The sequence below is a fragment of the Lampris incognitus genome, chromosome 7, assembly GCF_029633865.1.
Source record: "Lampris incognitus isolate fLamInc1 chromosome 7, fLamInc1.hap2, whole genome shotgun sequence".
Classification (NCBI taxonomy): Eukaryota; Metazoa; Chordata; class Actinopteri; order Lampriformes; family Lampridae; genus Lampris; species Lampris incognitus.
Window position 1 is genome coordinate 28,209,095 of NC_079217.1, and position 72,089 is coordinate 28,281,183.

At 43.7% G+C, this 72,089-nt stretch overlaps 1 protein-coding gene across 1 annotated transcript; it reads right to left on the reverse strand.

Annotated features, from left to right (window-relative positions):
* Positions 1-24,998: 24,998 nt before the first annotated feature.
* Positions 24,999-35,019, reverse strand: abhd15a (abhydrolase domain containing 15a). Its single transcript, XM_056284044.1, has 3 exons — positions 34,109-35,019; positions 26,897-27,249; positions 24,999-25,816 (listed from the first exon to the last, which is right to left on the reverse strand). Exons 1-3 carry the CDS (start codon positions 34,661-34,663, stop codon positions 25,147-25,149), a joined length of 1,578 nt encoding a protein of 525 aa, XP_056140019.1. The 5' UTR covers positions 34,664-35,019; the 3' UTR covers positions 24,999-25,146.
* Between the last annotated feature and the right edge of the window lie 37,070 nt (positions 35,020-72,089).

Sequence of the window (72,089 nt, forward strand, 5' to 3'; positions counted from 1 at the left end):
ATTCTCCAAAACGTGCTTTGAATGACTGCAGGAGATTGAACGTAAAGCCAGCTAGCTGCTGGAGATCCAGATGTTGAGTGGAGTCACTTGCTAAGCATGCATCTCTAAATTGTTGCAGTCTTTCAAAGTGCAGAAGACGACCTGTTTCAATGTCCCTGAGAAAGACTTCCAGCTTGCTTTCAAATGCAAACACTGCTTGTTGAAGGGATGAGATTGTATTTCCAATACCTTGCATTTTCACATTGAGCTGGTTCAGATGGCCAGTTATGTCCACGAGATAGTGAAACTGCAGGAGCCAGTCAGTGTTGTCTAGCTCAGGATGCTTGACGCCTTTCATTTCAAGAAAAGTCCGGATTTCACTCAGGCAAGCTGCAAAACGGCTGAGCACCTTCCCCCTTGACAACCAACGCACGTTGCTGTGTAAAAGCAGACCGGGATAATGATTCCCAACTTCTTCTAACAGAGCTTTAAACTGGCGATCATTTAAAGCTCGGGCAACAATAAAGTTGACCACTCGAATGACCAGAGACATCACCTCGCCAAGCTCCTGGCCACACGTCTGAGCGCAAAGCGCCTCCTGGTGCAGGATGCAATGAAAACTTAGGATGGCTCTCTTTTCATGTTCACGGAGAAGCGCTACAAATCCTTTGTTCTTCCCCAACATACAGGGTGCACCGTCAGTACAGACAGAAATAAGTTTATCCATCGGTAGTTTTTTTTTCTTTAGCAAACTCCATGAAAGACATGAATAAATCCTCTCCTCTTGTTGCCCCTTTCAGTGGCAAAACAGCCAAGCTTTCCTCACGCAGTGTGTCACCTGCAGCATACCTGGCAATGATACTGCACTGAGATAGATGGCTGACGTCTGTTGACTCATCCAACGCGAGAGAAAAGTATGTCCCGGCGTTTATGTCCTTAATTTGTGTTTCCTCGACTTGATTTGCCATCATGATGCTACGATCGTGCACAGTTCTTGCTGACAGGGGCATGTCTTTTATTCGTTTGATTATCTTGTCTTTATTTGGGAAGTCATCAAACAGTTCATTGGCCACATCAAGCATGAATGTTTTGGCATACTCGCCATCTGTGAATGACTTTCCATTCCTTACTATTGCCAAAGCCCCCGCAAAGCTAGCGGAATTCCCGTCACCTTGCTTGGTCCACACACGTAGTTGCTGCTGACTCGTCTGCACTCTCCGCTGTAGCTCCTCGCATGCCCTTTTCCTGCTGTCCCCCGCTGGATATTTCGATGCAAATGAAGCATGGTGCGTATCGAAGTGCCGCTTTATATTTGACCGTTTCATCGATGCAATTTTATCATTGCATATTAGACATACCGCAGATCCTGCTCTCTCCACAAATGCAAATTCCTCTGTCCACGCAGCCTGGAATGCACGGTAATCATCGTCTTTTTTTCTTTTCGCCATCTTTTCCGTTACAAGGGTTGATGCGGATAAACTAGTTGGCTATCTGATAAAATTGATTTCTTCACCTTTACAATGACCCGGACATGCTCGCGAGCCATTGGTTCCCGACCCGACCCACGGGTGACCCGTGAAATTTATCTTCAAAACTAATTTCTGTTTACTTTAAAATGACACAGTATTATTAAGAAATATCACAAGTATTTTAAAATCAGTTCCAAACTGATTTTTTTGAAAAAAAAATAATTTTCAACTCAAGGACCTTTCTTGGTTTAACTGCACATCCAAACCTGGTAGTGTTCGTGTATGAAGATGTAGTGTCCGGCGTTGACGTCCCTTGTGCTTTACCATCATTTGGTTCTGGCTGTAGTTCACAGCTTGTGTGTGTAGTGTTGTCCTTTAGCTGTAGCAGGTGATGACGATTGCAACGATAGGCTTGACCCTCATCAGTATGGACGTTGTAGGATCTCTCTGTGTCTGCAGGCTCTGTCACAGTGGCAGGTTCCCAACGCCCGTTTGCTGTTGGATGTGGACTGTGTCACCAGACTTGAGTGTTGACAGTGGTCTTGCACTGAGGTCATAGTATTGCTTCTGTTTGTGCTGACACTGTACTCTCCTGGCATGCACAGCCTTTTGACAGACAACTTGTGGCTGGAGTTGTTTACCTGTGGTGGGACGTACTGACCTCAGTCGTCGACTCATTAGCAGCTGGGCTGGTGACTTCAGGCCATCGACTGGAGTGTTGCGGTACTCCAGCAAGCTGAGGTATGATCCTTTCTTTCTGCTCTGGCTTTGTCCGGTATCATCTTGGCTGTCTGGACAGTTCTCTCTGCAAGGCAGTTACTCTGTGCATAGTGGGGGCTAGAAGTGACGTGGTTAAACTTCCATGCTTCTGCAAAGCTCTTGAAATCCCTGGAGCTATAACAAGGACCATTACCACTGATAACTCTCTCAGGCATTCCTTGTCTAGCAAATATGGCCTTCATTTTGTGGATGACTACAGAGGTAGTGTGACGTAGTCTTTCAATCTCAAAGTATCTACTGTAGTAATCTACAACTACTATGTACTCTTGCCCTTCAGAAGTGAACAAGTCCGTACCTACAACCTGCCATGGCCTCTCAGGAACGGGGTGTGAGATCATTGGTTCTTTCATGTTTGAGCTGTGGCGCTCTAAGCATATGGGACATCTCTCCACTACATATTCTATCTGTGCATTCATGCCAGGCCAAAATAGAATGTCTCTAGCCCTTTGTTTACTCTTTTGTACTCCCATGTGTCCTGTGTGTATGCGTCTTAGCATTTCTTCTCGTTGTGTGCAGAACAACGATTTTCTCACCTTTGAACACACCGTTGATTTCTGTGATCTCGTCCCTGAGATTCCAATATTCAGCAACACTGGGTGGACACTTCTTTCTTGTTTCAGGCCAGCCAGCCCGAATTACCTGTTTCAACATGGTGAGCTGTGCATCTCGGGATGTAGCTGCCTGGATTTCTATAAGCTTGCTGTCTGTCACTCACAGGTAGGTTACTCATGAGCATGTGTACTTGGGCATCCATGCCTTCACTCGGATTGGTCTCGTCGGTGACGATTGATATCCTGGACAACGTGTCTGCGACTGGACTGTCTTTTCCAGGGCGGTTGTGATGGCCACACCTGTGGCCTCACAACTGATCTAAATTGCAGAGGGTGCTGTTGCTGCTGAGGGGCTTCCTGTGAGGCTTGGGCAAAAGGATCCGCCCCTGGAAACACAGCCCTTTTATGGAGGAAGTGGCCAATTGGGCCAAACCAAGTGCCGGCCACATCATGGGGGGATTTGGGGATTTAGTTTAGAGTTTAGTAATGTTTTGGGTTGTATTAGTTTATTGATTTATTTTGTTAGGTTAGAAGTTGAATGTATTTATACTGGTTATCTGATTGCCCTGTTTTCTTTTGTTTATAATTTAGTCAGTAGTGTTTAGTGTTTGTATGTCGCCCCTCCTTGTGTGTAGTTGGTCTGATCAGCCACTATATATGTCCCTTTGTGTCTACTTAGGGATGTCTGTCTTTTGTTGGGCAGTTATTCTGTTAGTTTGTTTCAGTTAACTCACTTTATATTGAGTTTATTGCTTGATTTAAGTTCTATATGATCGCTTTTACGGGCCCAGACTTTTGTTCTATCTTTTGTAAAGTACTTTTTTTTTGCATTTTGGGTAAATAAAACCCTTTTTTTCTGGAAAACATCTGTATTCCTCATTCTTGCCGGCTTGGTCCCCTACATTTGGTAGCAGCGGTGGGATCAGCCAGTTGAGGATACAGGTTTTTTTTTTTCCCTACCTTTTTTCTTTTTTTTCTTTTCTTTCCCCGCCTCCACTTTGTGAAGACATGCACCGTGGAGGAAAAGCTGGAAGAGGAGGTAACAAAAAGCCGTTCATAGAGCTAGAAGGTCAGACTGAGAGTGAGGAAGAGGTGGAGGATGGAGCTTTAAAAGGAGCATCGGGCACTGGGGGTGATGAGAGCAGAGAGCCAACATTGGGAGACCTGACCGGTATTATTCAGGCCTTCATGGGGCAACAGGATGCCCGTGAGATGAAATTGAAGGAGGAAGCTACACGGCAGGAGCAACGGTTCCAAGCGCTTCAACATCAGTTCAGGCTTTTGTAGCAGGAGGTTCATGTTTGCACATCTCCAGTACCAGAGCTCACTTCAACGGTGACAGAGCCTCTGGAGACTCTTGATGAAGATAATTATCACCACCTTGTCAAATACCCATCAGGTCAGTTTCGCTTTTCTCATGAACCTAGACTAGAGAAATTAACAGGAAATGATGATGTTGAGCACTTTCTCATTACATTTGAGAGAATCGCAGCAGCATGTCGGTGGCCAAAAACTGACGGTTTTCCGACTAATTCCACTTCTGACTGGTAAGGCCAGAGGAGCTTATGTTCATATGGATGTTGATGATTCTCTTGAATATGAAAATGTAAAAGCTGCTATTCTGGAAAAATATGACATTAACCCTGAGACCTACAGGCAGAGGTTCCGCTTCCTCGATGTTGGACCTGATGAGAGCCCCAAGGAGCTATATGTGAGGCTGAGGGAGCTGTATGGAAAGTGGATCCAACCTCAAGGTAAAACTGTTCAAGAAATTGGCGAAATAATCATTATGGAACAATACTTGAGAATGTTGGCTCCTGAGCTTCAGGTTTGGGTAAAAGAACATGGTCCAAAAACAGCTGCTGGAGCTGCCGCTCTGGCTGATGTGTTTGTGGCCGCCCGGAAAAAGAACCAGCCATGGAGTAACATCACCTGGAAGACTGGGAAGGACATCCGCAGGCCAACACCACCAGAGGCCATCGCTAGGTGTGGGTAAGCCTCCTGTAAGGGAGAATCAACAAGTACAATCAAGAGCTCCTAGCAGAACACCCATTTGTTATCTGTGTGGACAGGAAGGCCATATTAAACCAATGTGCCCAAAGAATCCAGCCAAGCTCACTCAGATGTGTTTTGTTCCACGCCAAAGTGTTGACATTAAACCTCACAGTAACCAACCCAGGAAAATGATCAATGTCAAGGTAAATGGAGAAGACCTCAGAGCCTTGACTGATACTGGCAGTACTCGGACTCTCATACACAGAAGAATATGTACCAGCTAATGCCATCTGCACCCTTGAGGCTATCCCCATTTGCTGTGTACATGGTGATGAGAAGCCTTACCCTACTGCTGACCTTTATGTTGAAGTACAAGGACAAGCTTATCTGTTAAATGTTGGAATGGCAGACAACTTGCCTTTTCCAGTGATTTTGGGTGATGACCTGCCTGTACTTTTTGACCTGTTGAACCCAGTGCAGAGCTAGTTACAGTCACCAGATCACAAGCTAAGCATGTAGATGCAGATTCCCTAGCCCTCAGTGGCTTGTCCTTCTATGGTGTTGAGCTTGACGCACAGCCCAGGAAGTGTCGGAAGCCCCGTAGCCAAAGGAGGCAAGAGAAATTCAAACACTGTTGTACAACCATCAGCTGAGGCTGCTCCAGACATGCCCTTAGGTTTTCAAATACCTGACAACATACTCCAAATGCAGAAAAACGATCCAACTTTGTCCACCTTTTTGCAGAGAGCTAAGGAGGGGGAGCCAGAGACTGAGCCTGATGGTGTGAGGGAGGAGTACTTCCTTCAGAATGGTGTTCTTTACCGTCAGCATGGCCAGGGTAAGCAACTAGTGGTCCCGCAGGCAGCCCGAGATGTGGTGCTTACCTTGGGCCACTCGATTCCCTGGGCTGGCCACCTAGGGAAACACAAGACCACTGCTCACATTAGGTCCCATTTCCACTGGCCAGGCTTGAGGTTAGATGTTGCCCAGTTCTGCAGGAGTTGCCCTCAGTGCCAAAAGACATCAATTCGAGGCCCCATCAGAGCTCCCCTCCAGCCACTCCCGATCATCACTACTCCCTTTGAACGCCTTGGGATGGACATTGTTGGTCTTGTGGGGGAAAAAAGCAAATCAGGAAACTGCTACATGTTGGTCATTACAGACTATGGAACCAAATATCCTGAAGTTTTCCCACTGAAATCTGTTAAAGCAAAAGTTGTGGCTTTTTCCCTGGTTCAGTTCTTTTCAAGAGTGGGGTTTCCTCATGAAATCTTAACAGACCAGGGCACTAACTTCATGTCTAACCTTTTGAAACAGGTTTACCAGCTTCTGGGCATAAAGAGGGTGCACATCTCCCCATACCACCCGCAGACGGATGGATTGACAGAGCGTTTCAACCAAACCCTCAAACAAATGCTCCGTAAGTTTGTGAATGAGACTGGATCTGACTGGGATCAGTGGCTCCCTTACATTCTCTTTGCCTACAGGGAGGTACCCCAAGCCGCCACAGGCTTCTCCCTTTTTGAACTTCTTTATGGTCATGAGGTGAGGGGCCCTCTGGCCTTACTACAGGAGACCTGGGAGGGGGATCACAGGAGGGAGGGGCCTGTTAATGCCATTTCTTATGTTGTACAGATGAGAGAGAGAAACTACAGAGGATGAGTCAATTGGCTGAGGCACACATGGCGGAGGCCCAGCAGCAGCAGAAGACCTGCATGACCAGTCAGCCCGACAGAGAAGCTTTGACCCAGGTCAAAAGGTCCTGGTCATGTTGCCAACGAGTGACAGCAAGCTGCTGGCAAAGTGGCAGGGGCCTTTTGAGGTACAGAAGAAGCTTGGGCCCACCACCTATCAAGTCTACAACCCAGGGCGTCAGCAGTCTAGTCGTGTGCTTCATGTGAACCTCCTCAGAGTGGGTTCCAAGAGTTGAGGAGGGAGCCACAGTGCTGCTGTGAAGGAGGAAGAGGAGGTAGATGATCAGTACCTACCTGCACAGATATCCTCTGACCTGGATGTGGGCCACCTTCTTGAAGACCAGCAGACTCGGGTGAAGACTTTGATTGATCCAGAAATATTCCAAGAGTACCCAGGCCGCACCAATCTTGTGGAGCATGATATTGTACTGAAACCTGATGCAACTGTGAGACGGATGAGTTACAGGATACCAGAACGCCTCCTGGTGTCGCTGAAGAAGGAAGTGGACCTCATGTTGTCCTTAGGAATTATTCAGTCTTCAAAAAGTGAGTGGTGTAATCCTGTGGTTTTGGTCCCAAAGAAGGATGAAACAATTCGATTCTGTATCGACTTCAGGTATCTGAACTCCATCTCAAAGTTTGATACGTATCCCACTCCACGGATTGATGACCTCTTAGAGCGCCTGGGGAAAGCAAAATACCTGACTACGATTGACCTCTGCAAGGGCTACTGGCAAGTGCCCCTGACCGAGCAGTCTCGGGAGCTGACAGCTTTCCGGACTCCCTGGGGGCTCTTCCAGTTTACTGTCTTGCCGTTTGGGTTGCATGGGGCCCCTGCAACTTTTCAAAGACTGATGGACCAGGTACTTTGTGGGCTTTCTGATTTTGCATGTGCATATCTTGATGATATTGTGATTTACAGCGCCACCTGGGAGGAGCATTTGGGACACCTGAAGGAAGTCCTGGAACGCCTGCAGTCGGCAGGCCTAACAAACAATCCAGCAAAGTGTGTCCTCGCCAGAAGGGAAACTGAGTATCTTGGCTTTATCATTGGAGGTGGGTTGATAAGTTCATAAAGTCCATGCAATTGAATCCTGCCCTCTCCCACAAACTAGGAAGCAGCTCAGATCTTTCCTAGGGATGGCTGGCTTCTACCATCGGTTCATACCAAATTTCTCAGCCAGAGCTGCTCTGCTGACCTACCGAACTGGCTCGAGATGTCCCAACCACATCCAGTGGACAGCTGAAGCAGTGGCAGCTTTCAAGGACATGCAGGGATCCCTGAGTAAGAACCCTATGCTTCACAGTCCAGATTTTGACAAACATTTCATATTGCAAACTGATCCATCTGAGAGGGGTGTTGGAGCTGTGCTTCTACAGGGACCAAAAGAGGACCGCCATCCTGTGGCCTACATCAGTCGGAAGCTATCCCCCCGGGAGGTCCGCTATTCAACAGTGGAGAAAGAAGCCCTGGCGGTCAAGTGGGCCTTGGACTCTTTAAGTATTACCTCCTGGGGAGAGAGTTTACCTTGGAGACTGACCACAAGGCCCTGCAATGGCTGGAGAGGATGAAAGACGCCAATGGACGAATCACCCGGTGGTATCTTGCCATGCAACCATTCCGGTTTACAGTGCATCACATCTCTGGCAAAGATAACCCCGCTGCGGACTATTTCTCTCGCTGTCCCAGCGAAGACTCCAAAGGGGGGGAGGGGGGAGTGTGTGATGGCCATACCTGTGGCCTCAACTGATCTAAATTTGCAGAGGGTGCTGTTGCTGCCGAGGGGCTTCCTGTGAGGCTTGGGCAAAAGGATCCGCCCCTGGAAACACAGCCCTTTTATGGAGGAAGTGGCCAATTGGGCCAAACCAAGTGCCGGCCACAGCATGGGGGGATTTGGGGATTTAGTTTAGAGTTTAGTAATGTTTTGGGTTGTATTAGTTTATTGATTTATTTTGTTAAGTTAGAAGTTGAATGTATTTATACTGGTTATGATTGCCCTGTTTTCTTTTGTTTGTAATTTAGTCAATAGTGTTTGTATGTCGCCCCTCCATGTGTGTAGTTGGTCTGATCAGCCACTATATATGTCCCTTTGTGTCTAGTTAGGGAGGTCTATTTGTCTTTTGTTGGGCAGTCATTCGTTTCAGTTAACTCACGTTATATTGAGTTTATTGCTTGATTTAAGTTCTGTTAGTTTGACCTCTTTTACGGGCCCAGACTTTTGTTCTATCTTTTGTAAAGTACTTTTTTTTTTGTTGCATTTTTGGGTAAATAAAACCCCTTTTTTTCTGGAAAACACCTGTGTTCCTCATCCTTGCCGGCTCGGTCCCCTACAGCGGTGCATGATAGTGATGTCATATCTTTGCAGTATCATGCGTTGAAGTCTGACTGGTGCTGCTGCGAGGGATTTCTTCAGTATTGATTCGAGAGGCTTGTGGTCAGACTCAGTGATTACGTGGCGACCATACACGTATTGGTGAAAGCGCTTACACCCAAAGAGCACCGAGTAGAGCTCCTTTTCAATTTGAGCGTAGTTTTCTTCAGACTGATTTAGTGACTTTGAGGCGTATGCAACTGGCCTACCTTCCTGTAGGAGCACTGCTCCAAGGCCATTCTTGCATGTATCAGCCTGTAGTGTCGGTTCCTTTTCTGGATCAAAGTACGTGAGGACTGGACCTGGTTCCTGTACAATGAGATCTTTCATGTTCCGGAATGCCTTGTCGTGTGTTGCATCCCATACAAACTCACTGCTTTCCTTCAGTAGTTTACGTAGTGGTGCATTCACCTCTGACAATCTGGGTGTGAATCTGGCCAGGTAGCTGGTCATCCCCAGTATAGTCTCAAGCTCTGCCTTGTTCTGAGGTCGCTCTATATCTCTGATGGCTTCCACCTTGCCTGGGTCTGGTTTGATGCCTTCACAACTCAGCCTGTGCCCGAAGTATTTGACCTCTGGAACGCAGATGACACATTTATCTGGGTTTAACTTTACCCCTCTTTCCTTCGTCCTCTGCAGCATGGCCCATAGGTTTGCGTCATGCACTTCTTTTGTGCTGCCATACACCAGAATGTCGTCAATGATGGCTGCAACGCCACTGAAGCCCTCGTAGGTCTCATCAATCCTCCTCTGGAACTCATCCTGTGATGAAATGACACCAAAAGGAAGGCAGAGAAACCTGTGCTGGCCAACCACCGTGTTAAAGGTTGTCAACATTGATGACTCTTCTGTTGGTTCAATCGCCCAGTAGCCTGACCATGCATCAAGCGCACTGAAATATTGTGTTCCAGCCAGCTTTGGTGTGATGTCATCTAATGTAGGTATTGGGTAATGTGGTCTTTGTATTGCCTGATTCAGGTCTTTGGGGTCAAGGCACATTCTCAGCCTGCCAGTGCTGGGTTTTTCAACAACCACCGGTGCATTTACCCATTCTGCAGGTTCTGTTACCTTCTGGATGACTCCAGCTCTTTCCATCTCATCCAGCTCTTCTTTCAAATGGTTGCGGAGCTTGAGTGGAATCCGTCGTGGAGGGTACACCACTGGTACTGCATCCGGTTTCATGTGGATTGTGCATTCTCTTAGGAACTGTCCAATGCCCATAAACACATGAGAGTACTCAGCCATAATAATAGTGGGTTCATTTTGTGCAGCATCGACAGATCGCACCAGTTTGACTAAACCTGTATCTAGGCAGGCTTGCAGGCCTAGGACAGGTGGGCCCTGTGTACTGACTATGTAAAACTCTCGCATGACAGTAGTGTCTTTGTACTTGCATTCTAGGTCACAAATCCCTGTCACATGCAGTGCTTGACCACCACATGCACTGAGTTTTATTTCTGCTCGTCTTAAATCTACATCTCTAAAGTCCCTGTCATAAATGTCTCTCGGTATTGTGTTTACATCAGCACCTGTGTCCAGTTTAAACTTCAGTTTGTGCCTTTGTGGTCCCAACTCCAGTTCAATAAATGCTTGCCTTTTGTCATTATTACTGGGATTCTTAGTGACTGTGTCTATGAAGGATTCATCATCTGTCAAATTGTCATCTTCTACTATGCCATGCACTTTTCCTGTGTATCTTTGTTGTTGTGGTCCTGTCTTTCAAGCTTTAGCAAAGTGATTACGTTTCTTACACTTACTACACTGTTTCCCTTTTGCTGGACAGACCTCATCGTCATTGTGTTCCCATGCACAATAGCCACACTTCTCATTTCTGTATTGTTTGTGGTCATTTCCTTTGACATATCGCCCCTGTCTGTGGCTAACCGTTTCATTCCTGTTGGGCTTCTTATTTGCGGCTGCCAACCATCGTTCTGATCTGTTCCTGTGCTAGCTCATGCGATCTGGTGTAGAATGAAAACAGCAAAGGTTATTCCACTTTTTAAAATGGGAGATAAACATAGCTTTACTAACTATAGACCAGTGTCTGCTTTCAAAATTCTCCAAGGTGCTTGAAAAACTGTTTGTACAAAAATTAGATGCTTTTCTTGAAAAGAACAAATTACCAGGTGAGAGTCAGTATGGCTTTCAGACTAATTGATCCACATCTTTAGCATTAATGAAAATAATGGAAGAGATTACAACAGCAATAGAATGTAAGAAATACACAATAGACATATTTATTGATTTAAAAAAGTATTCAACACAATAGATCATAACATAATTTCTAAATTGCATACATATGGTGTGAGAGGAGTAGTTATAAATTGATTAAGCAGTTACTCAGATAATTTGTACAGTTTACTGGCAATACATCTGAATGCATGAAAATTGAATGTGGAGTCCCACAAGGCTCAGTGTTGGGGCCGAAACTTTCCATTTTATATATCAATGACATATGTGAAGTGCCAGAGGTATTGCAGTTTGTTTTGTTTGCAGATGACACAATTTTTTTTTTAATTGAGATGATTTAAAAAGTTTGGCAGAAAGCATTGTAAATGAAATGGTCAAACTGAAAAGATGGTTTTATGAAAATAAGTTATCATTAAATTTGAACAAAACTAAGTTTATGGTTTTTGCTAAATGGTAAAAGGATGAAAATGTTTTACTGTCTATAGATGGAGTTGATATTAACCCAGCCACTGAGGATGCACAAGCCAGTGCATCCTTAGTGCCGGTCCCAAGCCCGGACAAATGGGGAGGGTTGCGCAAGGAAGGGCATCCGGCGTAAAATCTTTGCCAAATCAAATATACGGATCATAAATAAGACTTACATACCGGATCGGTCGAGGCCCGGGTTACCAACGACCGCCACCGGTGCTGTTAACCAGCAGGGTGTCGGTGGAAACTATGCTACTGTTGGGCGAAGGAGAAGGAGAGGGGGAAGGCATGTCCAGAGGCAGCTAGAGAGGAGGAAGGGTAGGCATGTGGAGGTGAGAGTTGGAACTTTGAATGTTGGCACTATGACTGGTAAAGGGAGAGAGCTGGCTGACATGATGGAAAGAAGAAAGGTAGGCATACTGTGTGTGCAAAAGACCAGGTGGAAGGGGAGTAAGGCCAGGGGAGGTGGGTTCAAACTCTTCTACCATGGTGTGAATGGGAGGAGTAATGGGGTAGGGATAATTCTGAAGGAAGAGTATGTCAAGAGCGTGCTGGAGGTGAAGAGAGTGTCAGACAGAGTGATGAGTATGAAGCTGGAAATTGAAGGTTTATTGCTGAATGTTATCAGCGCATATGCCCCGCAAGTTGGGTGTGAGATGGATGAAAAAGAAGAATTCTGGAGGGAGTTGGACGACATGGTGGAGAGGGTACCCAAGGAGGAGAGAGTGGTGATTGGAGCCGACTTCAATGGACATGTTGGTGAAGGGAACAGAGGTGATGGGAAGGTATGGAGTCAAGAAGAGAAATGTGGAAGGACAGATGATGGTCGATTTTGCGAAAAGGATGGAAATGGCTGTGGTGAATACATATTTCAAGAAGAGGGAGGAACACGGGGTGACGTACAAGAGTGGAGGAAAGTGCACACAGGTGGACCATAACTTATGTAGAAGGCGCCATCTAAAAGGGATTGGAGACTGCAAGGTGGTGACAGGGGAGAACATAGCTAGGCAGCATCGGATGGTGGTCTGTAGGATGACTTTGGAGACCAAGAAGAGGAAGCGAGTGAAGACACAGCCGAAGATCAAATGGTGGAAGTTGAAGAAGGAAGACTGTTGTGTGGAGTTCAGGCAGGAGTTAAGACAGGCACTGGATGGTAGTGAAGAGTTGCCAGATGGCTGGAAAACCACTGCAGAAATAGTGAGGGAGACAGCTAGGAAGGTACTTGGTGTGTCATCAGGACAGAGGAAGGAAGAAGAGGAGACTTGGTGGTGGAATGAGGAAGTACAGCAAATTATACAGAGGAAAAGGTTGGCAAAGAAGAAGTGGGATAGTAAGAGAGATGAAAGTAGACAGGAGTACAAGGAGATGCAGCGTAAAGCAAAGAGAGAGGTGGCAAAGGCAAAGGAAAAGGCATATGGTGAGTTGTATGACAGATTAGACACTAAGGAAGGAGAAAAGGACTTGTACCGATTGGCTAGACGGAGGGACCAAGCTGCAAAGGATGTGCAGCAAGTTAGGGCGATCAAGGATAGAGATGGAAATGTGCTGACAAGCGAGGAGAGTGTGCTAAGAAGGTGGAAGGAATACTTTGAGGGGCTGATGAATGAAGAAAATGAGAGAGAGAGAAGGTTGGATGATGTAGGGATAGTGAATCAGGAAGTTCAGCGGATTAGCAAGGAGGAAGTGAGCGCAGCTATGAAGAGGATGACGAGTGGAAAGGCAGTTGGTCCTGAGGACATACCTGTGGAGGCATGGAGATGTTTAGGAGAGATGGCAGTGGAGTTTTTAACTAGATTGTTTAACACAACCCTGGAAAGTGAGAGGATGCCTGAGGAGTGGAGAAGAAGCATACTGGTACCGATTTTCAAGAACAAGGGCGATGTGCAGAACTGTAACAACTACAGAGGTATAAAGTTGATCAGCCACAGCATGAAGATTTGGGAAAGAGTAACAGAAGCTAGGTTAAGAGGAGAGGTGACGATCAGTGAGCAGCAGTATGGTTTCATGCCACGAAAGAGCACCACAGATGCGATGTTTGCTTTGAGAATGTTGATTGAGAAGTATAGAGAAGGCCAGAAAGAGTTGCATTGTGTCTTTGTAGATTTAGAAAAAGCTTATGACAGAGTGTCGAGAGAGGAGGTGTGGTATTGTATGAGGAAGTCAGGAGTTGCAGAGAAGTATGTAGGAGTGGTGCAGGATACGTATGAGGGAAGTGTGACAATGGTGAGGTGAGCGGTTGGAATGACAGATGGGTTCAAGGTGGAGGTGGGATTACATCAAGGATCGGCTCTGAGCCCTTTCTTGTTTGCAATGGTGATGGACAGGTTGACGGACCAGATCAGGCAGGAGTCTCCATGGACGATGATGTTCGCGGATGACATTGTGATCTGTAGCGAGAGTAGGGTGCAGGTTGAGGAGAGCCTGGAGAGGTGGAGGTATGCACTGGAGAGAAGAGGAATGAAAGTCAGTAGGAGCAAGACGGAATACCTATGCGTGAATGAGAGAGAGGACAGTGGAATGGTCAGGATGCAAGGAGTGGAGGTGACAAAGGCATTTGAGTTTAAATACTTGGGGTCAACTGTCCAAAGTAACGGGGGGTGCAGTAGAGAGGTGAAAAAGAGAGTGCAGGCAGGTTGGAGTGGGTGGAGAAGTGTGTCAGGAGTGATTTGCGACAGAAGGGTATCAGCAAGAGTTAAAGGGAAAGTTTACAAGATGGTTGTGAGACCAGCTATGTTATATGGTTTGGAGACAGTGGCACTGACGAAAAAACAGGAGGCGGAGCTGGAGGTGGCAGAATTGAAGATGCTAAGATTTTCACTGGGAGTAACGAAGAAGGACAGGATTAGGAACGATTATATTAGAGGGACCGCTCAGGTTGGACGGTTTGGAGACAAAGCAAGAGAGGCAAGATTGAGATGGCTTGGACATGTGTGGAGGAGAGATGCTGAGTATATTGGGAGAAGGATGCTGAATATGGAGCTGCCAGGGAAGAGGAGAAGAGGAAGGCCAAAGAGGAGGTTTATGGATGTGGTGAGGGAAGACATGCAGGTGGCTGGTGTGACAGAGGAAGACGCAGAAGACAGGAAGAAATGGAAACGGATGATCCGCTGTGGCAACCCCTAACGGGAGCAGCCGAAAGTAGTAGTAGTAGTAGTAATAGTAGATGGAGTTGATATTGAAAGAGTATCTCAGTTTAGATTTTTGGGTGTAATAATGGATGACATACTGATATGGAAATCTCATATAGCGTATGTAAAAACAAAGGTATTTAAAAATATTTCTGTTTTGAACAAAGCAAAGTATGTGTTAGATTACAAGGTAATGCGAATGCAGTACTGTTCACTTATTTTGCCATATTTTAGTTACTGTGTAGAAGTGTGAGGCAACATGTATATATGAGCACATAAAGCCATTGGTTATATATTACAGAAAAGAGCAATAAGAATTATTCATAAAGTGGATCCAAGAGAACACACCAACTGACTGTTTATTAAGTCAAGATTAATGAAACTTAAAGATGTAATTTAGTTACGGACAGTGTTCGTTATGTACAGGGCAAAAACCAGAGTATTACCATAAGATTTGCGAAAAGTATTTATTTTTAGTTCAGAGGATGAGGACCATAGAAGGAAATTAAATTTTAAACATCAATATGCACATACGTGTAATTCAGTATGTGGAGTCAAACTGCAGAATTTGTTAGAGAATGATCTAAAGGGTTGTATAAATATCTTTCAGTTCAAGAAAATGTATAGGGAATGAATAATTAGACAATATGGAGTTGTCAAGTAATGTGTTTTCAGTTGATAGTGAATTATTGTGTATGGTTTTTTTATTCTTTTTCATTTCTCATGTTGCTGTAAGTATTAGTTGTAGAGTCACTGGCTGACAGATCATCTCTTCTGTTGTTTATTTATGTTTGAGTAAGGGGTAGGCAAAATAAGATTTTCTTCTCCCTGCTCTTTTTCAATCATGGAATGTGTAATTTGAGTTGTTTGATCGTGAATTGCTTGTTTCTTTCTGGAGTTGTGCATTACCATGAGTGGAATAAATAATAATGAGATGAAAATGAAAATGAAATCGTAATTTCTAGGTTTTTATTTCCATTCCGCAAATATATAGATGGTAGAAGGACTTGGGATCCTATAAATATGGCCTATTACATCCCTCTTAGCAGTCAGATGTGCTCCTCAATACACTCTCGACTAACTCGGATTATAATTACCATGTCAACGAACCAAATCCATGATTTCTTTTCTGTTGTTGTTGGCTTGCCGTTATACACACAAAGTTAGCTCTCATCGTATTTTTTGTGTAAAAGTTATACTAGCAGGCATGAACAAGTAGCAGTCATAGCAATGCTAGCTAATGAATACCTCACAAGCACCCAAACATTAACAAGTATCCATAAACTGAGTACATATAAACACACAAAACATTAGTGACATGTGCAGTTTCCCTAATAATAATAATAATAATAATAATAATGAATAATAATAGCACCCTGAGCCAAAGTCATGATCCCTCATTGGTTTCATCCATCAAAGCTGCTTCGATCACAAACGAGGAAACACAAATGAAGCAAATAAAAAGGGGGTTAGGAAGCATTTTTAGCTCTTCTTTGTGTGTAACTTTAAAGACATAGATTCATAATATCAAGGTAGTTCAATCTGATTTTAGGAAATGTTCTGTCAGAAGATCAAAGAAGGTTGAATCAGTTCATCTGGCCACAACATTTATTGACAGATACGTTTCATCACTCATCTAAGTGACTTCTTCAGTCTAAACTGACTGCAGGTATCCCCACCCTTATAAACAATACAGTACAATACAGTTGCATAACGACCCAAACCAATGACCAGTTTCATAGTTTCATATGGAAATATGGGTGTGACCATTAACTTGAGCTTCAAAAGCCATGTGTACTATTCACAGAGGATTTGGGAATGTTTGTAATCACAGCATTGCAAGATGTATTCTTACACACACACACACACACACACACACACACACACACACACACACACACACACACACACACACACACACACACACACACACACACACACACACCGGTTCAGGGATGATTGTTCCCTCTTCGCATAGATGGCCTCTTTGACTTCCCGTTCAAACCAGCGTTCCTCACTATCAAGGATGTGCACACCTCATCCTTGAAAGAGTGGCCACTGGCCTGTAGATGGGTGTAGACTGTTGAGTCCTGGCCTGACATGTTAGCCCTCTTTTATAAGGGGTGGAGATGCCTGCAGTTAGTTTAGACTTAAGATGTCACTTAGTTGAGGGATGAAACGTATCTGTCAATAAACGTATCCAGATGAACTGATTCAACCTCCTTTGACGTTCTTACCTGGATTATTGAGCATGCATCAAGACATATCCAGGGTATTCTATGTATAGGACATATTCTATGTATAGGTGAAGTGCAATGTGATCCTAAAATAATATCTTTTTTTGGGGGGGGGGCTGTTATATCTCTGAAAACCAGGAGTGTCCTCTTGGAGGGATAGGCCTTCACACACCACTAGGTACTGGGGATACTGGTGTTAGGTACTTAACAGTTTGCTGTTCCATGTTCCTCTCTTCTTTTAGCATTTACTTTTAAAGAGTTTAGTTACAGTGCTGAGGGAAGCAAAAAATAGTCACACACACACACACACACACACACGATGGGATTCACACCTACAGTCCAAGTATTTCAGTAAACAAAGCTGATAACCTTATACCTGATACATTCATATTATAAGTTTTCTGACGATGAGCCTGTATATTCTACAGTAAATGCTACCATTGCTGCAGACGTTATGTTTATAACTGACACACAGCTTTACCTTTGAGATTTGAGAGCAATGCCTAGAGAATTAATATCTTTGTTGCGTAACTTCCTACAGCCTAAAAGGCTGGTCTTTGTCTCCACCATCAGGATTTTTGCTGTTACTAAGTTTTAATACAGTTTTCAACCACACCCAATTCAATTATCAAGGGAATCCATTAAGTTCACAATGAAGAGAGCATTTAAATTTATCAAGAAAATTTGAAATCAAAAATCAAGACGAGATTTTCTAGCTGCTTTATGTTGATATATCTCAACTGCTTCTGCTTTTTATGGTTAACACAACTCTGTAGCATTACCCAACAAAATTGTGTCCCGTTTTGTATACCTATTAAAGTATGTTAATCGGTTATTGGTTTTGGGAATTAAATCAGTCAGCTGAAATTAAATTTGACTTAATGGCCAATGAGGCGGTTCTGAATTTAATAAGCAAAGCGTTAAAGGCCAACCTAGTCTTAATGACTTAATTGGGCAGAGACCCATGAAAGCCAGCATTTAAAGAAAGGAAACATTACTCTAGGGCAAAGTTTATTAAGCTAAATGTCAACAACGAAACTGATTTAATTTAAGTGGAGGTGCACCTTTGTCAGCGTGTCCTACATAGCTGCATACATATCGAATTCTGCTTAATGTCAGCGAACCAGCCCTCCAGAAAACGTTTTGAGCCAGATAATCGCAAAAGAAAGGAAGAGAAAACAATCTAGGCAGCGTGAACCTCAAGCTTGTCATAACAATAATGTTGCCTCTTTTGGTCAAAAAAATAACCACAGATATCCAGTGTTGTGGGAAATGTTGCATTTTACAACATGGATTTGATTAAAGATTTATCACTTTCTTAGTTTTTTTTGTGTTTTTTTTTAAGAATAGTCCTACATTGGGAATATTAAAAATCACCAAAGTCACTAAAAAAAGCTGCAAACCTTACAACTGGCTATATTGAGCCTGCAGATGGCTGTTGTGTGCACACAGGGTCTCACACATTCTGCTGGAACGCACACACTTTAATTTGGTACGGATATATTCCTTTTCCTTTAATGTATATGTACAAATTAATTAAAAGGCTGATGCTAATGGGCACCTGCTACAATACATTGGTTTTATTTACACCTTACAATAACAGACTTGACCATCCTGAAATATAAACCACATGAAAATCTGTGATACCCTGTGCATTTTTAATTAACATACGTGATCCATCTGTCAGCTGTTGTTTTGTGCATATGTCAACTGAGCACTGCTCCTATACAATAGGATGAGTTAAATGCAGAAAACATTCCATCATAACCGTACAACTGTACAGTGACAAAATAAAGTGGCTTTCTTCTTTCTTTCTTCTTCTTCAACTGAGTATCTGTACAACATGTTATCTGTCTACCCATTGTAAACCTAACACAAAAAGTAAGGAAATTTGTGTTTAGTAGATTATTTCTTTGTTGTAACAATGCTTCTTGGCAATAAATCTTATATCAGGCACCTGATTGTCAGCACCTGGGGTACCAGAAGCTCAAAACAAGAGTCAATAGCAACAGCAAAATAAGCTGTTTGGCATTGGCAGAGAAGATCTGGCAAATTTTTAATGGGCGTAACCCACATACTCAGTTCTGCTGCTCATCCCACAAATGCATATTCTTTACAAATGTGGCACCATTTAAAAGGTAAATAAACAGGCTTTCCAATGGTATAAGATTTATTGTCAAGAAGCATTGTTATAGCAAAGAAATAATCGACCAAACACAAATTTCCTTACTTTTTGTGCTAAGTATAGTTGGCCAGCTAAAGTAATTTGAACATATTGAAGAAATTTCTGGTTTGGATTGCAAATTTTATTGCGTGAGCCGCAAAGTTTAAGTGCCCACAGATATGAGCTTGTGACCAGGATGTCACTGTTTTGAGCCCTCAGATCATAGAAAAAAATATGGATGGGGTAACGGAAGACTCCCAACCTCTGTTCTGTTGATAATAACCATTAATTTACCCTTCAGCAAGGTATTTAACCCCAGCCAGTCCAATGGCCCTGCATAGAGCCCAACAGGAAATTACAGTAGTAGTACTATACTTTCACTTGATAACCTGGTTATAAATACTAAAAGCTAGTTTGTCTATTGTTAGGACTTCACACCATTCTTTCTCATTATATCATCATTACAAGTAAAATATAAAAATCAAATTGATCATTACAATGCTTAGTAGTCAATACATTTGTATTATGGAAAATTAGTAGAGAAAAATAAATTGGGAATAGCCTAATGGTCAGATACAAAGTAAAATAAAATAGATTAATAGATCCCAAGGAGGCTATTGTTACAGGCTGACTGTAGCATAACTCAAATAGCAGTGTGCTAATACCAACACATATGTAAAATTATTGGCGCTAAACTTCTATATTTTCCATCTTAAGTCACACTCCTAGATTTGCAACCTTATGGTGGTGGAGGGGTTTGTGTGCCCCTGTGACCCAGGGAGCTAAGCTGTCCAGAGCATATAGCTCTTGGTAGGGTCACCCAAGGCAGAGAGGTCTCAGGTGAGGGGCCAGACAAGAAGTGATTCACAAAGCCCCTACGAATTAGCCCCCATGAAAATAAAGGCACCTCGTCTGGAATAGGGGTACTGGGGCCTGAAGCGAGTCCTGGGAGAGGAACTTGTAAGCAAGAGCCTGGTGGCCAGACCTGCCACGGGGTCCGGTCAGGCTCAGCCTGAATGAGGCATGTGGGGCTGCCCTCTGCACGTGGGGCTGCCCCCTGCAAGAGGAGGAGTAGGCGCTGGGTGCGATGCCACATGGGTGGTGGGTTGGGGTGGAGGCCCTGGCGGACTTGTGTAGAAACAGGTTTTCAGGACATGAAACATCACCTCTCTGTGGGGGAAGGAGCTGGAGCTTGTGCGGGAGGTCGAACAATACTGATTACATATAGTCAGGCTCACTTCTATGCACAGCCCTTGGCTCTGGAACCAAACTCCTGGATGGGGATTGAACTCTCTCTTTCTCCAGAGTTGCTCGGAGTGAGAGGTGTCGGGCAGGTGTGGGATTACTTGTTAACCTCCAACTGAGCACTGCTGTTTTGGGTTTTGTCCCAGTGAGTGAGAGGTTCACCTCACTGTCTTCACTGTGACTTTGGGTTGCAAGGTGGGAAATCTCTGACTGTCATGATGGGGTATGCGCCGAACAGTAGCTTGGAGTACCCAGCCTTCCTAGAGGCACTAGGAAGTGTCCGAGTGAAAGCACCATCTAGTGGTTCTGTAGTTTTACTGGGAGACGTCAACGCTCATGTTGGCAATGATGGGAAAACTTGGAGCGGGGTGATTGGGAGAAACGGTCTACATGATGTCTGTGAATGTTCTCATTCATCCAGGTCATGGTTATCCAAAGGAGTTGAATCAAGTGCAACTGGACTTGGTATATATCCGCTTCGTCTAGTCAGAAAGGCACGAACTGAGGAAGCCTCTTGGATGAGAGGCAAAATGTCTTCACGGATATATACCAAGTCCAGTTGCACTTGATTCAACTCTTTTGGAGGTCTACATGATCTGCACCTGAGTGGTGCTTTGTTGTTGGACTTCTTTGCAAGTCATAGAATGTCCATAACGAACACCATGTTCGAGCATAAGGCAGCCCATATGTGTACTTGGTACCTGAGCTCATTAGGTCAACTGTTGATAATTGACTTTGTAGTCACCTCATTAGCCCTGCACCTGTATGTTCTGGACACTCAGGTGAAGAGAGGGGCAGAGCTGTAAATTGATCACCACCTGGTGGTGAGTTGGATCAGATGGCAGGGGAGGCTGCCAGACAGACTTTGTTAACCCAAGCTTGTAGTGAGGGTGAACTGAGAACGTCTGGCTGAGGACCCTTTCTGGGAGGTCTTTAACATGCACCTCAGGAAGAACTTCTCCCCTGATCCTGGGGGAGGTTGGAGATAGGGAGTCACAATGGACCCTGTTCAAAGCCTCCATTTTAGAAGCCCCAGCTTTGAGCTGTGGTCAGACGGTCATTAGTGCACGTCGTGGCAGCAACCCAAGGACCCAGTGGTGGATGCCATCAGAGGAGGCCGTTTGGCTGAAGAAGGAGGCCTTCTCGGCTTGGCTAGCTCAGGGGACTCTGGAATTGGCTGAGAGATACTGGCAGGCCAAAAGGCATGTCGTGGCTGTCGTGGAAGCAAAAACTCAGTTATGGAAGGAGTTCGGAGAGGCAATGGAGAAGAACTTTCAGTTGGCCTCAAAGAGGTTTGGGCAAACCATCAGGCAATTCAAGAGGAGCAGGCAGGGCCGTATCCAGGCTTTTTTAGCAGGGACGGGGAGGTTCTCACCGCAATGGAGGATGTGGTCAGATGGTGGAAGGAACACTTTGCGGAGCTCCTAAACCTGACTGACACACTCTCCGGTGAGGAGGCAAGGCGAGAAGATTCAGGGGGGTCATCTCCTGTCTCCCTGACAGAGGCCACTGAGGTAGAAAGGAAATTCTGCAGTGGCAAGGCACCAGGAGTGGATGAGATCTGTCCTGAAATGCTGAAGGCTTTGGATGTTGTTGGGCTGTCTTGACTGACAAGTCTCTTCAATGTTGCATGGCGGTTGGGGACAGTGCCTGCGGATTGGCAGAGAGGGGAGGTGGTCCCCATTTTTAAAAAGGGGGACCAGAGAGTGTGCTCCAGCTATCGGGGTATCACACTGCTCAGCCTCCCTGGGAAAGCTTACTCCAGGGTGCTGGAAAGGAGACTATGGCCAGTTGTTGAACTGCAGATTCTGGAGGAACAATGCAGATTCTGTCCTGGTTCCGGAACAGTGAACCAGCTTTTCACCCTCGCACGGATACTGGAGGGATCATGGGAGTTGGCCAATCCAGTGTACATGTGTTTTGTGAATCTGGAGAAGGCTTATGACCGTGTTCCCCGGCATGTCCTCTGGGAGGTGCTGTGGGAGTACGGGGTGCCAGGTTTGCTGCTGCGAGCCATTTGGTCCCTCTATAACTGCAGTGAGAGCTGTGTCTACATTCTTGACACTAAGTCAAGCTCATTCCCAGTGGGCGTTGGACTCCGCCCGGGCTGCACTTTGTCTCCAATTCTGTTCATGATTTTCATGGACAGGATTTCAAGGCGCAGTCTGGGGGTGGAGGGTGCTCAGTATGGTGACCTCAGGATTGCGTATCTGCTCTTTGCAGATGATGTGGCTCTGTTGGCCTCATCAAGCTGTGACCTCAAGCTCACATTGGGGCAGTTTGCAGCTGAGTGTGAGGCGGTTGGGATGAGGATCAGCACCTCTATAGTTCCAAGGCCATGGTTCTCTGCTGGAAAAAGGTGGTTTGCCCCCTCTGAGTTGGGATTGAGTTACTGCCTCAAGTGGAGGCCTTCAAGTATCTTGGGGTCTTGTTCACAAGTGAGGGAAAAATGGAGCGATAGATGGACAGGGGGATCGGGGTGGCAGTGGCAGTCATGCGATTATTGTACCGGACCGTCATGGGGAAGAAGGAGTTGAGTCAGAAGGCAAAGCTCTCAATTTACCAGACGATCTTTGTTCCAACCCTCACTTATGGTCACAAGCTCTGGGTAGTAACCAAAAGAATGAGATCACAGATACAAGCGGCGGAAATTAGTTTCCTCCGCCGGGTGGCTGGGCACACCCTTAGGGATAGCGTGAGGAGCTCAGACATCCAGTGGAGCTTGGAGTACAGCCGCTGCTCCTTCACATTGAAAGGAGCCAGTTGAAGTGGTTCGGGCATCTAGTTAGGATGTCTCCTGGGCGCCTTCTGGGCACAAACAACTGGGAGGTGACCCCGGGACAGACCCAGGACACACTGGGGGATTATACGTATATCCTGACTGGCCTGGGAACACCTTGGGACCCCCCAGGGGGAGTTGGTGGATGTGGCCGGGGAAAGGAACGTCTGGGCTGTCCTCCTCAGCTACAACCGCCCCGGTGCCGGATAAGCAGCATAAAATGATGATAATGATGATGAGTCTGTAAAAACTATAAAAATACTACAAGCTTAAAATGTGAGTTTTTAATGCTTGACATCACTTGGGTGATTGTTACCATGGTTATATCAATCTTACTAGTACAAGTGTGCATGTTTGAACCATGTGTATGAGCTGTTGAGCCTGCCTGGTGATGTACTTGTGTGAGAGTCTGTCTATATGCGTATTAGCACAGACAGGTCCTTTGGCTGTCTGAGGGAATATGGCGCAGTGGGGACAAATTGAGTTGTATGTCTTCTTAGAGCAGGAGCGCGCGCGCGCGCACACACACACACACACACACACACACACACACACACACAGTTAAGGGGAGAGAGAGTGCTATTTTAGGGACTGTCTGTTGGCATCAACTCATCACCAGCAGTTTGCCAAGACCAGAGACAATCAATTTAATAGCTTTAGTTTCACAAAGGACATGTTTGTCGCCGCAATGTATGTGCTGTGTGGTGTAATATAAGACACAATATAGAGTCAATAATTAGCTTTTACTTACCTGAACTGACATAAAAACCGTTAAATGATAGTATCTCCTCATCTTGAACATATTCTTGTCCATACACTGTAATGTTTTTTCATGACCATAAAGAGCATTTTATTCAGCAAAAACTATATATTTCTATGCAGTCACGAGTCAACACATTGAACTGGTACATTGTATGTTTATAAGATAGCACAAGGAAAAGTGTTTTACAGCCACATCTCCTGCCTCCACCTCTACTGAACCCTAGGACTTTCCCCTGCCAATTATACTCTTCAATGCCTTTATAAATTGTACTATTACTTAATGCACACAAAAACAATCAAACAGTGTATTTTCCCTGCTTAGTGCTACTGAAACACTATAGTGCTGTTTTTGCCATTAGATGATGTACTCTCAGAGAGCCTGTGATGCCACTTCCTGGTGAAAAACCTACCACATTGCCCTAGAATCATTAGACTCAGGGAAAACCTTGAACTACAGAGTTAGGAAAACCCACAAACTGGTTCCACCCAGCCAGTTTAGTGAAATTTCACAACCACATGAAGGCTAAATGGGAGTTCATTCCAGCTAAACTTAGCATGGGCACAGGGAGACATATCCTAATAAAGAAGCAAATCATTAACAACAAAAGGTTAAAAACTCTCATTAAGGGGTGCTTGCAAAGAAAGCAGCTTCGTGACATTTAGTTCAAATCATACATACGTCTTGGAATAGTTTAACCTTGACACCCAGTGCAAAAAAAAGAAGAGATAATTTAGCTTTTCAATAAATAATCTAAATCAATAAGAAAAAACAAACAAACAAACAAACAATGGGACCAGTGTCAAGGGGTCAGTTATCTCAAATGATAGGTGAGTGGTTTGTGTCTTTGTAAGAACGTATATAAATTGTGCTTGGTATGTGACTGTATCACGAAAAGTGTTTATCAGTATAACATATATACAAGTATATATATGTATGACACAAAAGCTGAGGCAAAATCCTTCAGCCAAAACTGTTGGCAGTGGAGAGACTTGCACGGTGGTCTGTAGAAAAATATCAATACATCAACTTGAAAGTTAAGTTTTAATTTGTTGTGTTCAGTAGTGAGTGTAATGTCTGACCGAAAGCTTTGAGTTAAGCCAAACAAAGATTTTATTTAGGATTTTCTGACTAAATTAAAGAGGAGAGAACAAACACAACTTCCTCCTGTTCACTTCCAGTCAAACGTAAAAGCTTTCACGTTTCACTGCTTCTCTTCCTGTGCGCCAGGTGTGTGTCATAAACCGGCAGAGAATGAACTGAGTCCCTCCAACCCCAAATGTAAATTATATCAAAAAGCACTTAATTTAGTCCTTTAACCTCGATTAACCCTGCTCACCGTGTATAGGACCTCTGCCAGTTGTAAATGGCGTGGATATTATGCGAACACGGCGGAACTCGTTTACATGTGCTGACACTGCGGTGTCGGAAAACCTTCCCTCCAGTGACTCCCCCCAAACCCCTCCTCCTCGCAGCGAGCTGCTTAACTCTCTCCTCTGCAGCGAAGAAGTCTGTGGTCGCCCGGAAAAATTCGAGCAGAGCCCGGTGGCTCCAGCCGATTTCAGGGCTTCCGGTCCCACCGCTGACACAAGATGGAGAATCAGCGTCACCAACAGAGCCGGCTGTACTAACCGTGCTGCCACCACTGGCCCATGTGGCGAAGCTACAGTGACCTCCTCGGCTGGTTAGCAGGAGAAAAAAATGGGGGTTGGTCTCGAAGAGTTCCAAAGGTAAGGTTGAATGTGGGCTACCACGAATCGGGTCATCCTGAGCGCACACGCTCAGAACAGGGATGGCGACTTCGTCCACGTCCCTCAACGGTTCGTTGCGTTCCCAGTATGTGTCCCAGTTGCCTGAACTGCTGATGGTGCTGCCCCCTGCTGAGGCCACCATTGTTGGGCCTTTCTGAGCTGTGTGACAGAATAATGCCTCCTCCAGGCCACGTAAGGAGCAGCTAGAAAACAGGGCGTCTGTCTGTATGGACTCGCTCATTACTGTCCTGTACCTATGCCCGCCAAGCAGACACAGAAACATAAACACATGCGGGGACACACGCACGCACGCGCGCGCACACACAAACACACACACACACACACACACACACACACAAGAAGGAAGAACCAGTGAATCAATTTGAAGAGCTACATGGCGCTCATATTACCTGTTAGCATTAATTTGAGAAACCTCACTCAGGTCATGATGTCCCTGAAGATCAATGGCTCGGCAATGAGCAGGCAATCTGTTGCTATAGCAGTGTGGCTCTTCTAGCAATCAGCTGAGCACATATGCAATCAATCATTCGTGTTTGGTACTTTCAGCTATGGTCAAACTAAAATTGAGCAAATAGCGGTTTCCACCTCAATCTCTTTTTGTCTGCTGTGCTGCAATTTTGAAATGACAAACTCTGTTAAATGGCTCTGTGAAACATTTTTATCCTTCTCTTCCTTCCTTTTGACACTGACAGATTTTCAGAGGACGAGACTGGAAAGTTTGAGAAGATTTTTATCCCTTTACGTCCCGATTCACTAGGCTTATTCTCACACGTCTGTCATGTTTTATAAGTCATATTTTTCTCTCTCCATCGGAACTATTCCCCATCTTTGCTTTCCCTATCATCCCCCAAACCCAAGGGTTTCCAACCTGTTCATGCCGTGACCCACATGTGGAGATACTTTTTGGCCTGTGACACAGCAAACATTTTGTGAAGCAAAATTAGCAATACATTCTCATTACCTGTCAAAAAGTGAGCTAATAAATAATCCTCTCTATATTGTTAATCAATGCAGTATCCCCATTTTCCGCATTCTGTCAAGGCCTACTAATTATCGAATGAAATAGACAAGGCATGTCAACATTAAACCTTATCCTAGTACAATTTTGGGATACAATGAAATCGTAACATTGTTTGCATTGACTTAAAAGTAATTTTTGAAGCGGTGCAAATGAATGTATTTTTTTTCTCTGTTGCTGTTTATTGTGGCGTCCCGCGACCCACCTGCCCCCTGCTGCGACTGACTTCTGGGTTGCCACCCCTAGTTTGGCAAACACTGGTCTGACCCACCCTTTTCCCAAAGTTGTTCTTTACCTGCTGAGGCACATCTTCTGGTACAGCACCAGAGCCCAACGGATGGGCCACCACAGCCCGTTCTCAAACCAGCTCTGGCAGCGAAACACAGGTGACAGACAGACGGCCGCAGTCACGTAACTTGATGATCCACACTCCCCCAGGTAGGACAGGAGGAGGCCCGACCCAGTGCTCTCACTCACTGCGTACAGCCTCCCAGCCGGCTGCCTGTAGCGAATGTAGCGCACGGCCTCTCGCAGGTCTCCGGGGTCGCCAAACTGCTGCAGTTTGAGGGTGGTGAGGGGCGTGCTATTATGGCTGCGACGGTTGAAGACAACAGGGAGGTAGCCGTGATACAGTGCTGCCTCACAAAGCTGCAGAAAAAGAAGAGGGACAAAAAAAGAGGAGGATGTGTCTGTGTGTACTTAACATCTTTGGTTGTGCTTAGACTTGCAGATAAGTCTGGCTTGCCTGAATGTAAACTACAGCAGAAGGTAGAGAAGATAGGAGCGTATTAGAAATAGGTCATTCACTGTGGTTCTGTACTGATATTGAATTGGTTTTAAAGTTACAAAAAGCATGATATAGTATATGTTCATCAGGAATAAACACAACCCCTTCAAATATGAGACATTTAAAAATGTATATATGATTTAAGATATACCGCCCGAGGTAGAACATCCAACAACATCAACCATAAATTTGAAAATGTCTAAAGTACATTTTATGCAGCTAATACTTAACTGTAATGAATAAATAGAAAAAGGAAGCAGAAGGAGGGGGAGGAAGGGGAAGGGATGAGATGTAGCATGCACAAAGTGCACAGTTGCACTTCGAGATCATCCAGCTCGTAACATGCATTGTCACAGTTGTCTTTCACAAATGTGAACATTCTGTGCTAAAATAATGCTACACAATGTTAACAAGAACAACATCCAAAAATAGCCCTTGCAGAAACTACCAGCCAGTCCAATACTCTTACAATGTATTCACTGCAAAGGACATAGATGCAAAAAAAAAAAGTATAAAAGTGAGCAAGAGTCAGGCCAGAGCACTTAGCAAAAAGGCCACGGAAGACTTACTTAGTAGACACTCATTCATATTTAACATTTGGGATAGCTCCAGTATCACATAGGCTTTAAGAAACCAATACTTGCAGTTACAATCTCGATCACTGGCCATAAATTTCTGTCAAACCTCAATGAGACCTTAATATGTACGTTTGAAAGAAAGCATAAACCGTGCCTCACCAGACTGAGTCCAACTGAAGTAGGCTATCTATCAACACCTATATTGAAAACATTTCATCATTTCACATCCTGGCGCAGAGGAAGAATCCAGAGGGAGGATAGTGTCCCAGCCTATGCCTTAATATACAAAACTGTTATAATAATGGTGATGTCACAGCAATATACGAGTTGAAACAGAGAAAAGTTGAACTGGAAAAAAGTTGAAAAGATTAATTAAGTATCTGGAAATATTCTGAAGGTTGTTGTTAATGGAGCCTCTTACTGTGCACATTACAGATATCGAACATTGTTTACCCAGGCAGAAGTGAGAGATCACAATTAATGACTGGACTTAGCTAGCACATAGTAATATAAGGAGAACACTGAAACTGATTGGTATTTCACTTTGAGTGTGCCGACAGCAACATAAAATGGAGTACGAGCCGTAGCACTTCACTACATTAAATATTTACTAGCTGAGAAAAACTGCAGTAGCATTAATGCCAGGTTTTTTATAGAAAAAAAGGGCTTACCAGACCAAATACATGAATACAAATGTTCATCATCGTCATCATGAGCATAATTTATTCATCCATGGACTTATCCATTCATTGATTAATATATTCATTCCTTCACTCATTCATGCTCTGCTTCCAAATCTCATTCAGTACCTCACCACCAATCATTTTCATTCAACGATTGTACTCGAGGGATTTCAAATAATTATAGGTTGCTTTAACTTGTTTTAATTTTAAGATTGTGGAGATATACTGGGAATCAAGGTGCTCCACATGTTTACCTGCACCTGAGACTCCAGCTGCAAATTCAGTAGATGATAAGTGGAATTGATGAATGTTGCCGCTGAGATTAAATCAGATTAACTGCATGTTAAATGGCTTTGTACTGGCCATGCCCATGAGCCTGCATGATAAACGAATACTTCAGCTTTAGTTCCTATCTATTGGATAGGAAGTATTAATACATCCATCTACTTTAGAATGCATTTGAAAAAAAATGTAAATGTTGTAGCGATGCATTCTAGGGGTGAATGATCTCGTATGCAAATCTTGGGATGTGCATCAGCAAGTCAGCACTGAAAACTTTAAATATCCCCACTCCCTGCCTAAACACATTTTTTCCCTGTATTTATAAGTGGATAGAAAAAAATATAAATATAAAAAAGCACCAGCATATAGCGCAAAGACATTCCAAAAAATGCTTTCCTAAATGAACCTGGTGAAGAGTTTTCACATTTATCTTATCTGTCAGACCAGCCTGATCAAGGTACGTTGTGGAATCTGTGTGGGTGCATTGTTGTCCCAAAGCAAAAAACCAAAATATAAAAGTAATTCTGGATGTTTAGCTGTTCGTACCAAGACTATTCATTTAGCGACGTCTCTTTGGTTTCCAGGTTTGAGCTGTAGAATGGGTCACTTGCTGACTCCTTCAAGGACGATGTGCTGACGGACCTTACAATCATTAATATCACCAATACTGCAGAGATGATGCTGTGCTTTTGTTAAGTCATTGCTAGTTTAGTTCTTGTTTATGGTTTTTTTTGGGGGGGGGGGTTTCCCCTCTTTTTCTTCTCTCTCTTTTTCCTTTTTTTGGTCTTTTGTACTTTCTCATTTGTATTTATTTTCCTTAAAGAAACTCAATAAAAACTTTAAAAAAAATAAAACCTTTAAATATCCCTGAGGAACGGCAATTGAAACCAGACATTTCCTCACAATCAGACCCTACAGTCAGTATACTTCAAACTGTGTTATGACTCAAAAACGGGGAAGGCAGGCTATCAGTAAAGACAGCATCCCTAGGGTTCATAATGTTACATTACCAACGTTAATCAGTTTCCGCTCAGGGATGAATAAAGTATTTCTGATTCTGATTAATGTTATCTGTCATCTCTGCAAAGACTACATCAGCAGACTTCTGCAGTGTTACTCATAAACTGTCAAGTCGATGAGGAATTCCTGGACCAGGGAATCAGTGTACACCCACACAAACCCTCATGCCCCCCCCCCACACACACACACAAGGTGGCATTTAATCTTCTAATATCACTGTTCAAAATAGTACGAAAGAAATCATCGATGGGACCCATAAAGTATGAGGCATTGGATATACTTCTGTTACAACGGTCCACTTCCAGTCTATGCAGTCAAACATGAGAAATACTTTCAGAAGTATGTCCTGAAGAATAATCATATGCGTAAGTATTCATACATGCATATAGATTAGACAAATGTAATTACTGTACCCTCAACAAGAAATGAGATGAGGCTGATTTTTCTTCAAGTTTTGTAAGTTTTCAGAGGCCCTTATGACTCTGACCAGTTCATCCAGGTCAATTTGAGGTCCAAACAGTGTACAGCTATGCTATCATAGCCATCAATGGAGTTGGTTTTCAGTTTGGAGCTGATTTGAAATATGTGAACTATTTGGCCACAGCGTGTCTGTGCTGGGCTGTGAAGTTCACACAAACATGAGAGCCAATCGGCACAAAAGTCAGAAAACATGTAGCCTACGCCCTGTTTGCTCCCTGGTGCTCTTCTCTCCAAGACTGCAGCCCTCGAGACCAATATGCCCCGATCACCCTTTCAGCCTGTGACCTAATTGTCTCGATCTCATCCTCAGATAGAAATTTCAGGTTTCTTGATTTCATTTTGTGGAACTAAGCTGATGATAAATTACTCATTATGCTCATTTCAGCTAAAAGGCCCTTAGACTATGTGATTTCAATTAAATATCAACCAAGTTAATTGAAAAAAAGAAAAGAAAAATGTCTTCCCCTCAGTTCCTCCCGCTGCCTTGACGCTGTGATGTGTGAGGGTTTGTGAAGGTCTGAAGTGATGTTGGTGTGTAGTGTCTACCATTATTGAATTTGGATTTTTTAACTCACTGCTCTTTTTTGATGCCTGAATCGCAATTAAGTAAGAATTGAGGAATACAGAATTTGGAGAATTGGGAGAAATAAAATGGTGTATAATGATACAGACAGTGTCATAGATGGTAAGGCGTCATGTCAAGTGGAAATAGAGATTTATGTTGGTGTATTTAAATCCTATATAATCATAGCATGAAAGATCTGCAAATTATTGTTGATTACAAACTTGTTCTCACTTTTGGCCTTGGCCTGGTCAAATGGTCTTAACCACTAAACGTCCTAGTCTTGTCTTGAAAACAACCCTGCTCCCCACCCAGATTGGACCGTAAGTGGGAAAGATAATACTCAACAAAAATGTCAAGATTGTAAAAATGTCCCTTTTGCTGCAGCTGCAAAACTCAAATTTTGCCTGTGAGTATTGGTCTGAAGCTAAAGCTGCCCCCCCCCACCCTTTTTTCTCCCCAATAATATCTGGCCAATTACCCCACTCTTCCGAGCCATCGCGGTCGCTGCTCCACCTCCTCTGCTGATCTGGGGAGAGCTGCAAGAGGCATGTGGTAGTTGCATGCTACCACATGCCTCCTCCAATACGTGGAGTTGCCAGCCACTTCTTTTCACCTGGCAGTGAGGAGTTTCACCTGGGGGACATTGTGCTTGGGAGGATCACACTATTCCCCCTAGTTCCCCCTCCCCCCTGAACAGGCACCCCAACTGATCAGAGGAGGTGCTAGTGCAACAACCAGGACACATACCCATATATGGCTTCCCACCTGCAGACACAGCCAATTGTGTCTGTAGGGACGCCTGGCCAAGCAAGCCGGAGGTAACATGGGGATTCGAACCAGCGAGCCCCATGTTGGTAGGCAATGGAATAGACTGCTACGCTACCCGGACGCCCCAAAGCTGCTTTCTGAGTCTTCTTTATAACGTTTAACAAGAAGGGAAGCAGTAGATGTTGCAGGATAACAATGATGTCCAGCTTCTGTGTATGTATATGGCAGCATGGATGAAAATAATCTCATGCCACTGTGTCAGTCAGATACACCATATATTTCTGCTCTCTTCCTTAAGGTGATGACCTCTCTTTCGAGAGTATAGCTCATTAGTGGAAATGGTTCACCAATGTGTAGGTGCTTTGTCAAAAAATCAATGAAGTATAACAGATGCTTGGAGAACTTACTGCCATACACGATAATCATAAGCTAATGAATAAGGGGCTGCGAGTCTCCACATCATTACAGATTTTAAACATGAATTGCATCTTTCCATGGTGTCTGAGCCAAAGATGAAACTGGGTTTTGGTGGTGGAACGTCATTAATATGTGAGCAGTTTATTTTACTGTTGAGATGGAGAATATTTCACCGGGTGAGAGACCGAAGGAGGAAACCTCTAGGTTCTCCAATTACAACATTGTTCTCGTACATTTTTCACACATAATGTGTGAATAAAACTGGGTAAGAAACAACTGCAGGATCGTGTAGCCCTGTTGTCTGCGAGTTCAGCCCACGGGGCTCATATAAAGTCTTCCATCACTCTGCAAGTTTATGTGTGATAATCCCTTCAGTGCACACAGGCTCTTATTCAGCTAATGCAAGGAAAGGATAACGTACCTTATATTGTAATATTCAGTAACATGAATGGATGGATGGATGGATGGATGGATGGATGGATGGATGGATGGATGGATGGACAAAGACACCATAAGGCTGACTTTGTATCCTTCCATATTTGATTATATCTTTTATATTTAATTTCAATGACTGAACCACAGAGCAGGCCACTGCATTGCGATAACTATCACTGTAAGTAGGATGGGAATCATACTGTGTTAAATGAGGCAAGCAAGCTCAAAAAGAAATGGGAGGAGAAACATGAATGATTTAGGTGTTGGCTCATCCGTGGATTCTTAAGTCGAGAAAATGTGTTCTCTAAAAAGCTGAGATGTAAGCCCACACAATGCCCAAAAGTGTCATTTGTCTTTTGTTTCTCCATTGGTTGTCTATTTTCTAGACTCGTACATGCAAGCACATGCATGCACATGCACATACATGCATGTACGTACAAACGAATTGATGTGGCAACCTTGTGGCGCCTCAGCCTACCGTGGGTAAGCTACAGCATCAATAACAGCCCTCACGTGTGCCTGTACCCCCCCCCCAACACTTTTTGATCGTGTATTCCAGGCGCCTTTTGTTTTACACTGCTTTCTCCCTTGCAGGTTCATAACAGGGCTTCTGTTGCTGGCACAGGGCTGTCAGTCGACAAGAGTGTAAAGAATTTATTTACCAAGCTAAAAGTAGGGGAAGTAAGCTACAACTTTCAGAAAGCCATCAGGAAATCATACGCAGCAGAGCTGAATCTCTTTGAGCCCTCAAATCAAGCAGTGCCTTGTTAAGCCTTGCTCAGTGTTATCACAGCTGGTGTATTGTACACCAAGACAATGCTGCCCCTGTAACTGCTATTGTTTCCTGCATCGCTTTTCCTCCTGACTGCTGGAAGCTGAAGCAGTAGTGTCTGTTTAGTCTTGTGAGTTAATGGCCATTGGGATTTCACTTATGCACCACCAAACATATTTTTATATATATATGTGTGTGTGTGTGTGTGTGTGTGTGTGTGTGTGTGTGTGTGTGTGTGTGTGTGTGTGTGTGTGTTTTCGGGTTTTTTTGCATCTTCTATGTCTTTCACTATAATGACAAGTTAAGATTCAGGTTTCTGATTTTGGATATTGGAAATTTATTTTTTCAATCCTCTTTATTTTAGTTTGAGGGCATTCCTCCTTTGATTAGATGGTGACGTGTAGTGCAAGAAGACATGTGATCGTTTTGCAGCCTAATGGTTGTTCAGTTCTTCAGGTTACGCATATAGCAGACAATTTAACCACCCAGGTTATATATTCTGTTCACTCTTAGTGACAATTTGCACTATTAGACTAAATGTTCTGCCTAATTGTCCATGAAAATGTTGTTGCAATATAAGCAGATACATTTGACACTTGGAATTGTATCATCACACAGGAGGGACAATCTGATCAAGGCTGACACAATGCCGCCTCGTTTTGGAGCTACATACCATAGAGCCACAGTGCACAACTCAGGAAAAACATACATGCTTGTTACCTTGAGCACATTTCTAGTGATCTTTCCAAAAGAGTTTGGGACGATCAGGAGGACGGGCCGGGTGGAGTGACTGGAGGTCCTCCGTCGCTTGTGCTGCGAGGTGCCGGCGGGTGCCACGGCCCAGTCCAGGGCCACCAGACCGTCGTCGCTCATCTGCAGGTTGTCCCGCACGAACTGGACGGGACTGTGGTAGGGCCAGCACACCTCGTACAGGGACTGGAGGAGGGCGCTGGCCCGCCACGTCCAGCCGACACACGGCGAGTAGCTGCTGAAAGCCCTACAGTGCTGGAGGAGGTAGTTGGCCAGCGCGGACGGCTTGCATATCAACGCCACCGCGCTCGCTTTCGCGTCGCTGTCATCACCGGTCGTGCCGTCTTGCCCACTCTCCAAGACCCATCTCTCCCCAGTCCGTTCTTTCGCTGGGTGCCGTGTAATTCCCAGTCCCCGCTGCGGCGGCGCGCCCGCCTGGCTCTCCGTGCCAAAATACTTGGGGGCCCCCGGCCAGACGAGAGCCACCAGGATCACGATGCAGACACCGACCATCCATTCCAGCATTGACACGGTCGAGGTATCTCACAGTGAACGAGTACGCAAGTTAGAGGCTACTATCACTGTACCGTCGCTATCGAAGCTGGAGTTGTGCTCTGCAGATCTAGGTCGCACGCATCCCTCGGGAGCATGCTATAGTGCAGGACTCGTCGGTGAACTTGGATGAACGTGTGGCTCGCCGGATCCGTTCATCCGTCGGGTTTGAGCGGGACTGTCGGTGCCAACCAAAGGCGCACCGCGTCGTCGTCGATGCAGGCATGCGGTCGGGATAACGCGTGCGTCTTCTTAACTCTCGGGTGGCGTCAGGGTCGGACTCGGTGTTTCGGGTCTGTCGGCGAGCGAGGCGTTTAGTGGCCCGGACGAGCGGCCGATGCGCCGCCGTGCGTCAACCTCAAAACGGCAAACGATCCGGTTAAAGGCTGCGCGTCTCCGCTGCGAGCGTCCTATATGCACGCCTCCCATCAGTCCACACACACACACACACACACACACACACACACACACACACACACACACACACACACACACACACACACAGAAGAAGAAGAAGCGCGGCAGTGACACAATAAAGCAATAGATTTTTTTTCCTGACGCCTGTCACCTAACAATAAAATGTCTACAGTGTTGCTACTAAATTATTCACCAAGCATAAAGCTAAGCTGCGCACACTGTACCAACCCATAGGCTGGGTCCAGGGTGTTATGCAAGTTTACATTTCAAGCAATTCATCAACAATACAATAACTGACAGCAATCCAGATGAATGGCAAGACCTCTTCAGCTCCACAGTGACACGTCCGCCTGAGCGTTTCGTATTTCATCCTCACATCTTAAGAGATGACTGAAATGCCTTTTCACAGACATGCATAAAGTCACTGAACAGCAATTCTTCTCGGTCACTAATAATTGCTTTTCAGGGTTTTAAATCACACGGCTGCAGTCTGTCTCGATGCATGCTCAATAATCCTGGTGTAGACAGGTGCAATATATCCATAAGGTGATTAATTCCCTAGTCTTCACGCCGTTGACATATATGCCCTTGAAACAATAAATTACCCTTAAATATAGTTTCATTTCATTCCAGGTATAGTATGATGTTGACGTGCTGAATTCACTTGTAAAGTTTTACAACCGATTCTGTGGCAACAGATGCAAGTTGCGGGGGGGGGGGTAGAGAGTGAGAGAGAGATAGAGAGAGAGAGAGTGAGAGAGACAGACAGAGACAGAGAGAGAGATGGTACACAAACATTATCAGGTCCAAGAGTTCATTTCGAAGTGCTCACTTTGGCTGGTTCTATGTTCAATGTAATCTTGTTGTGTTTAAGAAAGAGACAAAAAATGCAATAAGACCTACGTGCAACATATTACTGAATATAAATATTCTGTGTATTAAAGTTGTTTTACTTCAGGCATTACTGACTAACACCCTAATTCTGCAGCTATAGTAACGCTGCACTGTATGCAACAGTCTCCCAACTCCTCAGCTCACATGATCAACGTCGCACAACTTGTCCGCTGAATAACCAAAAGGTGTACATATCAGGAAGAACAGTGACATAAGCATTGTCTGAAAAATTAATTAACTGTTATATCTGTAAAAGGACGTTGTCAATATATGAAGACTATCCAGAAAGTGTCTGTTTTTCCTCCGCTGAAAGTAAAACAAACAAGGGAGGACAGGGCATTTGAGGGCAAGGCTGGAAGAATCTGTAAGCTTTCAAAAGCATTAACATAAGCTTCACATACTGGCACACAGCCATTGGCCACAAGTTGAACTTGTACATCTGTAATTACCGGCATAACATTTCATTTGGTTACTTACAGAACTGAGGCAATGATACGTTGATGCCTTGATTGGTCAGAAACTACAAACCATTAATTACATTAGACCGTTTTGAGTTTTTTTTTTAAGCACCACATTGCACCTTTCCCTGTCTGTTTCAGAGGAAGAACTTGTTGTTTTGGACACATTTGCAATGGGTGGCAGCATAACAAAGCCCCGGAGCCTGCCAACGGGGATGCAGACCAGTCGTGAGAGCAATCAGGTGTGAACAGACCAAGTTGGAAGCAACAGGACAGTGGAGCATTGTGTATTTGTCCCTGTTCACAGGCTCATACACTCCTTAGGATTGGGTCGATAAAACCAAAAACAAACAGCATGATGGCACATGCTGTAGTAATGAGTGGAAAGTTAAGATCAACAGTTGGCTTGAAGAATCCATCTATATACCATCAGACATGGGTTGGATGCCAGGACAGAACAGATTACAGCTGGTGCAAAGGAGAGTTGGCTGGGAAGGTAGTGATTTGTCCTGACTCCCTCAGAATTCAGCTCCTTCACCAGTCTCCATCAGGAGACCCTTCCCATTTGTATATGACAACACCTTTACCTCGACTGTTACTGCTACACCTTCCCTCGGTCTGAATTTGCTCACTACTTGTGTGGTACACTGGTGTCCCCTGTGCCAGTTTAGAGATTGGGGGCCTTAATGGTCATTTCTGGATTTATTTTTTTTAGACAATTTTAAAGGATAATTCCTGTTGTTATGAAGGGATCGTGATATTGCTTTGGCCTAAGAGTGGCTTAAAAACCAGGTAGAAGGGCAAGACAATACGTGGTTTTCTTGTAGCAGAGTGTAGCTGTTTACATTGTGAAGAAAATTTTGTTTTTGTTCGGTAGCACACAAAATAAAGAGAACGTAGATGTTCACATTGTGAAGAAAAATTGTTTTTGTTCGGTAGCACACATAGAATAGATATTCTAAGGTTGTTTATTCTGACGTGACCTAGCTGTATGAAACATATTGCAATTCCCTCTATTGTTTACATCCATTGTGGCTAAGTCTGCCTGACTTTTGTGTGACAAATACCAGAGTATGAAATAATAAATCGGTTTTCGCTGGGTTGTAGACTTCCCCTCATAGCAACGAGCTATCTCAAAATCAAATGGTAAATCAGAATTGGAATCAGAATCAAGAGTTTTTAGTCTTTAAAACCAATTTCAATGAATGCATTTGTGAATAGGTGTAAAGAGGCTGGTTAAGTGTTCTCCTTTGGACATATCCCCTAGTCATTATTAGGCTGATGGCTATTAGGACTTTCTGTCGAGCTGCACAGGATTTGTGTGGTGGCACCTTGGAAAGTCTTCTTTCCAGAAGAGACGTTGCTAACATTAACAACCCCTCGTATGATTGTCTCACCAACCACTTGAAATTGTATTTGGTCTGAAATAGTTTGATAAGAGTTTGTGACAAAAATACAAGAATTCTGGGGGGGTTTTTTTCTTTTTCATTTGTTTGTTTTTTTGTACCAGGTTGCATAGTAAAAATGATTTTAATGTCCACAGTCACATCGATCCCAGTAAAATGTGAGACAGGAAAATACATGCACTATTAGATCAAGCAAAGCAATGTATCTGTTAGACCAAGTAAATCAATGTTAAAACTATTTTTGACCTGTTATTTGTCTGATAGTCAACCTAAATCATGGTTGCATGGGCCTTTTGAACTGACATAATGAAAAACTTATGTAAACTTCTGCATTTCCCCTTGCAGTGAAACTCTGCAAACAATGGAAAAAGGAAGTAAAAGCTCAACGACAATGCAATCTGTGTGTAAACACAGTCAATTATTTTAAGGACAAGAGACAAAGAAAACATAGTAATACCTTTTGTATTGATAAAAAGACTGGAAAATGTCAATGAAATACAGTGGAAATCAGGGACACAAAGCAGAAGACACCAGTGGAAAATTGCCTGAGCTGATATAAAGATAAAGCCAGTCCAATGTATTTGCTCAACAGCTCTGACACACCGGTTAAAGCAGCGGTCGGGAACCTATGGCTCGCGAGCCATATATGGCTCTTCCGGTGACGGCATATGGCTCCCAGACAATTTTGAGTTGAAAATTATTTTTTTTTCAAAAAAATCAGTTTGGAACTGATTTTAAAATACTTGTGATATTTCTTAATAATACTGTGTCATTTTAAAGTAAACAGAAATTAGTTTTGAAGATAAATTTCACGGGTCACCCGTGGGTCGGGTCGGGAACCAATGGCTCGCGAGCATGTCCGGGTCATTGTAAAGGTGAAGAAATCAATTTTATCAGATAGCCAACTAGTTTATCCGCTTCAACCCTTGTAACGGAAAAGATGGCGAAAAGAAAAAAAGACGATGATTACCGTGCATTCCAGGCTGCGTGGACAGAGGAATTTGCATTTGTGGAGAGAGCAGGATCTGCGGTATGTCTAATATGGAATGATAAAATTGCATCGATGAAACGGTCAAATGTAAAGCGGCACTTCGATACGCACCATGCTTCATTTGCATCGAAATATCCAGCGGGGGACAGCAGGAAAAGGGCATGCGAGGAGCTACAGCGGAGAGTGCAGACGAGTCAGCAGCAACTACGTGTGTGGACCAAGCAAGGTGACGGGAATTCCGCTAGCTTTGCGGGGGCTTTGGCAATAGTAAGGAATGGAAAGTCATTCACAGATGGCGAGTATGCCAAAACATTCATGCTTGATGTGGCCAATGAACTGTTTGATGACTTCCCAAATAAAGACAAGATAATCAAACGAATAAAAGACATGCCCCTGTCAGCAAGAACTGTGCACGATCGTAGCATCATGATGGCAAATCAAGTCGAGGAAACACAAATTAAGGACATAAACGCCGGGACATACTTTTCTCTCGCGTTAGATGAGTCAACAGACGTTAGCCATCTATCTCAGTGCAGTATCATTGCCAGGTATGCTGCAGGTGACACACTGCGTGAGGAAAGCTTGGCTGTTTTGCCAATGAAAGGGACAACAAGAGGAGAGGATTTATTCATGTCTTTCATGGAGTTTGCTAAAGAAAAAAAACTACCGATGGATAAACTTATTTCTGTCTGTACTGATGGTGCACCCTGTATGTTGGGGAAGAACAAAGGATTTGTAGCGCTTCTCCGTGAACATGAAAAGAGAGCCATCCTAAGTTTTCATTGCATCCTGCACCAGGAGGCGCTTTGCGCTCAGACGTGTGGCCAGGAGCTTGGTGAGGTGATGTCGCTGGTCATTCGAGTGGTCAACTTTATTGTTGCCCGAGCTTTAAATGATCGCCAGTTTAAAGCTCTGTTAGAAGAAGTTGGGAATCATTATCCCGGTCTGCTTTTACACAGCAACGTGCGTTGGTTGTCAAGGGGGAAGGTGCTCAGCCGTTTTGCAGCTTGCCTGAGTGAAATCCGGACTTTTCTTGAAATGAAAGGCGTCAAGCATCCTGAGCTAGACAACACTGACTGGCTCCTGCAGTTTCACTATCTCGTGGACCTAACTGGCCATCTGAACCAACTCAATGTGAAAATGCAAGGTATTGGAAATACAATCTCATCCCTTCAACAAGCAGTGTTTGCATTTGAAAGCAAGCTGGAAGTCTTTCTCAGGGACATTGAAACAGGTCGTCTTCTGCACTTTGAAAGACTGCAACAATTTAGAGATGCATGCTTAGCAAGTGACTCCACTCAACACCTGGATCTCCAGCAGCTAGCTGGCTTTACGTTCAATCTCCTGCAGTCATTCAAAGCACGTTTTGGAGAATTTCGTGCGCGCACTGGTCTTTTCAAGTTCATCACTTGTCCACATGAGTGTGCAGTGGACAAAATCGACCTGACATGCATCCCCGGGGTCTCTATCGGAGACTTTGAGCTGGAAGTTGCTGACCTGAAGGCATCAGACATGTGGATGAGTAAGTTCAAGTCACTTAATGGAGAGTTGGAAAGTCTTGCGCGACAGCGAGCAGAGCTGGCGAGGGAACACAAGTGGACAGAAATTAAAAATCTTCAACCTGAAGACCAGCTGATTCTTAAAACTTGGAACGAGCTTCCTGTGACATACCACACAATGCAGCGTGAGTATTGCCGTATTGACCATGTTTGGCTCTACATATGCATGTGAACAGTCTTTCTCGCATATGAGGAACATTAAGACCAACCTACGCTCACGTTTAACTGATGGAAGCCTCAACGCCTGCATGAAGCTCAACCTCACCACGTATGAACCAGACTACAAGGCCATCAGCAAAACCATGCAGCACCAGAAGTCGCATTAAAAGTAAGACATATTTAATTTATTATACGTTAAAAATACTATATGGCTCTCAATGAAATATATTTAGAAATATTTGGCTTTTATGGCTCTCCCAGTCAAAAAGGTTCCCGACCCCTGGGTTAAAGGGTCGGTAAACCTTTTTTTTTTCTTCCTCCATTTTATTTTGTGAACAGAAGACATGTTGGTATGGCCCTAGGACGGGAGGAGTGATTGCTCTCATGATAAATTCAGCAAAAAATGAGGCACATCTCACTTTAAGGGAGAAAAATCACATCACAACCAACCATCTCCAAACTACCTGCTTCATATGGGTGCCTCGAGGACGCAGAGGCTCATGGGACGTTGGCGACACACACGGGATACAACATGTTGGACTAATAAAATACAAGGTGGGTAGAAAAACGATGGCAGACCTGTAAGAAGCTGAGGTGGGCTGTTTTACAACAACATCACCCACATTCAGTTTAACCCCCACCACCATCACTGTTCTCTACATCTGCACCACTTTTTATATCCATTTTGTGGGTATGAGTGATGGAGACAGACAAAAAAAACCAACAAAAAAACAAGTGTTCACTTATTCTTAAAAAGACGACTGAAATGTTGGTCATTTGAGGACCCTCATGCAAATTTTTATTTATTTGTACTGACAACGAGAGACAACACGTTTTGAACTGGAGATATGGAGGTATTGTGAAATGGAGAATATTTTTAGGAGCATTTAGAGTTGTGCAACAATCCAACAATTATTCAACTTCAACAGACCAGATTAAATCGTTGGGCCGACATGCAAGGTTTTTCTGTTTTTGTTTTTTGTTTTGTTGTTTTTTTGGGAGGGGGGGTTGCAGTGTAGCCTTCATCTTTCTCTTTTCATTTGGATTCATGGCTGATTGGGTTGATAATTCACTAAATGTACCCCCCCCCCGAATGACGAAGGATACGATACGAAATACAGTACTTTCCATGACACATTCACCGCCAGTCTCCAGGAGGTTCATTTTATTTAGAGAGATGTATAAGTGCATTTATAACAACTCCCAGAGTGCCCAAGAGATAAGAACCTCAGCTTGCCCTGTTGTTGACCCCAAAACAAATGAGGAGGATGACATGCACACATTCACAGAAACACCTAATCCGCAGTTTAAAAGTTGTGCTGGGACATGCTAAGTCTGGACCCCCCCCCCCTCCAAGAGTGCTGACATAATATGAAAGACATTCAGCAAAAAGCGAAGCCTGGGCCCACTGCAGACAGGAGGAATAATAGAGTTTTGACAAATGAAATGCCTTCAGGCTGTTGTTCTGCAGAGGTTTAGACCCAAACAGCTTTCATATCAGAATCTCAGAATCAGAATCAGAAATACTTTATTAATCCCCGCGGGGAAATTAGGTATGGATATGGGATGTGTTTTAAAAATCATCGAGTGAAACTGAACATTTAGGTGATGTCTTCTGTTGTACTATGGAGCAGCAACTAGTAGAACTAGGTCAATTTTTTTTCTTTTTGCCTTGATACCTAAAATGAAAGCCTGTTAAATCTAATTGAATTAATTCAATCTAAAAATTATTAGTTGAAAAAAAAGTTCCGCTTACGGTGTGGGAAGATGGCTGCGCGAATTCACGTTTGTGGTGGCCTCACCCAGTACCGTCCATGCAGTGTCTTTGCGTCTAAGTTTTGTCTTGGTTTGATGGCTGGGAGAGCTGGCGCTTGCTCGGCTAAGAGAGCTGGGCAGGCTAAGCTAACTACTAGCCGATGCAGACCGGTAGTTCCGATAACGCCGAGGGCGGTCTGGCGGCGGCCTCAACTAGCGTTGACTGGCGTTTTTGATGACGTCGTGAGGAGTGCGGGGAGGTGTGTCGAGCGTATCTGGCTGGGAGAGCTGGCGCTGGATCGGCTGGGAGAGCTTGGTCTGATTCGTCCGGTGAGCCCGGGGACCACGGCCCCTGCCTGGAGTTGCGCCTGAGGAGGAAACGCCGAGGGCGGTCTGACAGGACGCAGAAGCGGGGCGGGCTAAGCTAACTGCTAATCCACGCAGACTGGCGGTTCCGACAGTCATCCTGGCTGGCGTTCGTTGCCTTGGACAGTGATTTTTTTTTTGTATGTGTTATTTTGGGTATGTGTGTTCTTGTAGTTTTTGTCTTTGTGTTGTATTACTGTGGGCTGGGGAAAATAGCATTTAGTGTACGCAAGTGCATGAAGTGAAATAACAAAGTGTTCCCGATTCCTCATCTAGCATTTTTTGAGACTTAAGAATGTTCACCAGTGTCCTGTAAAGAGGGTTCTATTTGAGCTGTGTTGTTGTTGCCACACGGACCTTTTTGTGTGTTACACATGTAACGCACAAAAGTGTTTTAACATATAAAACGTTCATGCATCGTACACTCTGCTCTCCGGCTCATCCTTGTTAACCTTGGCACAGCCTTGGTGTTAACCTAACATGGTGTCAGAAGAAAATGAAAAACAACAGTAAAGACGAACTAAACCTGATAACGCGAAACGACCAGTAAAAATTAAGGGGATATGGACGGAGGAGCAGCAATGCCACAGCTAGCGCCCCAGTTAGCCCCGCCAGGCAAGTTAGACTTCACTAATGCCAATGAATGGCCGAAATGGATGAAGCGTTTTGAACGCTACAGAATTGCGTTAGTATTGGACAAGCAATCGGGAATTTCAGGTGAATGCTTTTATGTATGCGGCTGGCAACGACACCGAAGATATCCTAAATGTATTACTTTTGACAGACGGACAGAAAAAGTCATATAAATTCGTCACGGAAGCTTTCAGTGCGTTAGCAAGAGGAACGTCATCTTTGAAAGGGCACGCTTAGAGTATTTTATAACAGCGGTGCACACACTTGCTGAACATTGTGAATTCGGAGCCCTGAGAGAACAGTTAATAAGGGACCGAATTGTAGTTGGCATAAGAGATGCTAAGCTATCTGAAAACCTACAGTTGGATGCAGATTTGACATTAGAAAATGCTATGACGAGAGTGAGACAGAGTGCAGCAGTGAAAAAGCAACAGCCAGTGCTACGACGGACAGAGCAGGTGACCGGACATGTTGAAGTGATACACAAGAAGAGCAACAGGGGGCAGAAGGGGACGACAGATAAAATGGTTACCCAGTCATCTGGATGTGGCAGATGTGGAAACTTGAGGAAACACCTCTGGAAAGACTGTCCTGCTCGTGATCCCGAGTGTAGGAGGTGTCACAAAAAAGGACACTTTGCTTAGAAATGTAAGTCAACTGGTGGTGTCCATGACATTACACAGGCACAGATAGAGAGCAAAGATGAGGGGGACTTTGCTTTCTTAGGAGGAAACTGAGGAGTGGATTGAATTGTTGCAGTTGAACGGGGAAGAGACTGTTTTCAAACTGGACACTGGGGCAGCAGTCACAGCAATTCCGAGCAGCACGTTCTCCATCAAAAAGCATGGGACACTGCAACCACCACGTAAAGTGCTGTATGGACCAGGAAATCACAGACTGGAAGTAAGTATCATTAATGATGCCATTAATGATATTAATTAATTATATTATTGTTTCCAATAATCAGGACTTTTTTGTGATTACTGAGATATGGCTGTCCCCAGGGGACACTGCTCCCCTGATTGAGGCTAGCCCCCCTGATTTTGCATATGTTCACATTCCCAGGTCCTCTGGTAAGAGGCTGGCTTAGCTGTTTTTTATAAGTTAGGTCTTAAGTGCCATCCTGTTAATTTGGGTAATTTTATCTCATTTGAGGTTTTATGTTTTTTAATTACTGGCTCTTTCCCTTTTCTCTGCATCTTAATTTATAGGCCCCCTAATTCAGTTAGTTTTATGTCATGCCAAATATGACAGGATGCTTATTCTTGGCGATTTTGATATTCATGTGTGCTGTCCTTCCCATTCCCTGACTTCACATTTTTTGGATTTTGTAGATTCTTTTAACCTCATTCAATCTGTTAAAGGGGCCACACACTCCAAAGGCCACATTTTAGACCTTGTACTCTCTGGTTTCGCTCTCGAATGTCTTAATTTGGTGGATATGCCTGTATCTGACCATAAAAGTATCTTTTTCGAAGTCCCACTACAGCTCGCTACTCCTAGTCATTATCCTAAAACATGATCTCGCATTCTCAGCGCTGGCTCTGCAGTTAAATTCTGTGATGCTTTTAATTAATCATCCTTTAACCCATCTTTATCTCTGCTCAATCCAGATGCACTATTAAATTCATTCAGTGATCAGTGCCAATCCATCCTCGACCAAATTGCACCATTTAAAACTAGGAAATAAAAATTAAATAACCTCCCCTGGCTGAATGATCACACCCGTGTCCGTAGAAGACTTTGTAGAAAAACAGAACGACCATGGAAGGCCAACAAGTCCGAACGAACACATAAGACCCTTAAAAACCAAATGTTAATTTACCAGAAGGCAGTTAAGGATGTAAGATCAGCGTACTTCTCTGAACTAATATTGAGAAATAGCCACAATCCTAAAGTTCTCTTCGGGGTAATTGATTATGTCATTAATGGTCCCTCCACTTCTCTTTTTGAACCTGATGTTGAGTTGTCCGAAAAATGTCTCACTCATTTTGTAAACACGGTGGAGAATATTAGGTCCCAAATCCAGCCAGGCTCTTTTCGTTCTATTCCCCATGTTAATTCTGCCTCTCTCATCCAATTTCAACCAATTACAATTTCAGTGTTGGAGACTACAGTCTCCAATATGAGCTCCTCCTCCTGCATCCTAGACATCATTCCCACTAAGCTACTCAAGGAGGTATTTTCCACTATCAGCCCCGTTATTCTGCAAATTCTTAATAATTCTCTGGCCTCTGGTTCTTTTCCAGACAGTTTTAAGCATGCCATCATTCACCCATTGCTGAAGAAACCTAATTTAGACCCCCTGTCCCTGAGTAACTACACAGGCCAATCTCCAAATTGTCTTTTTTATCTAAGGTTCTGGAGAGAGTAATTTCTTCTCAGGTGATTACTTTTATGAACACAAATACTGTTTTTAATAGTTTCCAGTCTGGTTTTAGAGCACTTCATAGTACTGAGACAGCTCTAGTTAAGGTCACCAATGATCTACTGCTGAATGCAGACAGAGGTGACTGCTCAATTTTAGTTCTTTTGGATTTAAGTGCTGCCTTTGACACGGTTGATCACAACATCCTCCTACATTGCTTAGAGACTTGGGTTGGCATCAAGGGCATGGCTCTTAACTTATTACACTCTTACCTCACCAACATAAATTTTTCTGTTTTTCTGGGTAACTCTACCTCTTCAGTGGCTCAGTTGAGTTGTGGTGTCCCTCAAGGCTCAGTTCTTGGCCCCCTTCTCTTCTCTATATACATGCTGCCCCTTGGCCAGGTCATTCAAAATCACTATGTGCTCTACCATTTCTATGCTGACGACACTCAGTTATACATGCCACTAAAACCCACTGATCCTAGTGCCCTATTAAATCTCACAGCTTGCCTCAGCGACATTAAATCCAGGATGTCCAAAAATGTTCTTAAATTTAATGATGATAAGTCTGAGGTCATTCTGTTCAGTCCCGAAAATTCCATGAGTCCGTTTGCTACTAATCTTGGTGATGTGTTAGGTAGCCTTAAACAGGCTGCTAGGAATCTTGGGTTAATATTTGATGGTAACCTCAGTTTTGACAATCAAATTAAACATGTTCTTCAGTCATGCTTTTTCCAACTCAAGCTTATCTCCAAAATAAGGTCATTTTAATCAATTGCCGATTTGCAAAAAGTTTTACACGCTTTTATCTTTTCTCGACTCAGCTACTGTAACGCACTTTATTCTGTTATCAGCAAGGGCTCACTCCACCATCTGCAGCTGGTACAAAATGCCGCTGCTCGGCTCATTACAGGGACAAGGAGGCATGACCATATAACTCCTGTGCTTGCCTCCCTACACTGGCTCCCTGTTATATTTCGAATTGATTTAAAAAAATGTACTGCTCACATTAATACAGTGTCTCCACATGGTCAAAGTCCAGCAGGAGGACGTTAAAGCCCAGTACCCCACAGTATTTTCTGGCTTAGGGAAATCGAAGGAGCCCTACACAATCGATTTGTAGACAGACACCGTCCCATATGCTCTGTCAACTCCACGCCATGTCCCCCTGCTGCTGCGCGACAAGGTGCGAGCGGAGCTGAACCGTATGGAGGACATGGGGGTTGATTTCTAAAGTGACACAACCCACATCATGGTGTGCTGGCATGGTCATGGTGCCCAAGGCTGAGGGGAAGATACAACTGTGCGTAGACTTAACACACTTGAACAAGTAGGTGCGGAGAGAGACACACCCTCCGAGTGGTAGACCATACACTAGCCATGCTGGCAGGGGCGAAGGTGTTCACAAAGCTGGATGCCACCTCTGGCTTCTGGCAAATCCCAATGTCAGAGGAGAGCTCACTCCTGACGACATTCGTCACCCCATTTGGGCGATATGCATTCAATCACCTACCGTTTGGGATCGCATTAGCCCCTGAGCATTTCCAGCATCGTATGTCACAGATGCTGGACAGGTGTGCAGGAGTAGTGTGTCATGCTGACGACATTTTAGTGTATGGAGAAAACGTGCAGAAACATAACGGCAGACTGCATCTGGTGCTGAAGAGGCTGAAAGAAGGACTGACACTGAACAACGAAAAATATGAGTTCGCCAGGGACAGCATCATGTTCATGGGTCACCAGATCACAGCAGATGGTGTGACACCGGATCCAGACAAGGTCAGAGCTATCATGGCGATGCCTGTACCTACCGAGGTGGAAGGTATGAGGTGAGTGATGGGGATGGCCAACTATCTGAGCAAGTTTTTACCCCACCTTGCATCATACACCCGATCAAAGACCTGCTCAGTGAGAAAAATGAATGGTGCTGGGGGACACCACAGAGAGGCATTCCAGAGACTGAAAACTGAACCGACTTCCCCACCTGTGCTGGCTCCATACTCACCAACAGCAGAGACGTGTGTATCTGCTGATGCCTCATCCTTTGGCCTTGGGGGTGTCCTGAGCCAACAACAGACAGATGGAACATGGAAGTCGATTGTGTTCATCTCAAGAGGCCTGTCTGAAGCTAAACAACATTACGCACAGATCGAGAAGGAGGCTTTGGCATCTACGTGGGCTTGTGAATGCCTGTCGCCCTATTTTCTGGGACTTAAATTCAAATTAGAGACTGATCACAAGCCACTAGTGCCACTGCTGAGTACCAAGGCACTAGATGAGCTCCCCCCAAGAGTACTGAGATTCTGGCTGTGGCTGATGAGGTTCACATTTGACATTGCATTGTGCATGTACCTGCTAACTACTTGATAACAGCAGATGCATTATCAAGAGCTCCTGTGAAACACACTTTCAAACAAGCAGAAAAAGATGAGACAGATGTCAAAGTGTTCGTGGATGCAGTCATTCAAAGCCTTCCTGCTACAGAAGCAAGATTGAAAGTAGTTCAAGAGAATCAGAAAGCTGACCCTGTCTTAAGTCAAAGCTAATCAAGTACTGTGAAACTGAGTGGTCTGAGAAACATTCCCTCCCACCAGAGCTGGGGCCATACTGGCCTGAAAGAGAAAACCTCACCTTGGCTGGAGAGTTGTTTCTCAGAGGACAGAGAATTGTGATTCCCCCGCTGCATGAGACAAGAAATTCTTCACAACGGTCACCAAGGTATTGGAAAGTGCAGAGCAAGGGCCCGCCAGTCTGTCTGGTGGCCAGGACTGTTTGTACACACCAGTCAGATGGTGGAGAACTGTAGCACATGTTCACAGCACAAGGCAGAGCATAGAGAGCCCTTGATGACCAATCCAGTGCAAGAGAGACCCTGCCAACGGGTGGGTAAAGACTTATTCTTCTGGGAGGAAAATACTTGCCTTCTCGTAGTAGATTATTTTTCGTGCTACACTGAGGTAGCCCTCCTCAAGTTAGCTTCTGCCAACACTGTCATTGCTGCTCTGAAGGAAGTGTTCAGCCACCATGGAATACCAGAAACAATCATGTCTGATAATGGACCGCAATACAGCTGTGCACTTTTCAAAGACTTCACCATGGGGTATGGTTTTACACATGTTACCAGCAGCTCAAGGTATCCATAGCTGAATGGGGAGACAGAGCGTGCAGTGGCTACTGTAAAAAGACTGTGGAAAGGAGGAAGTGAGAAAACAAAGGCTTTGATGTCATACCGCGCCACACCTATGGAAAGTGCTTATTACCCTGCACAACTCCTAATGGGGAGACAGAAACACACCACCATACCCCGACATCCTTACGCCCACGTTGGCCGAGGATTCAGGAAGTCTGAGAAGCAGGCAAAAGATAAACCAACAACGGCACTACAACGTGCGTCACAGAACTCGTCCTTTATCACCACTGCAGTCGGGTCAAAATGTGTGGCTCCCGAGAGAGAAGGAACAGGGGACTGTCATTCAACATGCGACAACACCCAGGTCCTACATTATACACAGATGAAGCACAGGTCAGGAGAAATTGCACACATATGCGAACAGTACACCATCCACAACCTCAGACACCACTGATACACCTGACACAACTCCAGAGCCAGGTAACACTGACACAAACACTCATATCACCAGAGACACAAACAATCACAAACATACTGACGCAACCAACACACCAACACCATATATGACAAGTTCTGGCCGAGTGTCACGCCCTCCAGTGCATCTGGATTTGTAAATACTTATATATTGTATAAATGTTTTGTAAAGATTTGACATGTCAGAGGGGTTCTTACTAAAAGGAGGTGGTGTCCTCTCAAGAGGATTCTAGTTGAGCAGTGTTGTTGTTGCCACACGGACCTTGTTGTGTGTTACACATGAGTCTTAATAAAATGTTACGCTCATGCGTCATACACTCTGCTCTCCGGCTCATCATTGTTAGCCCTGGCACAGCCTTGGTGTTAACGTAACAACCAGTGAAATATTTTCAAATATCTATCCTTTTATGACAATGTATAGAATATGGTAAAATAAACAATAAAAAGCCTAAAATAGAAAACCAGTAGGTAACCATAAGAACCAGCGCAACACAGACCCCTTATCAAAAGAACTCATTTGTGCATACACTTTAACTGTGGCAGTGCTACAGTCAGGCTTTAATTCTCTAGCAATACTTGATTATGTTGTTAAATTGAGAATTCATGTTTTTATCATCATAATTACTTTAAATCTTCAAACACTGAAGTCTTTATGAAATGTAGGAACAATGCAAAGCCATGAGAGAACAAGGGAGTGGGGCCAAAACGAGTGAAAGGTTGACATAAAAGCCAAGAAGCAAACAGAGAGGACTAACTCAAACCCCATGGTTTTGGTTTATATGTACAAAATCAATTTTTAGGCTCCATCTTAACTGGATATCCCTTTACATCATTCTACATCTCATTGCTTACTTGAAGGCAATGCAAACCAGCTGTGGCAATTTAGGAGGCTGGATTGTCAGGAGAATTAAACCCATTATGTTGAGTCCTATGTCTGCAATGTGTATGCTGTAACCACTGTGGTTACAGCATACATTCACACATTCATTTTGGCCCGACCTTAGTCCCCTTGCCCTGCCTTCCCTTTCTACCATCCCTTCTTCTGCAGCCTCAACCCCTCATCTACTGTCACCATGGCACTACTGCAACTCTCCACATCAAAACAAACAGCCACTCCTGGCCATGGCTTCACACAGCCCGTTGCAGTCCAGGCAGCCAGCACACTATTTCAGGTCAGACGTGGTCGGATGGCTTTAGTGGTAAACTAATTATGAATCTGTATTCCAAACCAACCTTACAGCAAAGCAACAACAAAAAGAGGATTTTTTTTTACCTCTTCAAAGTCAGCTCCCACTATATACCCACATAGGATGTACAATAATTACAGGTAAAATAAATAATAACAAACCTATGCAGGGGCTCCAATTAAGTTGTCATAAAACCCCAACAAAACCCAAACATCCAAACCCCAAAATCATTTCATGGTATGTGTTGACATGGGTCAAAGCCTCACACAGGCAGCGATGTAGGTGTAGTGCTAATTTAGTTCTATTCATGATCAGGCAGATGCATTCACATGTGCGTGCGTGTCTGTGTGTGTGTGTGCGCTTTAAAAGACTATAATTCCTTTGGAACAAAAGATTTTCGGAAAACTCTCCTCTCTGACGCAGTTGAATTTTAAAACATCAATAAATCACAGATGTATTTGGAACATAAACCTTGTTCCCTCACAAAGTACTGTCACAAGTACAGAAATATCAAGCTAAGCAGAAGTGTTCTGAAATGTCAAGAAGAGCCTATCCAAACTAGCACAACAGGCACAATGGTGCATCACCAATTTCTTGTGCTGTGGTGTGGCATGTCGACACATTCAGCCACATCCTCCACAGCTCACTTCCTGCCTTCTTTAAACTTCCTGTGAACAGGGAGATCAAAGCCTGAAAGCCTGAGGTCAAGACAGACAAATCTCTTACTTTCTTTGTTGTTAGTAACATGGCATTATTCAGCTAAATTGCCTTTTTAAACGAGATCCTGTTCATTGATCTTTGTGCCACAAAAAAAGCGCTTCAGTAAGAGCTTTCACAGCTGCAAGTGTGGGGATGTTGATTGTTATTTGAAATCTGGCAATCCATTTCTAAAAAAACAAAAAACAAAATTTTAGCCTCTCAACGAGTAGTAGGGTGAGTGTAACGAAAACTGGGGGCATAGTGATATGGCAGGTCATTTTAAGGGCTCTATTTTCATGCTGGCACAGTCTGCAGAGATGCAAACGCTAGCTGATGAATTTATTCCAAATGTGACCATTTGGTGATTTCGTGTTTCAAAAGGAACATACATGCGGTGAGATGGGTGTGAATGTTGATCCACTGGCGTACAGTGCAATTTTGGTGTCTGTCTTGGCTTGCAGTTGCACTTACGCCTCCGCCAGCTCAGACCACATCCAAGTACAGACGTAGTATCAGTGAGTTGTTTTTGTGCACCAGTCTAGGCGAGGAAGCATGGGAACGTTGTTGTTCACCCCACTGAAATAAACCAATAAAACAATTGCAACAACTAACTGAATGCAATGTTATGAATAAGTTGATCATTGAAAATGTTGATATGTGACTAATGAAACTGAATAGAATATGAATCAAAAACAGTTTGTACTCATGATGCATCGTCAGGACTGTATTGTGTACTTCCAGGGCAACCCAATTTGTCCTCTCTCTCCGGTACCTTGATGTTTGTTCAGTAAATCATCTGTGCACTTACCGGATTGTGTCTATGGCTTTGTGAGTATCTTCACTTAAATAATGGTGTGGTGACAGCGTTTAACAAACTTATGATCTTGATTTGACTGATTATCAGTGCAGGAGTTCAGTGCACTCATACTCTTGTGAGTCACAGTGTAGATTATCACTACTGCTAAGCACAAACTGGGAAGCGATCATTAAAATGGCTAAAATGAAGAGCAGTGGTACCTACTGAAAATAGAGTCCGTGATGTGAATTCTTTCAAAAACTGGCGTCAGAATCTTCTCTACACACTGTCGCTAGATAATGAGTTTGCCCCTTTTCTTTTTGAGGGTGTGCACTGGGAGAAAAGTCTAAAGTATCTCCATTCAGAGGTTTCACAGATGATGGTGAAGAAGTTCCAGGTGCTCTGAGATGTACCAGACAGCAAAAAGTTAATATGCTGGAGTTAATGCAGGGCAAATAGCCGGTTAGTGCCTGATCGTCTCACGCAACACAATTGTCAGAAATTCCACGTCTGTAGCTTACATTTGGAAGACTATTCAGGTACACAATGGACTAGTGCTCACTTTATAGACTTTGCAACAATCACACTGAGGGCAAATGACAGACCAGAGGACCTGTTTCAGAGGTTTATTTACTTTAAGGAGGATAATTTACCTCGCAAAAATCTGCTATTACTCATTTAGGTGCTCCTGTGACTGAAGATGAGGAGCTCACGCCCACTGTAGAAAATTTCATTGTTCTCACTTGTCTCTGCCTCATACACTCTGACCTACCAAAGCTGTTCAAACAACCTTATGCCACAGAGTTACGGTCACACACATTGGCCTCAATTAAACCTGAGATTTCCCAGGCACTTGATTACTTGCTGGAAGAACTGTAGGCTTCAGAGGATGTGAGAGACATGCATGCAGCTGTGTCTGGTTTTCCCAGGCCAAAACAGACCCCTGTGGTGAGAACAAGGAGGTCCTGTCTGCTGTGCAAGGAGACTCAGATACCCGACAACCACTTTTTAAGTGGGTGCTCATACCTGCCACCTCAGGATAGTGTTTATTGCTAAAGCCAGGCAAGTGGCAGGGGCATGGGAAGTGAGCCAGGGGACTGTGAGGGTGACATCACAGCTACTTCCATTCTCATGCAGCATGTGCTTATCTGGCAGTAACCATACCTTGATGTTTTCCATTACCACACTCCTGTGAGGCTCACCATCAACAGCGGTACCACAGGCAACATGATGAGAGCCTTATGTGCAACCAGACTGGAGATCAAAATTACCAGCAGCACACAATCTGACCATCAGGCTGCTGGCTCCTCTCTCCTAAGAGTGGCGGGGAAACACGCACACAGCTTAACAGAGACAGGAACAATCATTATTTTGAAGGCCTTGTGGTTGAAAATCTGGATTCTGATATCCTGGCTGGCATTCCCTTCATGGAGAAGGGAATGCCAGCTGTGCCACCACACGTGGGGACACTACATGGAGTGGACACTGTTCCCTGTTGGCCTGCTTCATCCTTTTTTGGATTTGTCCCCTTTTTCTCCCCAACTGTACATAGCTAATTACCCCACTCTTCTGAGCCTTCCTGGTCACTGCTCCACCCCCCCACCCCCCCCGCCGATCTGGGGAGGGCTGCAGACCACCACATATCTCCTTCGACACATATGGAGTCGCCAGCTGCTTCTTTGAACCTGACAGTGAAGAGCTTCGCCAGGGGGACATAGCATGTGGGAGGATCACGCTATTTCCCCCAAGTTCTCCTCCCCCGAACAGGTGCCCTGACCAACAAGAGGAGGCACTCGTGCAGCGACCAGGACACATACCCACATCGAGCTTCCCACCTGCAGACACAGCCAATTGTGTCTATAGGGACACCCGACAAAGCTGGAGGTAACACAGGGATTCGAACCGACGATCCCCATGTTGGTAGGTAACAGAATAGACTGGCACGCCACCCGAATGCCTGGCCTGCTCCATCTTTTTGGCTAGTGTATCAGGGAAGATTCATGTTCCCAATTTCACTAATGAACCCTGGTATGTAAAAAAAAAAAAGACCTTGTAATGCCTTGTTCGCACAACCTTTGCCCCTGAGTCCTGCGATAGTTGACCCCCCCCCTCCGCCCCATCTTAATATTGTCACTCCACCATGATCTGCACCCTTCTCCAGAGAAGTTGGGGCTAGACCCAGATAATATTATGACACTTGACATACGGAACACATTTCAGACACTGCACAAAGACTTTGATGAGGCGTTTGATCCACACTTCAAGAGGTATAATGGCGCCATCGTTCCTTCCATGTAAAAGTTAACATGGGTCATATTCAGCTGCTGCAGCACAAGGGCAGAGTCCCCCAGTATGCAAGAGGCCAGTTACAGGAGCTTCAGGCCCAGTTTGACACACTGGAACAGATGAGCGTCTTTAAGTGGCATGAGAATGCTGATGTCTGTGTGGAGTACATCAACCCATCGTTTCTAGTAAAAAACAAATGGGGGATTTCACCTTGTTACTGCCTTTACAGATGTAGACAGGTATAGTAAGCCCCAGCCTTCTCTCATGCTGAACATTGACTCAGCCCTGAGCCTGATAGCCCAATGGAAATACATTGTGGCAACTGACCTCACCAAGGCATTCTACCAGATACCATTATCCAAAGACTGAATCAAATACTGAGAGGTGGCAACACCATTCAAGGGTGTTTGTGTCTATGCTCAATGCCTGGCTCAGAGACTGCCCTAGAAGAGCTAACATGCTGGGTCTTTGAGGAACTCATGGAACAGGGTAAAGGGGCCAGTGTTGCAGATGACTTGTACTGCAGGGCAAGTACTCTTGAAGATCTGCTTCATGTCTGGAAGGAAGTGTTGTCAGCACTTAGATGCTTTAGACTAGACTTATCAGCTGCCGAGACTGTTGTTGCCTCTCAACAAGCAAACATTCTGGGCTGGTTGTGATATCATGGTACCACCATCCAGGCCAGTCCCCCACCGTGTTGCTGCATTAGCTGCCTGCTCCCCTCCCTAGAATTTGGCTAGCGTTCGATCATTCATTGGCACATGCAAGGTACTTGCCCACAAAATTAAGGGCTGTGCATCCATCCTGGCCCCACTGGATGACATCATTGCTGGTCGCCAGTCAAAGGATGTGGTCAGATAAACTTCTGTTCGCCTTCAACAATACATGGAAAGCCTGGTCACTAACCACTCAATCATATCGCCTCAGCCAGAGGACCAGCTCTGGATCGTCACTGATGATGTAGTCAGGGGAACCTGGTCTAGGAGCCACAGTTTATATCACTCGTCAAAATTCAGTGGAGGCTGCAGGCTACTTTAGTGCTTTACTTCACAAGAACCAATCCATTTGGCTACCATGTGAGGTAGAGGCCATATCTATTGCTGTAAATACTGGCTCATGGAAAATTCAGCCTAACCTTACAAAGTGAATGTACAGGACTATAAGCTTTCTATACTAGAGCCTGACTTCTGGTTGGGAATCCCATGAGACAGGAGTCAATTTCACCATCAGTCCTGTGAGCAGAACAGAGTGAGATAATTTATTTTTACTGAGTAATGGGATTGGGACATGAAAAACCACTTTCATGCCAGGCTCCATAGGCTTAACTATTGTCCATCTCTGTAAGCTTGTGCATGATGCGAGAACACAGGACCATGGGACATTTCATTCTCCTTCAGCAGGCTCACTATCACTGTGTCATCTGCAAATTTCAGAATGTGGTGATTTTTGAACTCACTGCGGCAGTCATTAGTGTACAGGATGTATAGGAGAGGAGAAGAGGACACAGCCCTGAGGGGAGCTGGTTGATGTTGAAGTCAAACCAGAGAAGTTTCCATTCACTCTCACTCTCTGAGATCTGTTGGTTAGGAAGTCCAAAATCCATCCAACAATGTTGGTGTCCAACCCAAAACATTCCACAAGCTTCTGCACAAGCAGGTGAGGCTGTATGGTATTGAAGGCTGATGAGAAGTCTATGAACAACAATCTGGCATGGGTCTTACTACCCTCTAAGTCAGCGGTCGGGAACCTATGGCTCGCGAGCCATATATGGCTCTTCCGGTGACGGCATATGGCTCCCAGACAATTTTGAGTTGAAAATTATTTTTTTTTCAAAAAAATCAGTTTGGAACTGATTTTAAAATACTTGTGATATTTCTTAATAATACTGTGTCATTTTAAAGTAAACAGAAATTAGTTTTGAAGATAAATTTCACGGGTCACCCGTGGGTCGGGTCGGGAACCAATGGCTCGCGAGCATGTCCGGGTCATTGCAAAGGTGAAGAAATCAATTTTATCAGATAGCCAACTAGTTTATCCGCTTCAACCCTTGTAACGGAAAAGATGGCGAAAAGAAAAAAAGACGATGATTACCGTGCATTCCAGGCTGCGTGGACAGAGGAATTTGCATTTGTGGAGAGAGCAGGATCTGCGGTATGTCTAATATGCAATGATAAAATTGCATCGATGAAACGGTCAAATATAAAGCGGCACTTCGATACGCACCATGCTTCATTTGCATCGAAATATCCAGCGGGGGACAGCAGGAAAAGGGCATGCGAGGAGCTACAGCGGAGAGTGCAGACGAGTCAGCAGCAACTACGTGTGTGGACCAAGCAAGGTGACGGGAATTCCGCTAGCTTTGCGGGGGCTTTGGCAATAGTAAGGAATGGAAAGTCATTCACAGATGGCGAGTATGCCAAAACATTCATGCTTGATGTGGCCAATGAACTGTTTGATGACTTCCCAAATAAAGACAAGATAATCAAACGAATAAAAGACATGCCCCTGTCAGCAAGAACTGTGCACGATCGTAGCATCATGATGGCAAATCAAGTCGAGGAAACACAAATTAAGGACATAAACGCCGGGACATACTTTTCTCTCGCGTTAGATGAGTCAACAGACGTTAGCCATCTATCTCAGTGCAGTATCATTGCCAGGTATGCTGCAGGTGACACACTGCGTGAGGAAAGCTTGGCTGTTTTGCCAATGAAAGGGACAACAAGAGGAGAGGATTTATTCATGTCTTTCATGGAGTTTGCTAAAGAAAAAAAACTACCGATGGATAAACTTATTTCTGTCTGTACTGATGGTGCACCCTGTATTTTGGGGAAGAACAAAGGATTTGTAGCGCTTCTCCGTGAACATGAAAAGAGAGCCATCCTAAGTTTTCATTGCATCCTGCACCAGGAGGCGCTTTGCGCTCAGACGTGTGGCCAGGAGCTTGGTGAGGTGATGTCGCTGGTCATTCGAGTGGTCAACTTTATTGTTGCCCGAGCTTTAAATGATCGCCAGTTTAAAGCTCTGTTAGAAGAAGTTGGGAATCATTATCCCGGTCTGCTTTTACACAGCAACGTGCGTTGGTTGTCAAGGGGGAAGGTGCTCAGCCGTTTTGCAGCTTGCCTGAGTGAAATCCGGACTTTTCTTGAAATGAAAGGCGTCAAGCATCCTGAGCTAGACAACACTGACTGGCTCCTGCAGTTTCACTATCTCGTGGACCTAACTGGCCATCTGAACCAACTCAATGTGAAAATGCAAGGTATTGGAAATACAATCTCATCCCTTCAACAAGCAGTGTTTGCATTTGAAAGCAAGCTGGAAGTCTTTCTCAGGGACATTGAAACAGGTCGTCTTCTGCACTTTGAAAGACTGCAACAATTTAGAGATGCATGCTTAGCAAGTGACTCCACTCAACACCTGGATCTCCAGCAGCTAGCTGGCTTTACGTTCAATCTCCTGCAGTCATTCAAAGCACGTTTTGGAGAATTTCGTGCGCGCACTGGTCTTTTCAAGTTCATCACTTGTCCACATGAGTGTGCAGTGGACAAAATCGACCTGACATGCATCCCCGGGGTCTCTATCGGAGACTTTGAGCTGGAAGTTGCTGACCTGAAGGCATCAGACATGTGGATGAGTAAGTTCAAGTCACTTAATGGAGAGTTGGAAAGTCTTGCGCGACAGCGAGCAGAGCTGGCGAGGGAACACAAGTGGACAGAAATTAAAAATCTTCAACCTGAAGACCAGCTGATTCTTAAAACTTGGAACGAGCTTCCTGTGACATACCACACAATGCAGCGTGTGAGTATTGCCGTATTGACCATGTTTGGCTCTACATATGCATGTGAACAGTCTTTCTCGCATATGAGGAACATTAAGACCAACCTACGCTCACGTTTAACTGATGGAAGCCTCAACGCCTGCATGAAGCTCAACCTCACCACGTATGAACCAGACTACAAGGCCATCAGCAAAACCATGCAGCACCAGAAGTCGCATTAAAAGTAAGACATATTTAATTTATTATACGTTAAAAATACTATATGGCTCTCAATGAAATATATTTAGAAATATTTGGCTTTTATGGCTCTCCCAGTCAAAAAGGTTCCCGACCCCTGCTCTAAGTGACTGTGAATGAAGTTAAGCAGAGATATGGTTGCATCCTGAACCCCCCTGTTGGTTTGATATGCAAACTGTAACAGGTCGAGAAGATGCTCCGTCCTGCCCAGAAGTCCCTTTTTAATCAGTTTTTCAAATGACTTCATAACAAGAGAGGTTAAAGCTACAGGCTATAGTTATTCAAAGTCTGAGGATGGCTCTTTTTGCAATGGGAACTACTGTAGATTGTTTCCAAAGATTGGGGACCTTTTGATGACAGAGTGACATATTGAAAATATAATTGAAAATAGGGCCTATTTGAAGAGCACAGTGGGACAGCAGACGGCTACCAATGTTATCAGGTAGCTAAGGCATACATGTAAAAAGAAAAAAAATCACAGTGTAGTGAAATTCCGACTTTTATTCCATGGAGGCAACCATGCGTCCTGTCAAATGGGGTGGTTCTTTGCCTCCAAATCATGCATTAGAATCCTTTAATGCACATGTTTTGGATCCCTTAATAAAAGAGCTGTATGCTTTAGAGTACATTTTAATGCCTTTTTAATGAATGGTCAGTTACTCTCTTACAGAGAGTAACTGACCTCCTTTTTTATGGCATGAAAATGATGAGGTACTTGCCTTTGAAGAAATAATGTTTACGTATTTCCAATGATAATGAGCAGGATCACAACGGAATTGTTCAGTAATATAATAATATAATCTGTGTCTTTAATAGTCATATATCAGGCCAGAAGTTTATCAATGGAGTCTATGGAACACCTGCTACATCTCTATAAAGTCATCGGAGGGTACCTTACATGTCATATATTAATGCTTTGGCAAAATGTTGATATATGATACCATGGGTTGAGAATGTTTTGGTCTTAAATCTGGGTTATATTTGGTTCTGATGAAGATTATTTCGTTGAAATGCTAACCATGCTGGAATAATTTTGTTTTACAGCATTTCAATAAGAGTCCAGGTCCTTTTTCTTTGATCCATGTTTGATTTCTTTGACTGAAGTTTTTTGGTTTGCATTGTTCTTTGGGGCACTGAGTATGAGTTAGAAACATAGTGATTTGCCAGTGTTTCAGCCACCGAAAAAACATTACGTATTAGACTACCAAGATTTTGATTCAGTTGGATTTCAATTATCAGAGGATCCATTGCACGTTGTCCATCTTGGGAGAGAGATCCCTCCTCTGTTGCTCTCCCTGAGGTTTCTTCCTCTTTTTTCTCCCTGTTAAAGGTTTTTTTTTTAGGGAGTTGTTCCTTATTCAATACGAGGGTCTAAGGACAGGATGTTATGTCGCTGTAAAGCCCCTTGAGGCAAATTTGTAATTTGTGATATTGGTCTATACAAATAAAATTGACTACACTTGACTTGACCTGATGCTGTGGGTAATTAATACAATTAAAAGCTATCTCCAAATAAAAAAAATCCAGTTAAAGTAGGCTTTGATTACTTGGTCTTAGCTCACAAGCTCATTTTGCATCAAACTATGATACTGGAGATGATGATGGTTTTTGACACGACACCTATTAATATGGCACGAGAATGTGTGAATTGCTGTGTCTACATTACATTACATTACAGTCATTTAGCCGATGCTTTTATCCAAAGTGACTTACAATAAGTGCATTTAATGTAGGAAACCAGGAGAACTACTAGTCATCAGAGGTCACAAGTGCATCTTCTCTCTAAACAAGCATCTAAGAGTTTACTCAGTGAACACGGACACAGCATGGGAGTGAGTGAGGAATCTTTGTTGTCTTGAGAAAATCCTCTCGTAGCAGTTGTCCCAGTTCTCCTAGGGGAATCTCCCTCACTGCGAGGAAAACTCCATTAGCTAATGATGCCTCTTGGTCTCAAAGGGCAAAAAAATCTATGCCAGAGAGCTCCTTGAAGATTATTGAGGCGGTAAAAACAGAAAAATTCATTAAAAGTACAAATTATTGTGGCGCACTTTGTAAAGCACTGTAGGCATCATTAAAATGTTATTACTCCAGTATGTCAAAATATTATATCACAAATGCTCTCCGTGTATACTTGCTATGAGGAGTATTTCACTAGGTATGTTTCCATTCAACTGTTAGGTGAATTTTAAGTGATTTTTTTTCTAAATTCATAAAAAAATACAGTGCAAATTATTTTTTTCCCATCAGCTCTATTTAAATCATGAACGTAGTTTTACATGTCCTACTCCATATGTGCATACTTAAACACCCATGACAAAGATGGACCAGTTTAGATGAAGGAACAGCTCATCTCATCTCACCTCATCTCATCTTCAGCTGCTTTTCCAGGGTCGGGTCACGGTGGCAGCAAGCTAAGTAGGACACTTCAGACGTCCCTCTCCCCAGCAACGCCCTCCAGCTCCTCCTGGGGGATCCCAAGGCGTTCCCAGGCCAGATTTGACATGTGGTCCTTCCAGCAAGTTCTGGGTCTACCCCGGGGTCTCCTCCCAGTTGGCTGTGCCTGGTAAACCTCCAAAGGAAGGCGCCCAGGAGGCATCCTAATCAGATGCCCGAACCATCTCAACTGGCTCTTTCCGATGCGAAGGAGCAGCGGCTCTACTCCAAGCTCCCTCCGGATGTCCGAGCTCCTCACCCTATCTCTAAGGCTGAGCCCAGACACCCTACGGAGGAAACTCATTTCAGCCGCTTGCATCCACAATCTCACCCTTTTGGTCACTACCCAAAGCTCATGACCATAGGTGAGGATTGGAATGAAAATTGACTGGTAAATTGAGAGCTTTGCCTCCCGGCTCAGCTCCTTCTTCGTCACAATAGTCTGGTACAATGTCCGCATTACTGCTGATGCTGCACCAATCCGCCTGTCAATCTCCCGCTCCATCCTACCCTCGCTCGTGAACAAGACCCCAAGATACTTGAACTCTTTCACTTGAGGCGACAACTCATCCCCAACCCAGAGGGAGCAATCCACCATTGTCCGGTAAAGAACTATGGCCTCAGACTTGGAGGTGCTGACTCTCATCCCAGCCATTTCACACTCAGCTGCAAACTGCCCCAGTGCACGCCGGAGGTTGCATTCTGATGAAGCCAACAAAACCACATCATCTGTGAAGAGCAGAGATGCAGTTCTGAGGTTCCCCAAATGGACACACTCCTCACCTTGGCTGTGCCTTGAGATCCTGTCCATGATTATCACAAACAGAATCGTAGACAAGGGACAACCTTGACGGAGTCCGACACCCACCGAAAACATGTTTGACTTTGTGCCAAGAATGTGGACACAGCTCTCACTTTGGTTATACAAGGACCGGATGGCTTGTAGCAACTGCCCCGATACACCATACTCCCGCAGTACCCCCCACAGAGTGCCCCGGGGTACACGGTCGTAAGCCTTCTCCAAGTTCACAAAACACATGTAGACTGGCTGGTCAAACTCCCATGCCCCCCTTAGCACTGCCGCAAGGGTAAAGAGTTGGTCCGTTGTTCCACAGCCAGGACGGAATCCGCAAAAACAGATGATTTTGTGAATAAATTATATTCGCATTTCATTTTTTGATTCGAAAAAATTATTTCCATCGGCCATTTAGTGCATGAACCCTTTTTTGACAAAAGAGCATGTAAACCTTTTTGCGATATTTGTTTTTTATTTTTTTATTTTTTTTCGAAATGTGGTGCTTCCATTCAGCCTTTTTCCATTCGGAACATCAAATTTCGCAAAAACTGGCTTGTTGGAAACCCCACTTCTGAGTATTTATCTTTTTCAATTTAATTTGGATGCCTCTATGTGGCCAAATGAGACCATGAACATGCAATATCTAATCTTCTCAGGAAGAAGATCAGATACTGCCATATAATAATACCAAATGCTTGTCTCCTGGTCAGATTCGCTGCAAAATCTGACAAAACAAATCACAGGATACATAGCCACAATTACCAATCCATTAACTCTAGGGGTGGGAATCACAGAGTAACTCGTTTTACGATACTATCACAACACATTGCCCACAATAACGATGGTATCATGATACAGGGATTCTGTAATACTCTATACATTGCAAGAGAATCATGTATGATACATCACGATATCTGCTGAAGAAAAAAATATCTCTAACAACTACGATGAAACAATGTACAACAAAGTGCATAGTCTTAGCTTATTGCCTCTTTAACACACACACACACACACACACACACACACATACACATACACATACACATACACTCACACACACACACTCACACTCACACTCACACTGACTGCAACTTGTCCATGTGTGCCACCATTCCAATGTAAAATAAAATTCCCTGGCAGTTTGTTTCCTCTTTATGTTCTTTAAACTTCTGTATATGTTACTGTTGTTTGAGTTTGACTGTTATCAATTAAGTTGGGGATACAATTACAGAAAATAAGTATTTTAATAAAAATACTGACATTTTGCACCAGTGCATCGATAAGCTATTGCAAGAGTAAGTATTACAATATATTCCAGTATCGATATTTTGCCCCACCCCTAATTAACTCATCATTGTCTATGTTGCCAACACCTGTTTTTCCAAAACACCAACACATTTCTTACTCATCTCTTCAAAACAAATGCACAAGCTAACAAAGGGTGGATGTAACAAAGGGTGTATGCATCAAGAGGCAATGCTTATGAGAAATGAAGTCATTCTTCTATAAAACATTTCTGACTTTGTCCACAGCGGTGGGCAAAGTCAACAAAAATCCAGAAGTCCTCATTGCAGCTTTAAGAATCATACCTTGGATAAAGAAGATAAATAATCCCTTCAAGATCAAGGTCAAAGCCCAACTTTACCCCAGCTAAATGCTACATGACATTTTCATGTACGGACAAACTGAGTTTGAAGATCATTAGATCTCCCACACCTCTGTCAGTTTGTCATTTACAGTACACAAGATGAAAGCCCATCCTGTATGCTTTGATGCTGGAACTCATCCAGTTATCACTGAAATGCCATTGGCAAGTCCAAGCAGCTTTGTTTGTCTTCCTCACAGTTGGTCACTCTCTTTCAGAGACCCAGCTAACCAGGCATTTGTTGAGGGTGCCATGTTCTGTTTACATGTGAATGAGTGTGTATATGTTGTGTGAGTGTTAGTCTTTAAGTACGCCCTTTGTACCAGCACTGAATTTACTGTAAACAAAATATGACCCCCTCAGCCCCAAGTATGTATGATGGTAGAAGAGGCCAGTCAGTTCATAAGGGCAGAGGAGGTGCACTGCCTACATGTCTGTGAATGCTCTCATTCATCCAGGTCATGGTTATCCAAAGGAGTTGAATCAAGCGCAACTGGACTTGGTATATATCCGTGAAGACGTTTCGCCTCTCATCCAAGAGGCTTCCTCAGTTCGTGCCTTTCTGACTAGAGCAAGCTAGTCTGACTGGCTGGTGATGAGACTCAGAAATGTATCCTCTAGGAGTCGTTGTCAGAGCTATTGATATGCGTGGCTCTTTGTGTCCCGATGTTTAACAACGCCCGTCGCTAACAGAGCCATAGATATGAGTGGCTCTTTTGTGTACCGATGTTTGGCCGCGCCCGTCGTTATCGGAGCTATTGATATGCGTGGCTCTCCTGTGTTCCGGTGTCCAGCCGCGCCCGTCGCCATCGGAGCTGTTGATTTGTATTTGTTTAGCAGCGACGGTGGTTGGGGGTGTTAGTTTCGACTTCATTGTTCAGTGGTCATGAGAGTCTTTAGAGCCGTTAGTGACCGGCTGTTGTTCTTGGAGACTAGGCTTCTTGAGTCTCCTGGGTAGAGATGAAAGGACGGCATTGTAAGTGGGAGATAGGTGGTGTCGCAGACCTCCTCCTCTGTTGAGGGATGGTTTTTCCAGTTTCGCATAGATGGCTTCCTTCACCCCTCTTTCAAACCATCTATCTTCTCTGAATATGCAGATCTCTTTGCATGAATCTTATTGAATTTTAATGGCAATTTCGGTGGAATTTGTTTGTTTCCTTTCCAAGATGCCCGTATTACGTCTGTCCCAACAATGCGGACAAAGGCTCCATGACAAGGGCTGCCATGGGATTTGGAAAATTCCAGATTGACAATGACAGAGCTAAAATAGGGACAAAGCATTTGTACTGGTAGTTTAATTTTATGAACCTGAGGCTCTGTTTTTTCCTCTTTGGTCAGGCTCTGCGCAACAACATGTCCAGTGCATGGAAGGACCATGTACATGTAGGCACATACACGCCATCATGTGCTTGTACTTTTAAGTGAACACAGATTAAAAATGTATGAGCATATGTGGGTACATAAAGGTATACACTTGCACACTTTCTTAATATATCTCAGTGGTTCAAATTACAGCAAAGTCAGACATACAGACATACAGAAAACTACCTTTTGCCTGGGTCAAAAACCAGAAAAAGGAGGCGCTCATAATTGAATTTGCCTCAAATGTGAAAACTAAAAACACTAGTCAAAAAAAAATTAAAGAAATTTGAATCAGTTCGTCTGGATACAATGTTTACTGACATATTTGTTTCATCACTCATTTAAGTGACCTCTTCAGTCTAACTGACTAAAGGTATCCCCACCCTTGTAAAAAATACAGTTGCATAACGACAAAATCAGCAATCGATTTCATATGCAAATAGGACCATTAACTAGAGTTAACTAGAGTTTCAATGGCCATGTGTATAATTCACAGAGGATTGGGGAATGATTGGAATCACAGCATTCTAAGATGTACTCTTGCCCCCCCCCCACGCCCGGTTTAGGGATGGTCGTTCTCTCTTCACATAGATGGCCTCTTTGACTCTCCATTCAAACCAGCGTTCCTCATGGATGTGCACAGCCTCATCTTTGAAAGAGTGGCCACTGGCCTGTAGATGGGTGTAGACTGCAGAGTCTGACTGTTTAGTTTCCCTGATGTACAAGTCACGGCAATCCTCCTGGCACTTAACAGCATACACTGCATTGCTCTGTTTGTGCCGGGGCCTTGGCCAGCTTCTGTTTAGTTTCGCTGATGTACAAGTCACGGCAATCCTCCTGGCACTTAAAAGCGTACACTGTATTGCTCTGTTTGTGCCGGGGAACCCAATCCTTGGGGTGGACCAATTTCTGTCGCAGCATGTTTTGGGATTTGAAAGCAGCTGAGACACAGTGTTTGGAAAATACGCATCTCAACTTTTCCGACACTCCTGCCACATACGGAATCACCACTGGTTTATGCTTAGGCAGCTGTTGTCCTTCGCCTCTCTTTGATTGGCTGGTGCACTGTTTGGCCGTTTTTCTGGCTTTGACAAATGCCCAGTTATGATAACCACATGTACCCAGGGCCTATTTAATGTGGGATTTCGCCCCTTCCCTGGCTGCTGTGTTGGTGGGGACGTTATCAGCTCAGTGGTTCAGCGTCCTGATGACTCCTAGTTTGTGCTCCAGTGGCTGATGAGAGTCAAACCTTAAGTACTGATAAGTATGTGTTGGTTTACGGTAAACATCAACAATCAAAGTCCCCAATCACCAACTGCAATTTCATAGTCTAGGAAGGCTAACCTGTTATTTTTCACATCCTCTCTGGTGAACTTGATGTGGTTTTCCACAGAGTTAATGTGGTTGGTGAAGTGTGGTATGTCCTGAGATTTAATTTTAACCCAGGTGTCATCCACAAATCTGAACCAATGGTTAGGTGATGTCCCTGGATAGGACATCAGAACCCTCTTTTCCACTTCCTCTATATACAAGTTGCCCACTACAGGTGAAACTGGGGAACCCATAACACACCCTAGCCTCTGCCTAAAGTACTGCCCCCTCTATGTGAAGTACATGAACTGAAGACACAGCTTCAGGAGCAGACACAACTGATCAGTGTTAAGGGTGGTCCTGTTGCTAAGGGTGGGGTCATTTTGTAATTTCACATGGACTACCTCCACTGCTTCATCGAAAGGAATGCCTGTGAAGAGGGACATAACATCATAAGATATCATTGTTTCATCCCTCTCCATAACGATGTCCCTCACCTTATCCATAGTGTTCTGTATGTGGTGTTCATTACTGCCTACCTTTCTGCCAGTAAGTGTTGCATCCAGATGAACTGATTCAACTTTCTTTGATTTTCTTACCCGGATTATTGAACACGCATAAAGACACAAGTGAAAAATAAATTTTACTGAATCCGAATTTGGTTAAATGAGAGCTTGTTCAAACTGAAATGAACATTCACCTATATCTTCCATGACAACAACTGCAGGTGCAATTATGAATATAAACTGCAAACTGCTTTGATAATTTACGGTGGTCGCCTTCACCTAGGGACTGTGAACAAATCGATGCCCTGGTGTTATTTGTAATAACACACTCCCTGTTGTGTTCTCTTGCTTTAATATCCTTCATGCTAGTTATACAAGTCATTATTACTCATAGTGTCATTCAAAAGAATATTGATCATTTATTCTGTTTCCCAGTTAAATTGGAAATGCAAAGTCCTTCTTTGATTTCAGATGGAAGCACCCCTTCCAAATTTATATTTGCTACAAATGAGAAAGAGAAAGCAACCCAGAGCACCAGCCTTCCTAAATATTTTTGCGTGATACTCTGTTTTATATTCTCCAAATTGCTCTCAAGTAATATTTGCAATTCTCCCTACTAGAGTGATGCCAGCCTTTGTTACTAGCATCAGTCCGAGTTTACTTTATCTCAGCACAAAGCTCCAACATGAATTTCTCACACCTCTTGAATATTTTATAGGGAATTTATAAGTGTGGAGGTGATATAAAAACCATTGGTGTCTCTTTTCCTGGAGGAAAAATATTCTGTGTTGCAAAATATATTTCAGTCTGTACCCTCTTCTAAGGAAGAAAGAAATCTGAGTTAATGCTAGTGACTGAGAGTCATCTTTGGAATGCTCTTTGAAGATGAGGATGTTGATTTTGCTCAACTGATGGCATCACTGAAGCCATTCATGCCCTGACTCAATGAGCTGCATTTAAATTTCAAGCTACTGTATGATGACTTTGCACTGCAGTATCTGATGTCACTGCAATATGACTTAGTAGTGTGAGCGGTCCCAGCAACAAAGATCCAATGCAGTAAATGTAGACTACTATTGAAGCTTATATATATATTATATTGAAGATTATATATATATATATATATATAATCCAGTGATTCAAGTAATTCTTTAATCAGACCGTACAAACCTGTTTCATGCTATATGCAATCATCAGCTGTCAATAGAGCGAAACGGCAAAGAACATAACATATATTTAACTGTCTCACCATGCACATCATGTGCACACCGTCCAATGGGGTAGGGGGAGGTGCCCACATTCGAATACATGTGATCGCTGACTGTCCAGTAGTAGGGGGTGGGGGAGGTTGCATACTAAGTTAATGGCATTCGTCTATTGGCATTATCTATTTATAATTATAAAATAGATGCTTATATCTGTGTCTGCAACTGCTGGCCAATTCATTCCTGTTATTCAATGTTGACATTTTTGGTTTGCAAATGATAAAATACTTTCAAGTTAGACATAGGTTGCACATTTTGCTACTGGTTGAATATATTTTGTTTTTTGAGAGGATTTTCCTGGTGGTTGAATAATTAATGTTTCTGTCCACCAATGACCAAATATAACAGCTTAAAGATGTTACTTTCCTTAGACACTTAATTCTAAAGCTACACATGTGCATTAAACCTTTTTTTTTTAATGTTTCCAATGTATGTCTCTATTTTTCCATTGCAATTTCTCGTCACCGTAGCTTGGTAAATAACTCTTTTCATCTGGCATTTTCTTTCGAAGGGGCATGACTCGTTCACATGGCAGTTGCAGTTGGGGGTGTCCATTTGTGATGAAGGTGTCTTTGATTTGTTCATGATGCTTGTGTTGGGGGACGATATTAGTTGTTGAATATTAGGCATACAGCTGTAACTAATTTTGATGGTCTTCCTATTTAACATCTTCCTCAATTGGTGGTCTGGGGTGAAGCACTTATCCAAAAGCTCAAAAAACTGCCTACCCATGTTTGTGGCCACGGTGTCACTGTTGTGCGGGTTGTACCAGGTGATATTTCGTTTTCTACTACGTTTATTGATTTGCTGGCAGTCAGTATTTAGTGTTGGGTTATACTTGAGCTTAAAATTGTTGCCGCTCTTTTGTAATGCTTCTTGGTATGGGGGGCAGATATATATAGTACTGGAATCTTCATTTAGAATCAGAATCATATTTATTGTCAAGTACAAGACATAAAAGGCATTTGTCTCGGTATTTTTGTGCAAGAGGGAAAGATTAATAGTAAATAGTGAGGATAAAAGTTAAAAAGAACCCTAACCTAACCCATGTAAAAATATATATACAATATAAAATAAAATGAAAATAAAAGTATGGTGCAATGAGGTGCAATCCCCATCATTCAGAGTTGATTCAAGCTCTGGTTTAGTTAAATTCTGGTACAGCCACCACACCCAAACCTCGGGCACTGGGGGATATAAATTAAAATACACTTGTTTCAGTCTAATTGTCTTTTTGCCATTGTCATGGAGTCACATAATGATCACTATTTGAAGATGTTCAGAAATAGAAACAGCACAAAAACCTTTGAATGGCAGGAAGGAAGTTCTGACATGGAGGGATGAATGCACCATGTCCTTCAGAAAAGATTGGAGCAGCACATTATACAAATAAAAATGATGTGATAAAGAACAACATTTATAATAATAATAATAAATTAAACTTATACAGCACCTTTCTAACACTCAAATTCACTTTACAATAAATGGGGTGAAACAAGACAACAGATAAACATAAACAAACATACAGGCGTGGATGGGAAGGGGGACTACAGTGCCATAGCAGCAGACAGAATGGACAGATCCCCCAGGATTGGCATGTATGTGAACCAGAACAAACATCCAGGGGAATACAGTAAAACGTTTCCTCTCTGCTCTAGACATTTTATTTGTAATGGAGCAGTCATCCAGATTTCAACCCAACTTGTCAAGCTTTGCTGAAGCAGCTCTCCAACAATGAAAACAAGAAACTCTCTTAGTCCTGAATCCTACAAGAAAAGATTTTATTCCACAGTGTCCCTCTGTCGTGATGGATGAATGCTGTCTTGCCCTTTCAGAGTGGGAGATCACTGCTGACGCCAGTGTTGACTGAACAAGCAAACATAAGGTCACAGCCTTCCCCTGTTATTTTGCATTGTGACTCAATTTTTAGGAACAATATGATTTCTACAGTTCAAAATAAGCTCAACAATCTTGTGCGGTGCCCCAGAATAGACTGATTAGGTAGAACAATATATTCACATTTGTTTGTTTTTGTTGCCTATGTTTTGCTTATTAACCAATCAGTTTATCTAAGTAACTTGAGCTCAAAACACTAATTACCTATCTTTGCTTTTGCTTTTTAGAGATCACCTCTAGCAGAAAACTGGAATGACTGGCAATGTAAACAAGCCTCTCTACTCAGGCCATTATAGTATCACAAGGATTTGACTTTCCCATGAGCCTTCACCCATGTCTCCAAGTGTTTCAAAGTCTTATTTGTGACCGCAGGTCCCTCTACTTAAACACAAACACACACTGGCAAAAACACACAAACACACACTCCAGTTTATGACTCAAAACTGCACTGTCTGCACAGCACAAACAGGCTCTAACAGGTACTATTTAATGAAGATGCCAGTTGGGGACCTGTGAGGCGTCTGTTTCTCAAACTAGAGACTCTAATGTACTTATCTTCTTGCTCAGTTGTGCAACGCGGCCTCCCACTTCTTTTTCTACTCTGGTTAGAGCCTGTTTGTGCTGTCCTCTGAAGGGAGTAGTACACACCGGTGTAGGAAATCTTCAATTTCTTAGCAATTTCTCGCATGGAATAGCCTTCATTTCTAAGAACAAGAATAGACTGTCGAGTTTCAGATGAAAGTTCTCTTTTTCTGGCCATTTTGAGCGTTTAATTGACCCCACAAATGTGATGCTCCAGAAACTCAATCTGCTCAAAGAAGTGCCCATCCAACCAATCCAACTTGTGGGAGCTGCTTCTGGAAGCGTGGGGTGCAATTTCTCCAGATTACCTCAACAAATTAACAGCTAGAATGCCAAAGGTCTGCAATGCTGTAATTGCTGCAAATGGAGGATTCTTTGACGAAAGCAAAGTTTGATGTAAAAAAAATCTTATTTCAAATACAAATCATTATTTCTAACCTTGTCAATGTCTTGACTCTATTTTCTATTCATTTCACAACATATGGTGGTGAATAAATGTGACTTTTCATGGAAAACACAAAATTGTTTGGGTGATCCCAAACTTTTGAACGGTAGTGTAAGTGGTTAACATAAAAACAGGCACCTAATGAATTTTGTTCTATTTTCTGTTTATTTGGGAAATTGATTCAGATGCTTTGTATTAATAACTAGCTTTTCTGATGGTGTACCACTACAGCTCAACAGATGGCATATTTGACCGAGAGGAAGACAAATAGAGTACAGAGGCAGGATCCGCAGAATAATCCCAGTGGTTAACCTGAACACAAGCATGTGCTCTTTACCTCTTTCTTCTAATTACAGGTTGGTAAATATTCCTCAATATCAATATTCTGTATCGGATTCCAAGAGTTAAGCATGTAGTCTATCCCAGGTGTAAGGTTTGGTTGAGTCAAATTGTGGAAAATGACGTTAATTGAGTCGACCAATATTTGCGAACAGTCTTATCTAAGCTATCTCATCCTGAGCTCCAGACCAGAGTGCTCAAATTACAGATTTTGATGCTCCAGACCTGACTGCAAGATGAGGGAATCAGCAATGTTGGCCCTCCAAGAACTATGGTGAGAGGTTCAGCAACAGCTTCATCGGCTGATGAGCTCTGGCGACGTATCTGCGCTTCATCAACTTGCTGCTGCCATCAGCAATGAGACTACTGACTACAACCCAGGCAATGATGCAACAGAAGTGGAACTCTTTGACTTCATTGTTGACTTTTTGAGAAGTCAACAACTGTCAAGTCTGGAGGATCAAGGTAGGGCATGGCTGTTGTCTTCTCGAGATCTCATCTGTGAACTGCATCATGCTTCAGTATCTGATGAAATGTGTAGCCCGAGAGAGAACCAGAGACTCAGCCAAGTAAGTAGTAAGAGTATCAGAACAGAGTGTTAAAGCAGTTTAAAGCTCAGTAGTGGCTAATGAGTTGATGAGGTTGAAAATGTTGTTGCTCTACTGCCACACAGAGAAATCAAAATATATGGTGGTCAGATTTCTGACTCAGATTCTGATCTGAGTTATGGTCATGTTTGTAAACAAACTGATGAAGACCTAGCTGAAGGTTTATAGAGGCTAAGGTACAGTGTTGAAGATTACTATGTATGTTCAAAGATGTGCTGACAAGAAAGAAAGCCACTTTATTTTGTCATTGTATTCTTACAACGAATTTCATCTCTGCATTTAACCCATCCTATTGTATAGGAGCGGTGGGCAGTCACAGTGCCCAGAGACCAACTTCAGTTCTTTCCATTGCCTTGGTCAGAGGCAGAGACAGGAGTATTAACCCTAACATGCATCTCTTTTTGATGGTGTGAGGAAACCGAAGCACCTGGAGGAAACCCACGCAGACACGGAGAGAACATGCAAACTCCACACAGAAAGGACCTGGGATGGCCTGGGGTTTATGAGGGCCACTGTGCTGCCTAAAAAATGGTAAATTGACTGCATTTATAGTGCTTTTCTAGTCTACCGACCACTCAAAGCACTTTACAATGTATGCCTCACATTCACTCATACA

Coding starts and splice junctions, on each gene's coding strand:
- abhd15a (XM_056284044.1), bottom strand. CDS start 34,663: ATGCTGGAATGGATGGTCGGTGTCTGCATCGTGATCCTGGTGGCTCTC. Junction 27,250..34,108: donor TCACTAGAAATGTGCTCAAG/GTAACAAGCATG, acceptor CTTTTTCTGCAG/CTTTGTGAGGCAGCACTGTA. Junction 25,817..26,896: donor CAGAAGATGTGCCTCAGCAG/GTAAAGAACAAC, acceptor TGGCGGGCATAG/GTACAGGACAGTAATGAGCG.